This window comes from Sorex fumeus, unplaced genomic scaffold, assembly GCF_029834395.1.
Source record: "Sorex fumeus unplaced genomic scaffold, SorFum_2.1 ptg000047l, whole genome shotgun sequence".
NCBI classification, from domain to species: Eukaryota; Metazoa; Chordata; class Mammalia; order Eulipotyphla; family Soricidae; genus Sorex; species Sorex fumeus.
This window is the reverse complement of record NW_026606104.1, coordinates 54,804,603-54,875,644: the sequence shown is the minus strand read 5'-3', so window position 1 is coordinate 54,875,644 and position 71,042 is coordinate 54,804,603. Positions and strand designations below refer to the sequence as shown.

At 45.4% G+C, this 71,042-nt stretch overlaps 2 protein-coding genes across 5 annotated transcripts; one reads left to right on the top strand and one right to left on the bottom strand.

Annotated features, from left to right (window-relative positions):
• The first annotated feature begins 11,329 nt into the window (after nt 1-11,329).
• Nucleotides 11,330-31,741, top strand: PPT1 (palmitoyl-protein thioesterase 1). Its single transcript, XM_056122871.1, has 9 exons — nt 11,330-11,462; nt 16,152-16,261; nt 16,447-16,574; nt 17,335-17,405; nt 20,699-20,801; nt 25,525-25,615; nt 26,881-26,979; nt 27,492-27,563; nt 30,163-31,741. The coding sequence occupies exons 1-9, from the start codon at nt 11,345-11,347 to the stop codon at nt 30,283-30,285; spliced, it is 915 nt and encodes a 304-aa protein (XP_055978846.1). The 5' UTR covers nt 11,330-11,344; the 3' UTR covers nt 30,286-31,741.
• Nucleotides 31,742-32,095: 354 nt separating this feature from the next.
• CAP1 (cyclase associated actin cytoskeleton regulatory protein 1) lies at nt 32,096-61,710 on the bottom strand. 4 transcript variants are annotated; one of them, XM_056122867.1, is made up of 13 exons: nt 61,576-61,710; nt 45,986-46,107; nt 45,271-45,371; nt 42,937-43,014; nt 40,479-40,622; nt 40,301-40,386; nt 38,583-38,688; nt 36,848-37,025; nt 34,510-34,691; nt 34,163-34,286; nt 33,936-34,018; nt 33,463-33,606; nt 32,096-32,935 (listed from the first exon to the last, which is right to left on the bottom strand). In XM_056122867.1, exons 2-13 carry the CDS (start codon nt 46,095-46,097, stop codon nt 32,852-32,854), a joined length of 1,422 nt encoding a protein of 473 aa, XP_055978842.1. In that variant the 5' UTR covers nt 46,098-46,107; nt 61,576-61,710; the 3' UTR covers nt 32,096-32,851. The 4 variants fall into 4 exon arrangements, with proteins under 4 accessions (XP_055978842.1, XP_055978844.1, XP_055978841.1 ...); XM_056122869.1 differs by having other exon boundaries at nt 45,986-46,110; nt 61,576-61,707; XM_056122866.1 differs by having other exon boundaries at nt 61,556-61,693.
• Between the last annotated feature and the right edge of the window lie 9,332 nt (nt 61,711-71,042).

Here is a 71,042-nt window from a genome sequence, read left to right as displayed (position 1 = left end):
TACACTTGACCGTCTTTCAGCAACCTGCTTTTCTCCATCATTGTTATTGGATGCACAATTTCTTATCTCTTTGGGATAAGGTATAAGGGAGAGGGACACTGGAAAAACACACAATCTTATTCTCTTCATGAGGTTATGAGTGGGAAGGTTGGCATCCGAAGAATAAACAAATCCAGTAAGCAAGGAAGCAAACAAACAAAAAAAAAAACAGGTTCTTTATGAAGGTCAGAAACCTGTTATCATTAACAATGAATGTTTTCAAAGTTATGAAGGAGGAAATATTGTTATAGAGAAAAGAATAAAGAAACATATTAGACACTAAACAATGGCAGTAAAGTTAAATTTTATTCATTGCTATTACAATATGGGAGGTTGGATTTAGTAAGACAAAACTTCAAAAGCAGAAAATGCTGCTAGGAATTTATAGATAAAGAATAGGGTGGAGGAACCAGTGGATGAAAAATCAAGCGGAGATATCAAGAACAGAAGTCTTTCTTGATACACAGCCCAACAGAATTCTGGCTACGTTTTGGGTCAGGATTTTGACACCAAGGACAGCAAATGAGGAATAAGGAGGTTGATCAGCTATTGACGGTGATCAGATATCAGGAATAGAGGATTCTTGATGAACTGACTTATCATGATTCTTGCTGAAACTGGGCTGAACAGGCAGGAAACAGAGGCCAAAGATTAGAGAGAATCAAAAAGAGGACTTGAGGAGATAGATTGTCTAAACCTTAGTCAAGAAGAAAATCATGATTAGAATTCTATACCTAGCCAAATTGCACATTGAATGTAGGGACAAAATAATGAAAACGTCAGAATTCAAAATGTTTAACTTTACATATCCTATGTGAAAAGTTACTTATAAACATAAATTTACAAAATGAAATTTAACAAAGAGAATCAAATGATATTTATTAGAGGGATAGGATCGATGTGAGAAAAGCTTGGGAAAAACTAAAAGTAATCCATTGGATTCTGATACATAGAGGGCTACATTGTTTGGTTTGGTTCTTTCTATACCACTATTTTACTTATGAAAGAACTGTGAATTACAAAGTTATTATAGTTGTTTTTTGACATATAATGTTCTACCGGAGCCGAGATCTCCAAGCCTACTCGGATTTGGGCCGAGCATCCTCCACCCAGATCCTCCAAATTCCAGTAGGCAGGGGCCACACCCACCAACTGGCCCCCTGGCGCCGTGTAATCCCATCAACGGCCAAGACTCAGAGACTATAAAAACCAGCTCCTGGAACCGCGCGGCCGCGTGACACCTTATTATGACATCTTATTATCTCATTCCTACTTTGGACAAACTGGCAGGTTACCGAATGTAGCCTGCCCACAGGGCAGAGTCTGGCAAACTCCCCTTGGCGTACCCAATATGCCAAATACCAGTAACAATGATGGGTCTCATTCTGCTAAAGAGCCTTGAATATAATCTCAGGGCTAGGATGAAGGAGATGTTACTGGGGCCTGCTCGAGGCAATCGACGAATAACAGGATGATTTGTGTTGTTTGTGAATGTTCTATCACTGATCCTTCCACCAGTGTCAACCTCCCCCTACCAGTATTCCCAGGTTCCCTCTCTTACAGCCCACTCTAGACTCAGCCTGCTATCTTGAAAGGCATATTTTAAATTTGGTTACTAAAATTTGGGTCTCATGATTTCAGTGTTGTTGACTCTTGTTTGGGTATTTAGCTCTATCATTCCTTAACGCCACGCATGAACCTGACTCTCCTTGACCGCTGCTCTCATCGCTTCTCATCCATCTCTTCTCTCCTTCCCCATTCACTCTCTTTCCTTCTCCTCCCTATACTCTGGGGCCAAGGGTGATCTGGGCATCCACCTTTAAACTATTGCATTTCCTCATCCAATTGCTCTAAATACCACATGTAAGTGATACCATCCTGTGTGTGTCCTTCTGACTTACTTCATTTAACATGACATCTTCCAGTTCCGTCCACATTGCAACAAATTACATGATTTCATTATACCTTGAGTCTGGGTAGTATTTCATAGTGTATACATACCACATGCTTCACTGATCTGTTGTTGAACACCTAGTTTGATTCCAAATCTAAGGTTTTCTTTTGGTTCTTGTAACTGCTGTGTAGAAGTGTGAAGAACTAAACCCTGGACACATGCTTTATCCCTTGAGCATAACTCTGATCCTTGAGTTGCAAAGTTTTAATGACATAAGAACATATTTCCATAACTAATGGTCTTAGTAATACAGTTTTTGATCCACACATGGCAGTGCTCAGAGCTCGCTCCTGGCTCTGCCATCAGGAATCATTGCTGGCAGTGTTGGGGGACCAAATACAATGACGGGGATTAAGTAGGATTGGCCATGTGTGAGTTGGTCACATGCCTTATCCCCTGTGCTATCCCTCTGTCCTGAAAATAATTTAAATAGGAGCTGGGGCCCGATTTACTTGCTGTGCACCTCTGCTTCAGTTTCACTTTCTTCAAATCTGGGGTTGCTACTATTCCTTCAGTCATGCTCAGGGTGACCAAGGAGAACAAATGAGCTCATCTAGAAGAGATCAATGACAGGGAGAGTGTGCCCAGGCCCCAGGCATAGCTGTGTAACGATGCAGGAGTAGAAATGCCTGGAGTTCACATTCCTGCAGTTCCACCACCCTCCCTAGTAAGTCTCATTCAGAAGTCTGCAGTGGGGGCCAGAAAACCAGCAGAAATGACCCTGGTAGCCCTCAGCACTGAGGGGCATGAGCATCCCACTATCCAACTAGCACCATAGTTAGGCCAGATATCATCAGAAGTGGCACCACCCCCCTGAGCATTGCTTGGGAACATTGTCCCCAACCTCACAAAAAAACCCAGTAGGTAAAAAATAAAAGGAGGAATGACAATTGTTTTAAAAAACCCTCCAAAGAAGGTTAACAACAACAAAAAAATGGACTAAGTATGTGGATCACTGGTAAAGCTCTTATCTTGTTTCGTGAGACTTAATCCTATCTTTGGAGAAAAGAAAGAAAGAAAGAAAGAAAGAAAGAAAGAAAGAAAGAAAGAAAGAAAGGAAGGAAAGAAAGAAAGGAAAGGCGAGAGGGAGGGAGGGAGGGAGGGAGGGAGGGAGGAAGGAAGGAAGGAAGGAAGGAAGGAAGGAAGGAAGGAAGGAAGAAGAGAAGTAGGGAGAGAGGAATGGAGGAAGGGAAGAAGACCAGTAGGTATATAGAAATTTTGGTTAAAATACATTTTAATATTTGGCAACTTGACTTAAAATTTAATCTATAAAGTGTTTTCATTTCTTGTGTGCTGAAAGAAAACTGAAAACTCTGAGCATTGAGATAACTTCTCTATGATCCTATTGTTCATGGCCTATTCAGGGAATAGATACCTAGCTCATTAACTTTCAGTACTCTTTGAAGTTTGAAATTCAGGCATCGCAAGTTCTTACTTCTTATTATAGTATTAATAAGCTTCAGAGACTGCTTATTAAAATAAAAACCTGGAATTAACTTAAACTGAGAACTTCACTGATCTCTCACTAAATAATTCCTCTTAAAACCAAAGCCAGAGGAAGTAAGAACAGTGTTACTTCTCCATATGATTACTTTAAAAAATTGATTAATAAATGTTGGGGTGCTCTCTGAAGAGGTCTATGGAGAAAAGGGGCAGAGGTTGAGTTTTCTGAGATGGGCTGGATTTCCCTAGATAATAAAAAGAGGGTGAGTCTATTTAAGATGGTGAAAAAGATGTGACAAAAAGAACAGAAGAGGGATTTTCAGGGAACCTATGAAAGTTCTCTTGGGAGTTAGCATGGGAACAGAGGGAGATAAGACTTAGAAAGATAGTTTGTGTTTTTAGTTTTTAGTTACAAAGCTTCAAACATATTATTGAAGACTGGGGTGAACTTTTTTTTATTAGTGAAACACCATGAGGTACAGTTGTAGACTTACAAACTTTCATACTTGGGTTTCAGTTACACAATGATCGAGTACCCATCCCTCCACCAGTGCCCATTCTCCACCAGCAATGATCCTAGTAGCTCTCCCACCCCTACCCCACTCCCCACCTCTGTTGCAGGGCATTCCCTTTCGCTCACTATTTCCTTCAGGGTCTTGTAGTTTGCAATAGAGGTATTGAGTGGCCATCGTGTTCAGTCTATAGTCTACTTTCAGCACACATCTCGCATCCCGCCCGAGTACTCCAAACATCCTTTACTTGGTGTTCCCTTCTCTGTCTGAGCTGCCTTTTCCCCTAGCACGTGCTGCCAGCTTCCAAGCCCTGGAGCAGATTTACTGGTACTCATTTCAACTATTCTTGGGTATTCAACTCCCATTCTGTTACTTTATATTCCCCAGATGAGAGCAGTCTTTCTATGTCTGTCCCTCTCTTTCTGGCTCATTTCACTTAGCATGATACTTTCCGTGTAAAAATACTTGTATGTGAATTTCATGACTTCATCTTTTCTAATGGCTGCATAGTATTCCATTGTGTAGATATACCAAAGTTTCTTTAACCGGTCATCTGTTCTCGGGAACTCGGGTTCCCCCCCCCCCAAATTTTGGCTATTGTGAACAGTGCAGCAATGAATATAGAAGTGCAGATGTCATTTCGACTGTACTTTTTTGCCTCTCCGGGATATATTCCCAGGAGTGGTATTGCTGGGTCAAATGGGAGCTCAATTTCTACTTTTTTGAGAATCGTCCATACTGTTTTCCAAAAGGGTTGAACCAGCTGGCATTCCCAGCAGCAGTGAAGGAGGGTCCCTTTCTTGCCACATCTGCTCCAACACCGGTTGCTTTTGTTCTTTTGGATGTAGGCCAGTCTCTGTGGTGTGAGATGATATCTCATTGTTGTTTTGATCTGCATCTCCCTGATGATTAGTGATGTAGAGCATTTTCTCATATGCCTTTTTGCCATTAGGATTTCTTCTTCGAATTTCTGTTCATTTTGTTGCCCCATTTTTTGATGGGGTTGGATGTTTTCTTCTTGTGGAGTTCAACCAGTACTTTGTATATCTTAATATCAACCTGGGGTGAACTTTTTAAGGTTGGTGTTTGCTTGTTTTAAGAAGAATAAACATATTGCTCTGAGACCTGTAGCACTGTAGCACTGTCCTCCCATTGTTCATTGATTTGCTCGAGCGGGCACCAGTAAGATCTCCACTGTGAGACTTGTTACTGTTTTTGGCATATCGAAGATGCCATGGGGAGCTTAGACCTGTAATACATTTTTATTGTCAAAAATGTAAGCAGGCTTTCTCTTTCAAGTCCCTGCTCTCCCTTTATATCTTTTATATATCTTTCTGCTTCATTCCTTCTGGAAAAGCTGATGTTTCCTCTTGAATATCTCTTGCTTCACTGTCTTTCAAAGTAAGTTTTGTTGAATAAAAACTATCTTGCTTTACTATTTTGCCTCATCCTGAAATTCTTGTCTATGGACGGTGATAGACCCGTAATGCTTGTGCTGAGGTTAGGACTGATTTTCCTTTCTTGCAAAGGGCAATTTTTCACTCCAGCCTGAATCCATGACCCAAGATGAGTTGGGTGGCAGGAAGCATAATGCAGAACAAGTGTACTTAGGTGCAGCTTAATGGCTGTCTAGCGGAAATGGCATCCAACCTGTGTAGGTAGGTGCTCATAGCAGACTCTACCAGAGCTGACCCAGGCATTTCTCACGGTGGCTAAGATGGGTCATAAGGAGAGTTGGAAGTACTCTTCTCAAGGCTACTCCCTTTAGTTCCTCACTTTATGGGGAGCTATTCACGATCACGATCACGACCATCCTATTATTCGTCGATTGCCTCGAGCAGGCCCCAGTAACGTCTCCTTCGTCCTAGCCCTGAGATTTTTTAAAAGGTGCCATATTCAAGGTTCTTTCAGGGTTAGGAGAATGAGACCCATCATTGTTACTGGTATTTGGCATATTGGGTACGCCACGGGGAGTTTGCCAGACTCTGCCGTGTGGGCAGGTTACATTTGGTAGCCTGCCAGTTTATCCAAAGTAGGAATGAGATAATAAGATGTCATGATAAGATGTCGCATTTGCGGCCGCGCGGTTCCGGGAGCTGGGTTTTATAGTCTCTGAGTCTTGGCCGTTGATGGGATTACACAGCGCCAGGGGGTCAGTTGGTGGGTGTGACCCCGGCCTACTGGAATTTGGAGGATCTGGGTGGAGGATGTTCAGCCCCCAACCGAGCAGGCTTGGAGATCTCAGCCCCGGGACCCACATGCCTTTGTTCCTCTGCCAGTACCTTCATGCGTGTGGAGAGTGGTCTCAGCATGGTGGTGGCTGGTTCTGGAGGTCTTCGGTTGCCGGAGCCCTGGTCGGGATGGGTAGGGAAACTCAACCCGCTCCCCTCCAAGGGGCCCTGGCGAGGACAGCCAGGCGTGGGGGCAGGAGACTGCGCTGTTCTCTTCCAGGAGCTGGGTTTTATAGCCTCTGAGTCTTGGTCATTGATGGGATTACATGGTGCCAGGAGGTCAGTTGGTGGGTGTGACCCAGATCCTCCAAATTCCATGGGGAGCTATTATTTATCATATATGTATATATATCATTATTATATCTAGAATACCTTGTTAGATGTGATTTGATATAAAAACAAATGAATGTGACTAAATGCCAATACAATTGTATTTAAGGACAATGGGAAAAATGTATGCAGTTCCAGGAAAATAGATCAACCAGTAGAAGACATGCATAGTGTATACAAGGCCCTGATTTTGAATCCCTAGGTCCACATGAGCTCCTGAGCACCACTGAGCACCCCAACACAACTGGTCATGTCTCTATAAAAAAATCACTTTAAGAAGCAATTTACGTAAGTCAAAAAGACAAAAAGATGAAAGAAAACACAGTTCAAGAAGACAAAACATTTCTAGAATCCACTATCTAAATGATTTTTGGTTTCCATCATTCTAAGTATATTTCCATTGCTTTTATACAAATAGAATAATAGAAAAATAAGCATATAATCTACTTTTTAATTTTAGGGATAGCCAGAAATGCTCAGGGCTTACTCCTAGCTCTGAACACATGAATCATTCCTGGAGGGACTCAAGGGGTCACATGGGGTGCTGGAAGTCTGCCACAAGCAAAGCAAGTGCCCTACTAACTACACTATTTCTCCAGCTCTTGGATCTACTTTTTAAAAGCAAATAAAAAACCCCAAAACACATTGATTAAAAAAGATGTTTTAAAAGTATGAGATTAATACCCAAGAATAGCTGAGATCAGCACCAGGAGGATTACTCCATAGCTTAGAGGCCAGCCGAGCATTCTAGGGGAAAGGGCAGCTCAGATAGAGAAGGGAGCACCAAATAAAGGGTGTTTGGAGGATCCTCCCAGGAGGGGAGATGCGTGTTGAAAGTAGACTATGGACTGAACATGTTTGCCACTCAAAGCCTCTTTTGCAAACCACAGCACCCAAAAGGAGAGAGAGAACACAAGGGATTGCCCTGCCACAGAGGCAGGGGGGGATGGGGGGGGTGGGGGTGGGGGGGATATTATCCATGGTGGTGGAAAATGGGCACTGGTGGAGGGATGGGTATTTGATCATGGTATAATCTAAACCCAAGCACAAAAAATTGTAAATCTACAACTGTACCTCATGGTGTTTCACTAATAAAAAAAAAAGTAAAAAAAAAAAGATGCTTTATTCCCATGTTCATTGAAACATTACAGTGCCCAAGAACATAACCTAAGTGCCTAGCAACAGAAGAGCAGATAAAGAAATTGTGGTCTAGGAATAGGCTGGAGTGATAACACAGTGGTAGGGCGTTTGCCTTACAAGCAGCCAACATGGCCGACCTGAGTTCGATTCCTCCGCCCCTCTCGGAGAACCCGGGAAGCTACGAAGAGTATCTCGCCCACACGGCAGAGCCTGGCAAGTTCCCCGTGACGTACTCGATATGCCAAACACAGTAACAACAAGTCTCATGATGGAGACGTTAGTGGGCCCGCTCGAGCAAATCGATGAACAACGGGAGCACAGTGACAGTGACAGTGGTCTAGGAATACAATGAAATACTACTCAGCTATAAAGAAAGATGAACTTTTGGTCTGGGTTCACACCTAAAGGTTCTTAGGATTTACTTCTGGCTTTGCATTCAGGTATCACTCCTGGAAGAGATTGGGGGATTATGGAGATCAACCCCAGGACTTGTACAAGGCAAGTGCCCTACTTACTATCACTCCGGCCCAAAAGATGAAATCTTGTAATTTATTGCAGCTTGCATGAACTGAAGGGTACCATGCTGAGTCAAGTGAGTCAAATGGAGGACAAATAATAAATGATCACTTTTACACATGGATTATACAAAATATAGTAAGGAAACATGCAACAGCCAAGGGAATATTATTATTTATTTATTTATTTAATTTTTGCTTTTTGGGTCACATCCAGCAATGCACAGGGGTTACTCCTGGCTCTGCGCTCAGGAATTACCCCTGGCGGTGCTCAGGGGACCATATGGGATGCTGGGAATCGAACCTGGGTCAGCCGCGTGCAAGGCAAACGCCCTACCCACTGTGCTATCGCTCCAGCCCCCGCCGAGGGAATATTAAATTGAGTTCACTAAGAGAGAAAAAATACCGAGTTCCAACCTCCGTCGACGGTCAAGAATCAGGAATGCTCTCTCATTTGCCAAGGCATCGAAAATCAGATGGGCTGGACACGTAATGAGATTTGGAGATGACCACTGGACTGAAGCTGTTACCGACTGGATTCCACGGGACGTCAAAAGACCACGTGGCCGCCCACATATGAGATGGTCAGACTTCTTCGTCAAGACCCTGACAAATCGGTTTAAGGCTCTTCGTGTTCCTGGAATGAGCAGACACCATTGGGCTACACTAGCATGCAACAGGGATGAAAGGAGATGTCACTGGTACCCGCTCGAGCAAATCGATGAATAACGGGATGTCAAGTGATCAAGTGATCAAGTGATCACTAAGGGATGTGTGAAAGTGAATTTAGAGTCAGTGTTAGAGGAATGCTCATACTTTTGTGGAATAGCAACTTTGAATTCTTAAGATATTAATATTAACAGTATTATAAATGCAAGTGCCTAAATTTAAAAAAGATTTCAAAGAACATTTTGAATCAAATGACTTGACTAGTGAGCTACAGATTAATTCTTAACCTTATTTTGTTTAAAATTTTATTTTAGGCACCATGCTTTATAAAACCGTTATTGGTATGGATTCGTGCATAAAACATTCTAGCACCACACCAAAGTATCAGCTTCTCTCCATCAGTGCTCCAGTGTCCCAGCTCACCCCCTTCCTATAGTATCTTACTGAAGACCAGTTCTCAGTCTCTGTTGCCTTTGTCCATTTGTTATTCCCCCTACTATGTTTCTTTATATACAGCATATGAAGAGAACATTTTTGTGTCTGTCTTCTCTCCATAAAGATATACAGATGATTTTTCAAGACTAGATGCTAAATTCATTCCAAGAAACATTCCCAGTCAGAAGTCACATAATCAGAAAAAAGCCTGTGACTACTTTAAAGGATTGGTGAAGAAATCTACAATTAGGTCTTCATTTAAAAGAAAATACAGGGGCTGGAGAGATAGCACAGCGGGTAGGGCGTTTGCCTTGCACGCGGCCGACCCGGGTTCGATTCCCAGCATCCCAGATGGTCCCCTGAGCACCGCCAGGAGTAACTCCTGAGTGCAGAGCCAGGAGTAACCCCTGTGCACCGCCAGGTGTGACCCAAAAAGCAAAAAAAGAAAAAGAAAGAAAATACAAAAATTGCACAATACATGTGTTTTTCTTAAAACTGTATATGTATAGTGCTTTATGATTCTGTGATTCTACATTTTTCACTTTCTCAGTTAATGAATAACTATCATTCCCAAGAGCACCATATCTAGATGTCTCAAGGGCCACTCCCTACAATAAGGCGCTGACCATGCACTGTGTTAGATGGAGTTCAAAGAATGCTGAAGATGTGACTCAGGGATTCTTCACAAGCTAATTATGCAGTCTACCCCTTGAATTATCTCCTCCATTCCAACATCATATAAAAGGGCTTCTGGTGAGTGGGAGACAGCTTCAACATACACTGAGGACACTTTTTACATCATTATGTACCTTATCCTGCCTCATTATATTGCATCATATAAGTGGATATACCCAGTTTATGTGACAAATTCTCTACTAAAAAGCTGATGGTTTTTATTTCTGGGGTGAGGTGGGGAATTGAGTGGGAAACTAAGACAGTGCAAGTCGATTGAGTTATGAATCTGGTAAGGATATAAAATGGAATTAAGGGAGGGTGGGAAAAGAGCAAATAGTGGATGAGAGGCTCCTACAATTATCCTGCTAGATTCACTGTATCACTGTCATCCGTTGTTCATTGATTTGCTCGAGCGGGCACCAGTAACGTCTCCCTTCGTCCTAACCCTGAGATTTTAGCAGCCTCTCTTTTCTCGTCCTTCCCAACGGTTCCACACTGGAGGCTCTTTCAGGGTCAGGGGAAATGAGACCCATTATTGCTACTGTTTTTGGCATATCTAATACACCACAGGGAGCTTGCCAGGCTCTGCTGTATCCTGCTAGATTAGATCAGGAAATACAAGTTGCTTTTCTCATCTCTTCCACATTCCAAGATGCTCCTGTCAGCCTGGAAACCTTGACATTTCTAAAAAAACACTGTGTCTTTCCTCCCCTCTGTCTCAATTAATTCCAATCTTCTCCCTCATTTTATCTTGCCCATGGAAAGTCTAACTTTCTTTCAAGGTCTAGAACAAACACTATACCCTGCCCTAATTAGCCCTAGCTGGGAATCATCCCTCCCCGACTTCCCTTTCTAATAGCGATGAGTCATTCCTTCCTTTATTCCTTCCTCAAATTGCTTTTCACCAGAAAAAGCGAGTATAGAACCAGAGAGATATAGAACACGGGGATTAAAGCACTGACCTTGCAGGCGGATGACCCAGTTCAAATGGTCCCCCAGCACCACCCAAGGTGTTACCTACTCCCATCCCACTCAAGAGTAGGTACAGCGCAGTGATTCAGAGGACCCAGTGTGCACCCAACAATATTGCTATCTCTGTGTGCTTGGCACCGTATCCGAGTTCTCAGCGCTAGAAATGCAGTCTGAGCCCTAAAACCGGGGGTGTGTCTACATCGTTGTGGAGAATTACATCAGTTTAAGGGTTGTAAAGCACTTAGAATTGTGTTCGATGTGCAATAAGCGCTGGGCAAATGTTGGCTTTCAGTCTGAGTAGCTCGGCCAGAGATCTCCTCGGGCCACAAGCCTGTCAACGCCCACTCCCGCCCGCAGCGGCACCCCGAGGACCGCCCGCCCCACCCGCGCCAGGCCAGACCGGGGAGCGCGTCACGTGACCGGGCCAAGATGGCGTCGCCCAGGGCCGTGCGGCTGCTGGCGCTGCTTCTCCTGTCCTGGTCCTGTGCGGCCGCGCGGCGCCGCGAATCGCCGGCGCCTCTCCCGCTGGTGATCTGGCATGGGATGGGTGAGTGGGTGAGAGAGAAGAGGGTCAGGATGGTCCGGCGACGCTGTCCCTCTCCCCCTGCCCGGGTTCGCGCCTGCAGAGTGCAGGTGTGAAGGGGAAAAAAGACCATGGCCACACGCCACCAGGCTGGCCCTTCTTTAGGATTTGGAAGGGCCGCTGGGTATCGGAAAGGGAGAAGGGGGGAAAAAGTTCTCGGCGGGGTGAGCTCTCACGGGATCCTACGTGCTGTCTTTGTTTCCGTCCTCAGAGCGGGGGCGTCGATGTGCAGCATCGGGGTCTTCACGGGGGGCGCTGAATTGTGTGTGGCTTCGTCACCAAGTCACCCATCCTTTCATTCATTCTTACAGCAACAGGGATTTTGAAGTGTATTTTATCTGGGTTTTGGGGCCACACCCAGCACTGCTCGGGACTTGATTCTGCCTCTGCGCTCGGGGATCACTGCTGGCGGGATCAGACAAGTGTCAGGCAAACACCCGACCCTCTCTGCGGTCGCCCAGGCCCCAATAATAGAGCGTTTTGGACACCTGTAATTCCTGCCTGCTTTTAACACCTATCGATGCAGAGGATGCAGTAATGAATGAAATAGACCAAATTCTTTCTCTTGTAGAACAATTTTCATAGGGAGAGTAGAACTGTTAAGAAAGAAGTGGCGGGGCTAGGAGCGATAGCACAGCTGGTCGGGTGTTTGCCTTGCTTGCACGCGGCAATCCCATATGGTCCCCTGAGCACCGCCAGGAGTAATTCCTGAATGCAGAGCCAGGAGTAAGCCCTGTGCATCGCAGCGTGTGACCCCCTCTAACCCCCCCCCCCAAAAAAAAAAGGAAAAAGAAAGAATGAAAGAAATGGGGCCAGAGAGATAGCACAGGGTGTACATCGCTTGCCTTGCACATGGTAAACCCAGATTTCATACCTGTATGGCTTACAGTTCACCAGCACTCCCAGGAAACCCTGAGTCCTGCCAGCTGTGCCCAAAAACAAACAAAAATTTAAAGACTTTGGGGAGGTGGGGGCTTGCAACTTTACAGAGTAAGGTCAGGACAAGATGAGCAGAGAGTTACCTGAGGGAACACCTGAAATGGAGAAGGAAGATGCCATTTGTATGGTAGAAGGAACAGTAAAGGCAAAGATGGTGGGGTAGAATCATGAACTGTTTTGTTTAAGAAGCAGCATTCAGGTCATTGTGGTTGGAACAGACAGAGCCAGAAACAAAGAAAGGAGTTTTGAGACTGAGTCAGGCAGGTGCTGTTAGGCCTCTTAAACTAGGGAGCAGAGATTTTGAGCAAGTCTGATTTACATAATAAGATCTGATTTACATCTTAAAAGGAATACTCTAGTTGCCATATTGAAAGTAGATGGGGGGGGGGGGGTCAAGGACATTTGCAGGGAGGCGGCTGAAATAATTTAAATAAGTGAATGGTAACTTGAAATAGTATACCACTGAGGGAGATGTTGAGAAGGGTCAGAGTTTTGAAGATCTCAAAGATAGAAACAACAGGATTTGCTAACAGATTAGATATAGGGTGAGAGGGAAAGCTGTCAAGGATAACCCTAGGGGTTTTGTGTGGACATTCAGATGGATGAAGTTGTTATTCTACTAAAATGAAGACACTCTTAAGGCTAGCACGTTTGGGAGGAGAGAAAGTCGAGTGTTTGCTTCTGGGTTTACTAATATTGGGTGGTCATTGGACATCCAGGAGATTTCAATGCACTTGGAGTACAGTTCAGATCCTCCAAATTCCAGTAGGTGGGGGTCACACCCACCAACTGGCCCTCTGGCGCCGTGTAATCCCATCAGCAGCCAAGACTCAGAGACTATAAAAACCAGCTCCTGGAACCGCGCGGCCACGAATGACATCTTATTATGACATCTTATTATCTCATTCCTACTTTGGACAAACTGGCAGGCTACCGAATGTAGCCTGCCCACACGGCAGAGTCTGGCAAACTCCCTGTGGCGTACCCAATATGCCAAATACCAGTAACAATGATGGGTCTCATTCTCCTAAAGAGCCTTGAATATAATCTCAGGGCTAGGATGAAGGAGACGTTATTGGGGCCTGCTCGAGGCAATCGACGAATAACAGGATGATTTGTGATTTGTGGAGTACAGTGTGTTGGACAAAGATAAAGGCTGGAGGTTTAGGTTGGGAGTCTCAATTTAATTAATAGCTTGACTGGTATTCAAAGTCATGCGATTGTGCAAGACTGCTTAGGGAATTAGCATATCCAAAGGAAGAAAATTTTTAGGTCTGAGGCCCTCCACTGTTTTAAGGTTGTGGAGACAAGAAGGACCTTATGAAGGAAAGAGCAATGAAACAGGGAGGTAGAGATTGTAGTATCCTGGAGGACAGGTGCAAATGCTTGAAGAGGCGGGTGTAATGAACTGTATGGAATGTTGTTGACGGGTGAAGTAAAATAAGGGCCTTGAGTTGGCTGGTGAATTTAGCAATAGGAACTCCACTATGGGGTCATCGTGGGAGTGAGCGCCTTTTGGAATGGGTTAAAGAGAAGTGTTCAGAAAGGAATTCAGCAATCTAGATAGTTCTTTCAGAGTTCTGTGTCACGCCTCGAAGATACAGTGCAGATGAAAGAAAAATGAATACCCAGTGCTCTACCAAACAATCTGTCCATATGTCAGTGTAGTAAATAAGATTATGAGAGAAGGAGAAGAAATTTGGGGCCTTGGACTTTTGTTCCTTAAGAGCTGATTCTTGGGACTGGAGAGATCAGAAGGCAGATAAGGTGCTTGCCTTGCATGCAGCTGACCAAAATTCAATCCCTGGCACCACTTCCAGTCACCTGAGCTCTACCAGGAGTGATCTCTGAGCACAAGCCACGAGTAGTTCCTGAGAAGACCTGGGTATTCATTCCCCTTTACCACCACATTCCCCTCACCCCCGCCCCCACATGCACACAAAAATTCTAATTCGTAAGTTTCCTCCCAGGTTGAAAATGGGATCTTGAATTTCAAATAGAACATGATCTCAGCCCACTTCTACTTGGTGGTCAGACACTCTGCTTCCCACTCTTGGTTTTGGTTCCTTGAAACAGAAAGAAACAGGGCAGAGCACCCACCCTCACCCCACCCCTGGGTTTTTCAAGTTCAGGGTCGGCACATGCAATATGAGAGCAAATAGACCTCCAATGTGGTATTCCCGGCACTCACTCATTTCCCCCAGGTCCTGACCTTGAAGGGAAACCAGATTCCGCAGCAATTGTGGGTCTCTTAACCTTAGATGTTCCGAGTGAGAAGGGAGGGAATGTGTACCCCCTTGCTTCTCCCTCTCCCCCAATTTGTTTATTTGGTGTACCAGTTATAACCAATAGGCTTTTTTTTTTTTTTTTTTGCTTTTTGGGTCACACCCGGTGATGCTCAGGGGTTACTTCTGGCTTTGCACTCAGGAATCACTCCTGGCGGTTCTCGGGGGACCATCTGGGATGCTGGGATTCGAACCCGGGTCGTCTGCGTGCAAGGCAAATGCCCTACCCGCTGTGCCATTGCTCCAGCCCCCCAATAGGCTTTTAAAGCCAGAAGTTTTATGAAAATTATTTTCCTCTTTCTCTTTTTTTCTTATTGAAGTGAAGTCCCTGTAACATATAGTTAACCATTTAAAATCAAGCCTATAATTTATGGTTACTTTTATGTTCCCACAGTGTTATGCAGCTACCAAGTCTCTCTGTCTTCATCACTCCAGCAAACCTGTGTATCCACTGTCTGATCACATCTCATCCTTGTTTATCTTGATTGTGGTGGGTTTGCATCCTGTTCCCAGGTCAGAAACATCGAGAACTTGAGTTCCTTAGTTTTCTGACGCACAGTCACCAGATATGCAGAGAGAGACAGTCTCAGGAAGTTTTGATTGGTGTTTCTCCAGAGATCAGTAAAGTTGAAAGTCCTTATTCTTTTTTTTTTTTTTTTTTTTGTGGGGTGGGCTCACATTCAACTGTACTCAAGACTGACTCTTGGCTCTTTGCTCAGGGGACCATATGCTATACCCTCGATCAAACCTGGCTTGGCCACGTGCAGGCTTGTGCCTTCCTTACCCAGGGTGCTGGCTTTCTGGCATCAGAGTTGAACATCTTTTCTGTGTGCAGGTTGCCCTTTTGTATATCTTCTCTGGGGTCTGTTCAGATCCTTTTCCAACTTTTTAATGAGGTTAATTTTTTTTGGGGGGGTTTTGGGTCATATCCAGTGATGCTCAGGATTGTGTCCCAGGACTCCTGGCAGTACTTAGGGGACCAATCATGCGATGCCAGGGATTGAATCTGGGTCGCCCATGTATAAGGCAAGAGCCCTACCCGCTGTACTAGCTCTCCAGTCCCACAGTCTTTAAGTTAAGATGAGAACCTGGGTAATTCCTGAGTGCGGAACTAGAAGTGACCCTTGAACATCACCAGGTGTGGCCTATTCTCCCCTCCCACCCCAAAAAAGAATTATTCATGTATTCTGGGCATTAAAATTGTATCTGCGTTTTGAAAACGCTTCCTCCCATTCTGCGTTTTGTCTTTTCATATTCTTTCCTTGTCCTTCTCCTACCCCTTTGGTGCTGAGGATTGAGCCCAGGACCTTCTGCATGCCAGTCTACACTGTACCACTGGTCTACATCCCAACCCATCTTATACTTGAAGCTTAAAAAATAATTTTTAATAAGTAATGCTTTAATTCTTATGATTCTGTTTGTCGTCTAGGGGATAGCTGCTGCAATCCACTAAGCATGGGTGCTATTAAAAAAATGGTGGAAGAGAAAATACCAGGAATCTACGTCTTATCATTAAAGATCGGGAAGACAGTGATGGAGGTGAGCGCCCCCAGCTCTCTTTTCCATCGGAGGCTGGCTGACTAGAATGTGCTACTCAAATCCGACCTCAGCCCTGGGTAGCTTTTGTCAGAGGATGCCAAGCTCGACAGGCAGGTCGGCCTCTCTGAGCAGATGCCGGGGTTGACGCGAGCCCCACCCGCTCACTGCTCTGACTTCTCTTTCAGGACATGGAGAACAGCTTCTTCATGAATGTCAACTCTCAAGTCTCCACAGTGTGTCAGGCTCTTGCTAAGGACCCCAAATTACAGCAAGGCTACAACGCCATGGGATTCTCCCAGGGAGGCCAGTTCCTGTAAGTTCCTTTCCACTGTACTCCTTACATGGACTCTTGTTATTACTTTCTTTTATACAGATAGATCCAGTTCTTTATACTTGGTAAGTTTCACTTATTTTACAAGGGAAATTATCCTAAACTCTCCCCAAATGAGAAATGTTATAGTTCCTGACTAATTTTTTTTTTTTTTGTCATACCCAATAATGCTTGGGGCTTACTTCTGGCTCTGCACTCAGGGATCACTCCTGACTGACTGGGGGCACCATATGTGATGTGGGGTATCGAACCTATGTCGGCTTCATGGAAAGCAAGCACCCTATCAGGTTTCCTCCTCCCCCCTTTTTTTTAATGAAAAAATAAAGACTTGTGAGACTGGATGGTTTAGAAATTAATGCTCATGTATTGCCTGTGTCTGAGTTTTTATTCCCCAGAACTCTCGGGTCCCCTGAGCTGACCGTGGCCCTGAAGGCCCCCAAACTCTCCAGCACGGCAGCTTGGATAATCCCCAGCACTCTGGAGCCTGAGCAGCACCACATCCTCAGACCAAGCTTCGAACCCAGGGCCAGATTTGCTCAGCCAGGAGGGGAGGCCCCTGCAGTTCCTTAATAGCCCCCTCGCCCCCCAAAAAAGAATTAAGATGTGTATTTGTCCATATCAGAAGAAAATTCTGAAGCTTGGTGTATTTGGGGACTCATAGAGGACTAAATAGTTGAATCTGGATACATTGAGGACGCATTTCCATCCACAGTCAGAGCTGACGGATCTTTTTCTTCCCCAGGAGGGCGGTCGCGCAGAGATGCCCCTCCCCGCCCATGATCAACCTCATCTCAGTGGGGGGACAACATCAAGGTAACTTTGACCTCTTAGCCTCCTTTTCCCTCTCTGTTTCAATCCATGTGGCTGCCACTTGTGAAACATTCAAGCAGTCAGTTTTACAGGAAAATCTTTTGTTTTCGCTTGATAACAAAGCTGGCCAGCACCTGATGAGGAAGTAGGGAGAGACTACGGGTTCCAGCAGCCTGCAGCGAAGGTGAATCATTGGTTTGTCATTCATTGCTCTCCAGTCTAATGGGCATAATTTCCTGGAAGTAGCAGTTGTGAAGGGAGGAAAAAACTCATAGCCTTTTCTGATTTTTTAAGTGGTACTGTCCTGTTGAGTCAGGCAAAGTAGAGTTGTTTGTTTGTTTGTTTTTATTTTTGGGGCCACACCTAGCAGTGTTTAGGGCTTATTTCTGACTCCCTGCAGAGAACCAGGTGGGCTCAGAGAACCATTTGGGATGCTGGGGATCGAACCCAGGTCAGCTGTGTGCAAGACAAGCACCCTGCCTGTCCCCAAGTAGAGCTTTATTGTCTGTAAAATTAGCAGCAGACTCCTTTAGAAAAAGCAGTGTTTTCCCTTTAGACAGAACTGCTTGTTTTGGGGAAAGGATTTGTCTTTGGGATATGTCTGTCCATCTGTTTTGAGGCACAGAGCTATTAGCTGTCAGAGTGTAGAGGCAGAAACCTGATAACCAGGAAACTGGGTTCACCTGATTAACTGTTACTGATGATCAAGTTATTTGGTATCTTGGATCCCTTTCACAAAAGAGAGACACTAAGATAGGCCCTGCCAATCTTGTGTGAAGTTTTCAGGACTGAAGTGAAATAATAGGTCAGAGTATACTTTTTAGCTGTTGTCCTTTGGCCTGGCTCTGAGTGTATGTCCTCTTCACCTCTGGGAACATCTCGGTAGTGGTATCTTTGTCATCAGGGTCATCTTCTTGCCTTTCTGGGACCCTGGTGATTTTTTTTTTTTTATTTTGGGCAACAGTTAAGTGCTCAGGCCAGACAGTGTTATTCTACTCAGGCCCAGTGGGGCTGGGGGCCTTCTGAGCTGTGCCCAGCCGTGTCTGGGAAATCATACCATCTGGGCCTACCATGTATCTAGCCATTTGACCTAACCCTCAATCCCTTATGTTTTTTCATGTACGATTACCTTTATTTGGTTATTGTTTATCTACTATTTTTTGTGTGTTTGTTTTCGGGTCACATCCAGTGATGCTCAGGGGCTACTCTTGGTTTTGCACTCAGGAATTACCCCTGGCAACGCTCGGGAAACCATATGGGATGCCGGGGCTCGAACCTAGGTCAGCAGCATGCCAGGGAAATGCTCTGCCCGCTGTAATATCACTCTGGCCCTGACCCCAATGATTCTTATGTTACTCATCTTGAATTCATCACACAGTTTTCTTGTCAGCTGCTCTTTTATTTTGAGGGTATTTTTTCCCTTCTGTTGTTGTCTGGAGTTTTCTGCACCTTATCTTGTCACTCACCAATTTTTTTTTTCTTTTCTTTTTTTTTTTTATTTATTTATTGAATCACTGTGGGAAAGGTTACAAAGCTTTCAGGTTTATGTCTCAGTCATGCAAATATCAAACACATTTCCCTTTACCAATACTTATTTTTTACCATGAAGAACCCCAATAAAACCCCACCCCCCACCCCTCCCCGTCCCTGTGAGGCAGATGAATTCTAGTTAACACTCTATCTGCTTTGATTAGATTCATTGTTTCAATAAAAGATTCACCACTATTATTTAGAGTTTACCCCCCCCCCCCCCCCCCAAATCAGACATGTTGAAAAAGCATTGTGAAGTGATTTGCTTTCTACGGCTGGGTTCAAGAATTAAATGTTGGTTTTGGATTTCTGCTCTTTTACCTATTGATCCTGGAAGTATTTCTACTGAAAGTCAGATAGTTAAGAAATTGGTTTCTGTGTTCTGGAGTCCTGGCCGTGTCACTCACCAATTTTGTCTCCAGCAGCAATTACGCTGCTGCTGAGGCCTTCCAGTGCGTTTTTAATTTCATCTACCAAGTTTTTCAGTCCTGTCATTACTGTTTGTAGTTTCCTCATTTCTGCTCTCATATCCTGTGGGTTTTTTTTTTATGATTCAACACTTTTTATTAGACTTACTTTTATCTACCTTAATGCGTGACACAAGAAGAATAATGAAATTAAATGATCATATAATGCTCACAGTACATGTTTTCTAATCTAGAAAATACAATAATATAAAAAAGTGTTTACCAAATTTGGAAGCATCAAAGGGATCTAAAACCAGTGAAGTAATTTTTGTTTGAGATGTTGAGTTTGCCCAAATCTCTCCTGGCTCTGCACTCAGGAATTACTCCTGGCAGTACTCAGGGAACCATATGGGATGCTGGGAATCGAACCCAGGTCGGGCAGGTGCAAGGCAAATGCCCTACCCGCTGTGCTATCACTGCAGCCCCCCTTGAATAAAAATTTTTAATGGCGATCAGACTCATGGACCAGAATTGGTTTTGTATTGATTACAGGGCTGACTCTGGGTGCTGCCTGGAGGGGTCCTGGCTCTCATCTGGCTTTCATTTTGAAACCTTCTCTGTGTGCTGGGGAGGCTGACCTGAGCGTTAATAATTCTTGTCAGTACATGCTTAGAACTCCGCCTGGAATCCCCCAGAATGTTCTTGATGTGACTGATGCAGACATTTTTTCCTCTAGGACTGAGGAAAGGCAAGGCTGAGCAGGTTAGGGGTTAGGAGAGTGGGTTAGGAGAGAGTAGGTTAGCGGTTAGCAGGTACTCCCTCTCTCACTGAGACCTGAGACCAGCGAGGGAGGCCTCCAGAGAAGTGGGGGAAGCCCACGGGGTGGGGGCAGCAGGTGCTTGGCCTTGGCAGAAAAGAACAGTGGACCTGGGGCTAGAGAGGTAGGTTAGCAGGGAGGCCCTTGTTCCATCCCCAGCACCCTTCCTTACACTCCTCTGAGCACAGAGCCAAGAGTAAGCCACCCAAACAATGAAAGAGAGAGAGAGAGAGAGAGAGAGAGAGAGAGAGATGGAGAGAGAGAGGGAAAGAGAGAGAGAGGGAAAGAGAGAGAGGGAAAGAGAGAGAGAAGGAGAGAGAGAGAGAAGGGGAGAGAGAGAGAGAGAGAGAGAGAGAGAGAGAGAGAGAGAGATCCTGTTACTGTATTTCATTTTCAATACTCCATTTTCCTGAGGAATAAATGAATGCTATCAGGGCTTGGCTCTGGTTCTTTTCTGTTTTGATTCTCACAGTGCCTTGCTCGTGGTAAGCCGTCAGTTCTCAGTTATTGAAGGTGTGGCTGTTTGTCTTCCTCTCCTCTAGGTGTTTTTGGACTCCCTCGGTGCCCCGGAGAGAGCTCCCACATCTGTGACTTGATCAGAAAAACCCTAAATGCTGGGGCTTATTCTAAAGCCGTCCAGGAACGGTATGTATAGTGGGCGGGAAGAGAGACGGGACTCTCTGGCATGAACATAGCACGCAGGTTTGCTCTTCAGGCTAACATGTTCACTTGAACACCTATCTTGTCTGTCTTTATGTTTCTTTGCTTGCTTTTTTCACTTTGAAGAAATCCATGTTCTCTCTCTTTTTTTTTTTTTTTTTTATAATTTATTTATTTATTGAATCACTGTGGGAAAAGTTACAGAGCTTTCGGGTTTAGGTCTCAGTCATGTAGATACCAAACACATTTCCCTTTACCAATACTCATTTTTAACCCCGAACCCCAATAGACCCCCACCCCTCCCAATTCTTGTGAGGCAGATGAGTTCTAGTTAATACTCTATCTACTTTGACTAGATAGATTATTTCGATAGAAGATGCACAATTATTGTTTAGAGTTTACGACCCACCCCCCACAATCAGACATGCTGAAACAGCGTTGTGAAATGATTTGCTTTCTACAACTTGGTTTAAGAATAAAATGATGTTTTGAATTTCTGCTATTTTACTTATTGACCCTGGAAGAATTTCTATTAAAAGTTAGCTAGTTAAGAGATTGGTTTCTGTGCTCTGGAGTCGTGGCCGTGCCGGAGAGCCGCTCGTGGGGGGCAGCTGGCGACCTCAGTGGGGCGTGGGGGACGGCCCACAAAGCCCCCCTTCCCATGAGGTCCCTGCCGCTCCCGCCAGCCCCGGCTCAAACCTGCTTTCCACAAGGCTCCCGTGCGGCCGCCATCTTTCTTTCCCCATGTTCTCTCTTAAACACATATTTTTCCCCTTTTTCTTCTCTGACATCTTTTTTTTCTGTTTTGTTTTGTTTTGGGACCATACCCAGCAATGCTTAGGGCTTACTCCTAGCTCTGCGCTCAGGAATTACTCCTGGTGGTGCGTTGAGGACCACATGTGATGCCAGGGATCAACCCCGGGCCAGCCGCATGCAAGGCAAACACACCACCCGCTGTGCTATCCCTCTGGCCCCTCCTCTCACATGTATCTAGGCAAGTTTTATTCAATAAAAACTATCTCGCTTTGCTGGAAAAAAAGGAAGGAAGGAAGAAAGGAAAAAGGAAAAAAGTAGCACATAGGACAGAAAGATGGCTCAGAGAGCTGAGTGCAGACAGGGCACGCATGAGGCCCCCCGAGTTCTATCCTGGCACCATCAGTCTGATTCCAGGGACTGGGGAGATAGGACAGTGGGTAGAGCATTGGCGTTGTATGCGGCCAACCTTGGTTCAATCCCCAGCGTCCCATATGGTCCCCCAAGCACCGCCAAGAGTAATTCCTGAGTGCAGAGCCAGGAGTCAACTCCTGAGCATTGCCGGGTGTGGTCCAAAAACAAACAAAAAGAAATTCTGATTGCATGGGTCTGGAAGATACTAGCATGGTTATGGTATTAATCCTCTGGGTTTCCTAAGTTTGACATTGTTGAAGCACGTGTCCCTGAAGCCATTTCACAAGCACAGCCCTGTAATGACCTGCGTGGCCTGCAGCCAGCAGCCTGCGCTTCCTTTCCTGCCCGTTGGCTGAGTGGAGCCACAAAGCTGTCTCTTGGCAACAGTGCCACCTGGTGGTCAGCATAGGAGAAGAACATACCTTTTTTTTTTTTTTTTTTTAACTTTAAAGTTGTTCATATGCAGCTGTTCCAGACATTCAGTGTTCCAACACCAATCCCACCATCAGTGTGACCTTCCCTCCACCATTTTACCAAGTTTCCCACCTATCCCCAAGCCTGCACCCTAGGCAGGCACAAGATTGTTTAGTTTTTATTGGAGAAGCACATAGTTTAGATTACCACATTTCCCCTGCAGCCAACTCTAAAGGCTGCTAAGTCTTTCTCTCCCAATGATTATTAATTTACTTATGTATTGGCTTTTTGAGTCACACCTGATGATGCTCAGGAATTACTCCTGCCAGTCCTTGGGGGACCATATGGGATGCCGGGATCGAACCCGATTGGCTACAAGCAAGGCAAATACTCTACCCGCTGTACTGTCTCTTGGCCCCTTCGATGATTATTAGTCCCTGCTTTCTAAAGGACATCATACCACCAAGGTGATTATTCTAGTCTTTCCTCACTGACAGAGTTTTGTAGTTACTGTATTTTCCAGGCTTTTTTTATCTGTTTTGTTTTGGGATTACCCTCAGCACCAGTTCCTTATTTGGGGGTACACCGCCCCCCCCCCCAGTTACCTGAGGGATTATGCCTTGTGCTATCTCTCTGCCTGCTTCCTCCGTCACTCCCACCCCTACCCTCCAGATTCTCAGCAGCCCCACAATTATTCCAATTTTGGAAACAAGGAGACTGGAATGCGGGGGAGTTACAGTGAAAGGAAGTGTGGCCTCCGGGATCTGCCTGCCTCCAGGATTCAAGTTATGTTCATTGTCGCACGTTTTCTCCCGGTTCTAAAGCCCTTCAAGTGTTTTCTCCAACCTGAATACCTTTTGGTATTCCTGAATTTATGCCACGTGTGCATGGATTAGCTTCTCATTCTAATCCGTGTGTCTTTGATTATTGGTCAGGTTGAGCATTCGTTCATATTTCTGGACCACCCTTTCTGTGAATTGTGACTTGTAGCCTTTGCCATTTTTTTCTATTTGGTGCTTTGTCTGTCTTATAAGTATTATAGGCACACATATCACATATGTATTTTAAATATCAAGCATTTCTATTTTAGCTATATTACATTGCTAGTCTGTGGCTTACTTTTACATTTTATGTATGTTTTTTTTTTTTTTTGTACAGCCACATGCAAGGCATGCACCCACTATGCTGGGGGTATATTTAAGAATTGGCTCGTGGCTTACTCCTGGCTCTTGTGCTTCGGAATCGCTCCTGGCGGCGCTTAGGATTAAACTGGGGTCAGTTGCATGCAAGGCAAACACCTGACCCGCTGCACTATCTTTCTGGCTCTCTAATCCCAATTTTTGTACAGATTGCACATGTTCCTTGAGCAGGTTTTGGGGGTGGGGTAAAGGCTTGAACTTCAGGGCAAGTGTACTGCCTGGTGAGTGAACTTCATAGAAATTGTGGAAATCCTCCAGATTTAGGCTCTTGACTTTTCCACAACTAAGTGGGTGGGTTTGAGAGTCGCTTAACTCCCCGAAAGTGATTCTCCAGCAGAAACAAGGACAAGCGTTTCTACTCCGCTTCCCTAAGCCCCTCCACCCCCCCCAACCCCTTCCCTGGGCTTTCAGATTCTGTGACCCCCCTCAGCCACTTCCCTGTAGGGCCTGTGTGTACCCTGCTTCCCACAAAACACAGCTTCTTTTCTGCCTGTTGTCCCTTCAAACCCCAGCTTCCGTTTCACACTAAAAGGTGATTCCCACCAAATAGAAAAACTAGCAGAGGCTACAAATCACAATTCACCGAAAGGGTGGTCCAGAAATATGAAGAGGCAGCACAAAGTTTGAGGCTGTGTCTTGCATGTGGCCCACCCCAGTCTGATCCTTGACCCTGCCCGGTCCCAGGAACAAATCCTGAGCAGAGAGCTAGATATGGCACAACCCTTCCCCCCAAAAGGAAGGTGACTCTCTGCCTGGTATCTTCCCTGGTTCTCTCATCCTGTCTGCCAGCTCGCTCTCTCTCTCTCTCTCTCTCTCTCTCTCTCTCTCTCTCTGGGGTGACAGTGAGGTGCTCTGTGCACATGTGTCGGGCCCCTGAAGCCCTCATTTCCTGTCCTCTTCCAGCTCTATCCCACTTAAGCAGAACGACAAGGTCAGTGCTCACGGCCGGCTTTGTGTGTTTAATGTTCATTGTGTATTGCAAAACCAGCGAAAGTAAACACTGACCTGCAGAAGTGTGTGAGTGTGCGTGTAAAACTGGATTTCGAGTGTTGCTCGACTCCCCTCGGCTCTGTGCTCGCTGCAGCCCAGTTCCCGGGGCACCGTCTGCTCTGCTGAGTGCAGCCTCCTGACTGCGGCACCAGGGAAGCTCTTCCACCTTGGCTGGGGGGCTCTTGTGGTAGAGAAAGGTTTTTCCTTCCTCCTGCCTCACCCCCATCCCTAGGATGGAGAGTCCCTCCCTATTCTGGGTGCTCCCTTTCCTAGCGGACATCTCCTGTTAGGTCCCTGCTTGCCTGGTTTGGACCACCCCTTGGCCATGAGGTGTCCCAGGGCCCTGGAGAGCTGCAATCAAGAGGTCTGTTTGGGCAGGGGGCAGGACTAGGAAGCAGGAGAGATGAGGGAATGGAGGAAATGTGGAAGCAGATGTTGTAAATGGTGATATAGAACCACCAAGTACCTGTCCTCTGTCCATCATTGTTGTCTGGTCAGCCAGGATCCTGAAAGCAAGTGTCATCACCCTAGGGATCAGCACTTTGTCCTGCGAAGGCATTGTCCTCACCTTCTAAGGGCGACGGGCACATGGATAGAGGTGGCCGAACGGAAGGCAGAGGCTGTGCTCGACTGAGTCATGAAGGATGAGTAGGAAGCAAAGAAGGGGATTGGGGGGGGGGTAGGGAGCACAACCTGTTTCCTGAGCTGCAGCCATGGGAAGTGGGGTGCAGCTCGGCCCCGGGAGCCCCAGACTGGATCTCAAGGACCTGCTGTGCTCACCAGCACTCCTGCCTCTGGGTCTTGGTGCTGAATTGTCTTGTAGATGGACAAAAGCTCGTGTGCTCTGCTTCTCTCCCTTTGAAATCTCTCAGTGGCTTCTGTCCCCAGTGTCCTGGCTGACATGCAGCTTGTTCATGTTTACTGTTTCCTTCCTGCAGCCTGGTGCAAGCAGAATACTGGCACGACCCCATCAAGGAGGATGTGTACCGCAATAACAGCATCTTCTTGGCAGATATTAACCAGGAGAGAGTAAGCAGCAACCTCCCTGCCCCATCTCCACCCCCGCCCCCACTCCTGCCCCCATTTCTGAAGAGCCACACGCTCCTGTTGGACTCTGTGGTCACCCAGCAGTGACTATTGACTGAGAGATCTTGGGCAGAAACCAGGAACCAGAAACTCTGCTTGGGGTGTGTGTGTGGGGGGGGGGGGGGGGGAGGTGGGGGTAGGGTGGGAATGGCCATACTTAGGAGATGTGGTTCCTTCGAGGGAGCTTCAGTTCACAGGCCTCCCCCCTTCCCCTGCCCCTTAGTTAAGTGGGACCAGCTTGGTAGGTCACTGCCTGACATAAGGGGAACTTCGCAGCTGCTGTCCACTTTGGGGTGAGATTTTTTCTAAAGAGAGGCTGCAGAGAAACTATTCCCAGCATAAGCAGGGTTGGAGAGATCCTGCTGATGTGGATGTCTGTATTTACACTGGGTTTATCTGGAGGGTTTTTTTTATGGCTTGAGGCAGGCTTCATTGGCAGGAAGTGCCTTTTTGGAAGACGAAGAACTCATGTCCTCTTATCTGCATGGTCAGAAGCAGCTTTTACAGGGGAAAAAGTGGGGTGCTGCAGAATTGGGTACCAGAACAAAGAGTGAATTCTTCGTGGGCTGGTCGAGGCAGTCCTCACCTCTGCAAGCCCAAACACAGCAAGGACTAAAGGAGGAACTGGTCCTATTCTTTAGGCTGGGCAGAGGGGAGAGGAGGACGGGACAAGAGTCTCGGTCTGGGAGTTTGCGCTTCTAATTTCTTGGGTGTGGGGGTTTTGGTTGTGTTTGAAAATTCGAAGGGGAAAGAAGAAAATATAGGAGAACCCCTCAAAATGCACACTTTATTTTGCCTTGGACTTAATTTCCCCCTACCCTTCCCCTCTGTGGCGGTTGGTGGGCTGCTCACACCCGTGGTTGGAGTGTAGCAGAGATCGCACATTTATGGTGGCACCTGGGGTGCCCATGGCATGACTGCCGCCTGCAGGGTGGTACCTGGGATCGAACCCATGACTTCACCCTTGCAAGCCCGGCTCTCTACTCTTCTGCTTTCCTGGGCCCCTGCTTCAGCATCTTCCTTTAGCAGCCTTCAAGCTACTTGACAATGCATTTGCAGGCCACTGGCAGATTCCTGGTGGCCAGTGTGTGCCCTGGCTGGTGGGGGCGTGTCAGTCAGAGAGGATGAGGAGAAAGGGATGTACAAGCACATCCCAGACCGAGAGCAGCCCCAGGGGGCACCCTGATACACCATGGCTTTTCCCCCAGGAAGTCAACGAGTCCTACCGGAAAAACCTGATGGCCCTGAAGAAATTTGTGTTGGTGAAATTCCTCAATGACTCTGTGGTGGACCCTGTGGATTCTGAGGTGAGAGACAGCCAGTGTATATGCCAAGTTTAGAGCCTGCTGGTAGGGAACCCCCAGTCCCCACCATCCAGCTGGGAGAGAGAGAAAGATCAGAACCGTCACCCCAAAGCCTGCATATCCCAATGGTTGGCATTCAAGGTCTCTCCCTTCACTACCACCACCAGCCTGCAGTTATTGAAAGGCTGAGAGCCAGTGGCCTGCTGCCCTGACACAGACGAGTGTCGGTCCGCAGACGGACCAGTTGAAGCGCACTGGTCTAGACTTCGGCACAGGGACTTCCATGGGGTTAAGTGCTCAGTACTGGAAGAGAGGCAGAAGTTCTGGGGGAATTGGAAAGCTCTTTCGGAAGAGGTTTGAAGTTCATCCCTAAAAAGAGAAAACTCTAGACACTCTTTTTCCGCCTTGCTGCGGCTTCAGGATGTCTCATTTGTGGTCTTCGTGCCAGCCAGTGTGGGTGTGGTGGCATGTGCCTTGGGACCCAGCTGACCATCTCTCTTCCTCCTCTCCTGCAGTGGTTCGGCTTCTACAAAAGTGGACAAGCCAAGGAGACGATCCACTTACAGGAGACCGCTCTATACAAACAGGTAACTGGAGCAGGGTAGCTGCCCTGCACAGCTCTTGGCTCCTGAAGCTGCTGAAGCCCTTTTGGGGGTGTGGCGTGTCCTATGCACCCCAGAGCAGTTTGCACTCACAATACCTCTGACTTGTGTTGTATGGGTCTTTTAGGCTCCTGGTTGTCGCACTAACCTCTCAGGCACCTGTTCACAGAAGTCGGCATCTCTCACTGCTTTCCTCCTGACACAGAGACTTAGAAATGGCATCTTCTGCTGAATGTACCCTTCTACAAATCCAAGCGGCCCCATGCAAAATGAAAACCTGGGAGGGAAAGCTGTTCCCTCAGACTTTACTTGATATGTAACTGGGTTCCGGTTAGGTGCCGACAGCGGGAAGTTCTGTTTCTCAAGGAGAGGTTGCATCACTTCCCCACCCCCAGTTCTGGGGGAGGATTCAGACTCTCCCAGTTGTGCACAGATGCTCCATTGTAAGCCACTGGCTTGTTTTGACTTTGGGGCTACACTCTGTGGTGGTCAGGGCTTACTCATTGCTCTGTGCTCAGAGATCACTCCTGGTGGGCCTGGGGGACCATGTTGGATGCCAGAGTTTGAACTTGGGTCACCTGCTCGTGAAGCAACTGCCTTACCTGCTGTACTATATCTTCAACCTCCGAGCCCTGGTTCTTGACTAGAATTTCTCCAAGTAATTCCCAGAGGCTCCTCTGGGCTTCTCTCCTGCATTGGGTGTCCTAGCTTGGGGCAGGATGAAAGAAAGGGAACGGTGGCTAGGGAGATGATACAGGTTAAGGCACTTGCCCTGGATGCGGCCAACCTAATTTGATCCCCAGCACTGTGTAAAGTTCTTAAACACTGCTAGGTGTGATCCCTGAGCACCTCTGGGTGTGAGCCCCCCAGAACAAACCATCACCACCCCCCAAAAAGGAGTCCTTCCTGGTTGCTTTGTCTTAGGCTCAGTCTCACGGAACCAACCATTGTCCTTGTCTGGGGCTTGTTCCTCCTCCCCTCCCACAATAAGGTCCTCCAAAGGCCCCGGAGGTTTTTTTTTAATGTAAATTTTAAAAATTTTATAAAGTAGTTTACAATATTTCATTACATTTAATATTCAAACACCAGTTCCACCACCATTACACCTTCCCACAACCAGATTTTGGGTGTTTCCATCCCGAACCCCAATCCCTGCACCAAAGCAGAACCAAAATAACATATTTTGTATTGTTATGAAAAACCACTGAAAATGCTACCAAAAAATACCCTTAAAGAGTGTGGAGATTGTTGTATTTCACCCAGGGGCCATTAAGCCCTTCTATGAGACCACTTACATGTTGTTAACGGTTGAGCCTTCTGTGCTTTTTATATATCTGTAAAAAGAAAATGTATTTTCCCTCTAAGATTGGTTACCTCCTACTTTGAAACATATCAAACGTGGTGTATGGGTAGGGTGTGTGGTTTGAAGTATCATGTGGCCACATTTGCAGCTGCGAGATCCAGGAATAGATTCACTCATAGGTGATGCTCTGCCCGAGCGTGTGGAGAGCAGCCGAGAGCATGGTGGTGGCTGGGTTCTGGAGATTTCCCGCTGCTGGGGCTGGGTCCCTTGGGGCAGGGAGGGATCTCACCCACTCCCTTCAGGGTGCCCCAAGTGAAACAGCCTGGCATGGGGCCTGGTGGCATGATTATAGTGAGTGTCGTGTTATGCTCCCTTCCAGAGAGAAGGAAGAGATTATCTGTCGCCAGCCAGAGGTGGATTATGGGCGTGACTGCTGAGTCACCAGAGACAGGGGGTATGGGCGAAGGATCTCCATTCCCTGTCCTGTTGAACTCAGAGTTCTTAGTCACAAAGTCCCACATACCTGGGTTTTTCCAGAGATTCGCTCATGGATGAGGCTTGTCCCGAGCATGTGGAGTGTGGCCATGAGCAAGGTGGTGGCTGGGTTCTGGAAGTTTTCAGCTGCTGGGGCTGGGTCCCTTGGGGAAGGCTCTGGAATTTTTAAAAAGAATTGTGTGTGTGGGAGGGGGGGGATTCAGGGAGGGTTTTTTTGTTGTTTTTGGAGGGACCTTCCCAGCAGTGCTCAGGAGCTTGGGGAACAGGGAGTACTCACAGTGATAACAGGCCTGGCAGTGGGGTCCTAACAATTGGTACTGGTGCCATCAGGCCACCCTGTGGTGCTTGGACGGTGGGAAGATGGAAAGTGTCAGAATCAAACTTGGAGCCTCCATACACAGCGTGTGCTCTAGCCCTGAGTCACCTCAGCCCTATAAAATGTCTTTAATGCTAAGGAAGAGGACTGGGCAGGGATTATCATTTTTTGGTGTTTTTGACAACACACCTAGATTTTCATACTGATTGCATTTCTAGAATGCATGTTAAACGTCTACTTCTTTACTGTTTTACTCTCAAACTTTTGGGAAGTGGCCACACCCAGTGGTGCTCAGGGTTTACTCCTGGCTGTGCACACAGGAATTATTCCTGGTGGGCACCAGTATGAGATGCCAGGGAACAAACCCTTGCATGGCATGCAAGGCAAATGCCCTGTGCGTTGTACTATCCCTCTGGCCCTAATATAAAACTTTTCAGATAGTCTCTTGATTATGGCCTTTCTCTCTTCAGGACCGCCTGGGGCTAAAGAAAATGGAGCAAGCAGGACAGCTCGTGTTTCTGGCTGTGGAAGGGGATCATCTACAACTGCCTAAAGACTGGTTTTATCAACACATTATACCTTTCCTTGAGTGATACCCTGGTGCTTGGCTCCAGAGCTCAGGGAGCCCCAAGCGCATCCAAACCAGTGAGACAGTTCCCTTCATACCTCAGCTCCGATCCAGTTTGCAATTAATTTTCTCTGGAGTCATCCACTAACCTGCCCTGCTTGGAAAGATCTGAGATACTTATCTTATCCTTTACCTCATCCTATCAGCAGATGGTGTTGAATTCAAGTTTAATGAGTTGAAACCTATGGAGATTATCTTACAGCCCTTGGATGTAGTGAAGTTGTCTAGGAAATAGTCTGCTCCAAGTCAGTGTCAGAACTATGCCCGGGCTCAGAAGTCTGAACAAAACTCAAGTAATGAGAGGCTCAGTGCAAATACAACCACGCTTCAAACCAAGGGAAAGCGCACACAGGCCTGAGTTATGTACATTGATGGGCTTTTGCTGGGTGAGATTTCCAGTGCTTGGATATTTTTGCAGTTTCTGGAGGCTGCCCTCCTGAATTTACTGCTTTCTGGAGTCTTGCTTGCCTTGGTAGTACTTAGTCTCTTCACAGAGCACTGAATTAGTTGTTCACCAAGGAGGAAGTAGCACCTAGTTGGATTGCTTAATGAAGGGGAAGTAGATGCTTGCTTAACTAGGGGTGAAGAATCATGCACAAGTAGAAATGAAAAGGTCATTGTTTCTTTTCCTTCCATCCTTGATTAATCCAGCTTATCTTACTATGACTAATGGATTAGATCAGAGGTTCCCAAACTTATCAGAAAACTGCTCAGTGCTCCCCTGGAAATCTGCCTTTTCAATGGAACAAACAGAAAGTGCCCCCAGGTTGCATTCAAAGCTACTAATGCCTCTGTCAGTTGTTCCAGTGGCCCCTGGGGAGGCATTGTCACCCACTTTGGGGAAAAACTAATCTAGATTCCTGAGTGTCTATTGTTGATGAGAGAAGAAACTGAGGGGGGATGTGAAGATATCTGATTTTCTAATTCTCATCCCCTCAAATCATATTTTCTGGTGTAAGGCAAATTTTGATATGTTCTGTGAGAGGAAAAAATGCTTATTTAAAAAACCTGGGAGATGTCTGCAAGTCATCTTCTCCCTTTGACAATCCCCCATGTTGTAACCCCCAAGGTCAGAGGACTGAGTTTCTGTCACAGTAGATAAAACCCAACTGAACATTTCCTACACTATCTGCACGTGCATATCACACTCCCACACCATGCAAGCATTTCTGTCAACACTAATGGGAGGCTGTTCTGCACAATGCCAGTCTGGGACAATGATTAGCTCTGCTTTGCTGTGTTTTCCCTTCATTTTTCTTTCACCCCTCTCAAGTCATATTTCCAACTAAAAGATTATGGACAAAAAGTAAGAGGAAGTCAAAATGAGGTCTACAATAAAGTATAGTTTCGTACCACTGTTTTCTTCCCCCACCTCCATGTTTTTACATCTTTGTATAGCAAATAAAGGTAAATACAAAGCATGTTTGGTATTAATTTTATTCTATTTTCTGTATAATTTTAAGTACATAAAGGTTTATTTCCACAGGCCTCAGTAAATGGGTAGAAGTCACAGGACAATCTCTCTTCCCACCAAAAGATGTTGCATATTTGGTTAAGTTATGTGTCCTAGAGGGAGAAACTGAAATTTACATTAGCAGTGCTGTGCAAGATTCTTACATAGGGGCTAAAACCAGCCCGTGGTGGGGGTTTTAGTTCTCTCTTCAAATGCCCAGACTGAAGCCAAAAGCTGTTGAACATGACAGGGCAAAGGAGGTGTGAAGAAGGTCGACCTAGCCATGGAGAAGTGCTAGACTGCTTGAAATGGTGCTTTATTCCCTTTAAAAAATGTTTTGTGGTTTTCGTCCCTCACTCCCCTCAGGTCACCTCTGTAGGAAGGTGCTAGGCAGAGAGGCCGAGAGAGAAAGTGTCTAAGGTTCTTAACTGGCCTGGGTACAGGGCACTGCCCCAGTAGCTGGTACAGGAGAATCTATATCTCAGGTTCAGGCGGATCCGGGATGGAATGCAGAATAAAGGAATGCTTCTAGGAAATCGTTTTGCTTGGAATGATAGATGGCCAAGCTTCAGCCTTTGGTCCAGTGCAACCTTTGCCTCAACTATCGACAATAGAAAATTAGTTTGGTTAAAAGAACTAGAATCGCCAGCCAGAATCACACCAGCCTCTGTTACCTTTATGCTCACTGTTAGGAAAAGATTAACTTGGGTGAACAGTCTGCTCTGTTAACTCCTGGGGGGACTCCTTCATTCTTCCCAAAGGACTGGTGCTTGAATAACACCCCAAAGGCTGAATGCTGAAACGCACCGGTCCTGGTCTGCAGTTCCTTAAGAATGGACTGGAGGTGTGGTTGAGCGGATATGGAAAAGCTGCCCTTCCTGCAGAAGATAAACTGCCTGCTATCCCAGCCCAAATCTCAGCCCGAGGTATATTTCAGTGAAGGCAGGTAGCTGTGCTTCTCCGAGCAGAGAAGCAGCTTAAGAGCAGAAAGGTAGAGGAAATCTAGAAAAGAACCGTCATGATACATATTTATCCCATGGTGTGGAGGGAGAGGGCAGAGAACCCCATGGCACTTCGCTTATCCAGCAATTTCTGTCACTGTGGTGACCAACTTCTGCCCGTTCCACAGGGTTTTGAACTGCTCAGGGACTGGGAACTCATTCTGCAAAGACAAAAACAGAAGGTTTCGATCTGAACTAACAGATAGGCTGGAGCGAAATCTTCCCACTTTTCCTCCAATGCTTGCTTCCACTAACAGAGCAGAAAGGATGGCTGACGAGAACTATGCTGAGCTAGCCTGGCTACAGAAAGGGCAAGACCGTCTCTTACACCACCACAGACATCGTGAAGGACTCATGCAGTGGAGAGCGGGAGCACAGGCTCCAAAGCACACAGAAATCTGTCTGCTGTCATTTGTTAGTTAGTGATGCTTCTCTGACTATGGGTTCAGTGACACCTGCCTGACAATACACTGCAACATTCCCGTTCGTCTGTACTACCCTGACCCTCCTCTTCAACCTGAGAAAGGCAGAAACAACCCCTTGGGGTTCCGTTTTGAGGGACTACCTCCTGCTCTTGTGTGTTTGGGGAGTGCGACCGCCGGGTCTGACCCACTCAGTCCAGACTGTTTGTCAACTGGCTGTCCCCTCCGTTCTGAGATCACACCACTAAATGGCACAAGATACTTACAAAGTCGCCGCCTTCTGTGGGAATGAGAACATTCATCTCAGAAGATTTGGCACTGACTATTTCACAGTCCAGGGAATTCTTGCTCAGGTAAACATGGCAGCCATCTGTTTTGTTGATAGAAATGGTTGGCACTTTACCCATTACCTGCGGGAAAAAACCAACGACACTGAAAAGAGCAAGAGCTCCCAGCAGCTGGGGAGAAGAACATTAAGTTGCGGGAAGAGCTCTCGTTGCTTCCTGTGATTCACTAACTACTTGAAAAGCTCACAGGTGCACAGCAAGACACTGGATCCGAGGAGCGGGCTGGGATGGGTGCTGGCGAGAGCTCCTTCGAGAAGCCAGTTCCTCGCCTGCCACATCTAATGCAGCTCCGCTTACGGAATCAGATTCCCACCACGGCAACATCTGTGAGTCGGCTGTGTCTCAGTTAGTTCCTCGGGGACCCAAAAGCGGCAGCCAAGAGCTCAAGTTACCTGAACTTTGACATCCCGACTATTGATTATCTCCACAATGCCCACCACGTCATCAAATACCAGACCAAGTTTCTTACAGTTATCTGGAAGAGAAGAGAAAGGGAGCAGGTCAACGGGGGAACTTCAAAGGGAAGCAACAGATTCCAGCCGGTGGGGAGAGGGCGAGGGGGCGAGTCACAGCCCTCCGGGCTCCGGAACAGATGTCTGCAATTGCAACAAGAACTCACCCACTGTAATGGAGTTAATTTTGCCCTTGATTTGCAATGTGGAGTTGACACACTTGTAGATGTATGACACCTGCTTCAGCTCTGTGTCTTCAATCACCAGGTTGGAAACATTTTCCTGATTTTCCTATTAAAGAGAGGTCTTTTCAGAAATCTCATGACTAAGCAACTATCCCCCACCCCAAAACAAAAATTAACGAACCCCCCCCACCCCAAAAGAGGCTATCGCCTCTTAAATTCATGTGATCCCTGTAATCTATGCCTGAACCTTGCACTCCTTTGGCAGTGCTCTGGTCAAGCCTTCTAGTCCTTCCTCCCCTTCTTCCTCCAGCCATGGCGTTTTAACTCACCACTCTCCACTTCTTGCCCTCCAGTTCCAGTAGAGGGGGTTCCTTTGTGGCTGGTTTGGGGGACGAGCTGACTCCTGGTTTAGGTGCAGAGAACGGTTTGGGGCCACTTCGCACTGGGCCACTCTGAGCCTTTAGAGCCGGGTTCTTGTGAGTCTTCATGTCATCAGATACGTGTTTCAGGGCTGTAAGAGTAACAGCTACCTAGTTCCTGTCCTTCCCAGAAGGACTTTTCGAAGGGGCAACAACCAACTTACAGTCAGAACTTAAAGTGACCCTTAACAAAATGAAGTCCAAAGTCAGACAGAAACGTTCTCTCACAAGCAGTTTTGAAGAAGTACTCGATGATTTTCTTTCTCCGGGAAAGTTAAATTATATGGTTCAAGTAAAAAACAAAACAAAACAAAACAACTTGCAATATAGTGGGGTAGGAGTGGGCGGGAGAGGAAGAGCAGGTATGCGGATGAGTAGAAAAATATCCTAAAATAACATATACCAAATATGTATCTTCAAAAATAGGAATTTTTTGGTTTTGGGGCAACACCTGGCCGTAGTTAGGGGCTATTCCTGGCTGTGTGCAAGAGTAGCCCCTGTTGGTGCACTTTTTTAAAGCAAAAAAAAAGAAGAAAAAGAATGTGGTAGTAAAGAAATCGGATAAAGAAAAATACCTCATTCATAGCTAATCTACCACACTCATTCAGTAACATTCATTCATTCACACTCATTCTGGAAGTCTCCTGTTTTTTCTATCAGTACTTTTTGGGGTCTTTTTTTTGTTTGTTTGTTTGTTTTGTCACATTTCACACCCAGCAATTCCTAAGGGTTACTTTCTGGCCCTGCACTTAGGGATTACTGATGTTGCTCAATAGGCCATATGGGATGCTGAGGATCGAACCCGGGTCAGCCAAGGCAAATGCCCTATCCACTGTACTATCACTCCGGACCCTATCCATCGTTTTTTATTTAGTCATAACCATGTACACTGTGAGCAATTTTTTTTGGTTTTGTTTTTGGGCCACATCTGGGGATGCTCAGGGTAACTCCTGGCTCTGCACTCAGGACTCACTCCTGGTGGTATTCAGGAGGCCATATGGGATGCCAGGGATCAAACCTGGGTCAGCTGTGTGCAGGGCAGGCACCCTACTCGCTGTACCTCCAGGCCCTGTGAACAAATTTTAACAAAATATTTTTTATGTTAACACACTTCCAAAAATGTATGTTTTTGTTGTTGTTAGGAAAAAGATTTCCTGTCTCCCTCAGCAGCCGCTCCTGAACATAGACCAATCTAGAGAGCGAAAAATTAGTGCCCTCCTTAAATACAAGGCTTTTTCCTTAAATAATACGTGGTTCAAATGAGAGGAAAAAAATCTAATGGCCGCACAATATGCCATTAAGAGGGCTTGTCCTTGAAGCCTGTGTCCCCCCTGAAACATGTATCTCACTTGCTTATCTAGATGTTTCTTTGCTTGCCTATTTCTACTCGGGAGAAGCCTGTGTTCTCTCCAGCTCACACTTCTCCTTCTCTCACATCTCTCTAAATAAGTCACAATAAAAAAAGGAGGGGGAGGGAGTTGTTAGCTGGAGAACTAGTACAGAGGGCAGGGTGTTGGCCTTGCATGCAGCCAACCCAGGTTCAGTCCCCAGCACCCTATGTGGTCTGAGCCCTGAGCACCACTGAATGTGGCCTAAACACGGACAGGAAGTGGGGAAGGGGGGGGGATGCGGCGATTTCCATCAAGAGAATATGCCATAGTTAATTTTAATTATCATCTCTTCTACTGCTGGATATTTAGGCTGTCATACCTTTTTAATTACTATTAAAAAAAAACACCGCAAAATGTTTCCTTTATTTTAAATATTTTTATAGACTTCTAGGAGAAAGCCTAACAATGTAAACTTCTATTTGTATATTAGGGTATCTACTTTCTCTAATAAAATGACTTTCCTACCACGAAATTTCACTTAACGAATACACTCCCTTTGAAGCAGTTAACCCCCAACGTGATTACTTCCCAAAGAGACCAGGTGCTAACACAAGAAAAGCTCTTGGTAAAAGTACCAGCCCCATGTCTCTCACAGCAAGATACCCTGCGCCCTCTTCTAGGTGCCCCAACTGTAATCACCCATTTTCAGTTCCAATTAAGCTAGCTCTGCCATTCCTCTGGGCATGGCAAGGGATATGATGCCTCCAACTGAAATGCCTCATATATATATATATATATATATATATATATATATATATATATGAGCATCTGGTTTACAAACTGTTGGGTCTCTAGTTGGAACGATCTGACCCAAAAAGCTTATTGTTCCGACCCTTCCTGCCCAAGTATTCACTTACCATGTGTGATGCTCTCCCCCTGGTTAATCTGCGCAAACAGTGCTGAGCGGGAGGCAGAATCATCTGAGCCTGAACTGGTGGGGGCTGGAGGAGGAGGTGGGCCTGGTGGAGGGGGAGGAGGCCCTGAGCCAGCAGAGGGTCCCGATGGCAAGCCACTCAGTTCTTTTGCGACAGGCCCCTGCAATAATAAATGCAGGTAACAGAGTCATCAGCAGTCACCCTCTTGTCCCCTCTGTGCCGTTCACATGAGGACCCCATGTATTCAGGGGACACACTGCCCCACCTGGCAATGATAGATGCTCCCTTCCCACACCCAAGCTGGCTTAATTCTTCCGTAATTCTTTTCTCAAGGAGTCAACTAAGCTTATTTTTCACCCGTCACATTTTTCCTTTGGTCTAATTCCAGCTCTAAAGAAAAACATCCTAAAAATTTACACAGTTTGTCAAAAGTACCTCAGACTCAAGAGGCCCAAGGCTGATTTCATCATTTGCTTATTTTCCCCTTGGTAGTCATCCCCTCACCCCTACTTCAGTGAAATACCTTACCACTGAAGCTTGACACGGTAATCTCCGTTCAATCTCGTTAAACCTATTATCTTGGTTTTTTTCCCCCACAAATTCTTTCCTATGCAGACATGAACACTTCCATAATCTCTGTCTAAGCACTAACCTATGAACTGAATCTCTTCTAAGGATTAATCTGATCATTATCACCGTCCCACTCAAATACCTAGAATAGTTTCTTAATACCTATTATGAAGTCTAAAAGTATCAGCCTACCTTCCTTTCCAGACTTTCTCCTAAAAATCTATCACTCCTTACTGAAGTTATCTCTAGTTGACACTATGTTTGCTAGTATCCGCATTTGTCCAATGTCCTATACCTGCAGAAGTCTGAGGTCAGAATTGTCCTCTTCAAGTATAATCTCATCCGGTATGAATCACTCTTCCTTATACTGCACAGTCTACGGTGATGATGTCTGTGTGTGTGTCTCGGACAAAGCGGCATGTGCTACATCCCTGGTGTAGTATGTATCTTAGCAATTACCTTGGTGCTTTTTCTGTTTTTGTTTTGGGGCTGGGGGGGGGGGGGGTACATCACCTGGCAACACTGAGGGCTTACTCCTAGCTCTAAGCTTAGGGATCACTTCTGGTGGGGCTCAGGGGACCATATGTGGTTCTGGGGATTAAACCCTGGTCCACTGTGTGCAAGGCAAGTGCCTCCCCCGCCCCGAACTATCTCTCTGCCCTCCCCTACTTTGTGGTTTTTACTGGGATTTTATATCTATATTTTCAGGCTTCTTTAGGGCTGGGATAATGCTAACTCATTCATCTCTTGCCTTTTGAATACTAGTCATTGTCCCCTGTCCACATTTGCTGTAACTGAACACTGCTTCTTTTTTTACTTGATTTTTTTTTGGGGGGGGGGGCGGGAGGAGGGGGAGAAGGTGGGGAGACAACCTTTGAAGCAGTGCTCAAAGGAGGTCTGGGGGCTACTGCTGACATTACTCTGCCAACCCGGCAGACAGTTCAGTACCAGGGCCTGGTGTGGTAGCGCTGTTCTGGCCCAGCGGAGCTTGCGGACCTCAGGGCTGTACCTGGCAGCACTTGTGAAACCTTCTTTTAATACTTGTCTTTTCCTACCTTACATGGGGAGAAATAAACTAGCACTGTTCTTAGAGTTTGGTAGTGCCAAAATCCATGAAAGCAGATGCAAAGTGGGAGGACTTACTAACCGTTTTGCTCCAGACCAGTCCGGTGGTGTGGAACTCCTTAATGTAAGCCTGCAGCTCTGTCCATATACTCAAGTAAGCTTTGACCCACTCCACATGCTTCTTATCCCTACGAGAATGAAAGAAGACCTCAACACCGGCACAGAACACATCAGATAACAGTAACCCAGAGCTCACCTTCTGGTGAGTCAAGCCTGGGGCATTTCCTCAGCTTTACTCTCTGGTGGCTTTTCTTCTTTTTTCAAAACCTATTCTATTACCTTGATTAGACCAAAGTGCTTTAGGATAAGGACTCCAGATTACCTGTCTATCTCAGATTAAGTGACAAAACCATTGGTGGTGGGGGCAGAGCAGAGGCTGGGTAGGCGCATCAGGCTGGGTAAGCGCATCACACCCAGAGGTGCTCAGGACTTACTCCTGGCTCTGTGTTAGGGATCTTGGAGCGTTCAGGGCACCGTATGGGATGCCGGGGATTGAACCCAGGTCGGCTACGTGCCAGACAAGTACCTTATCCACTGTACTCTCACTTCAGCCCCCACAAAACCATTTGTTCCAAGCAGACCTTTAACAGAACCGAATATACAAAACTGATGAAGGCAAACATTCTGTACCCGAAGGCCTGCGAAGGAGAACTCTACAGCTTCGCCACGACACTCGAGGAGCCTGTGCCCTGTTCTTCAGCCTGTGGTCCTGGTAGTCTGCCAAAAATTCCCTTCCACTCATGCAGCAGATGTTGCATTAGCTAAAAACTTTCATTTTATAATACTGGATTTAATAAAATGTTATCTACACTGAGTTTTGTTTCTGTCTTGGCTGTCAACCAGTCTGCCAAATATTTCTCCTATTTTCCCTGATCCGCAGGACCAAACACACTGAAGAGGACTGTGCTCGGGCTCCACAAAACTCAAATGCCTTCCAGTACAGAGCCTTATGCCACCAAGAAACAATACAAATTAAAATACAATCATCATTAAAGGAATTAGCATTATGCTTCAGGTCTCCTCTCTTCTAATTAGCCAGAATACTCAGTGATTATTTAACATGAGACCCAATTTCCTCAACTATAGATGGTAGAGTATAATGAAAACATGCTTAGTATATAATTATACATTAAAGCAACATGTTATATACAATTATAACATTAATTCCAGGCTGCTGCAAGGATTAAGGAAGTGTCTGTGCTCTGGGACATAGCTGACACATACAACGGCATGTTGCCTTCACCAAGTTGTAACTCAACAGATGTTGCTGAATGATGATTCATGGAGCAATGGGAGGGTCTGGGGTGCTAAGCAGACCCCCAACAGAGAAGTTGGACTGGTGGGAATATATGATTGGACATACAATGATCCTCCTTGATTTAACACCGGCACCGGTTGGTCAACCTTCCTCTCACTTTCCCTGACTACAGGATTAAGGGTAAAAACGGGAAATCAAACCATTTCACCTCCAACAAAACCTCCTATACATGGAAGGGTAAGCACCAGAAGATTAATATTCGCCTTCTATAAACTCTTGAGTAAAAAAGCAGAAGTGGAAGCAGAAATACTTCCCGTTTGTATATGCAGCATCTATGTGTCAATATCTACTGAATTTCCCAGAAAGCAGCTCTCAGAGAGATTGGAGAACTAAGGAAGAAGCCACAAGCAGCCTAATGCCAAAATGCTACTTTAGCAAGTAACCGGCTAAGTTTGTCCTTAACCTCTTGAAACGGGACTTACACATCTTTGTACTCCTTGAGGACTCGGTTCGTGTAGAACATGGCCGCGTCATTCATTTCCTTCACGTAGGGACCAGGCTTGGGAGCCTACAGAAAGAGCAGTCAGTGACTCAGAGCACTTGGTTCTATCTCCTTACTTCCTGCCATCCCTTCCCCCCTCGGGAAGCTGTGCTGCTCACCATAGCCACCCAACCCAAGGCCTGGATACTTTCGCTGACAGCTGACAGGTGGTTGAACAACTTGCTGCCTCGGTTCTTCTCCCGGAAGGTTAACACTTCTTGGATCTGCTCTGAGATGGGTGCCAACAAATCAGAAAACTTATTCTACAAGAAGACACAGGGCAAAGAATCAGGTTAGAATCTTTCTAAAAAAGTTTGACACGTAGGTCGACTCTGATCCTGAAGGTCACAGTTCTTATGAATGACAGTGAGCCCCCAAACAAACCATGCAGTTAATCCTGCACACATTCATATCATTGAAACACAGCTCGCTATCCTCATAGAGTTTCAACATCCCAGGCTGGATTTGTGATTCTTCATGATCAGGATTCCTTTCTCTCTCTACCTCATAAAATTCCACCATTTCAGTCACTGTCATAAAATCAGAGAACTACTTTACTTCTAGGCCTTTGTTCTAATGGTCTCTCCTTCCCCCCCGCTATTCAAATACTCCTTATGCTGTGTGAGAAACAGCCCTCCACTGGCCGCCTACAACATTTACTGTGAGTATGACCAATTTAGGAATTCTATCACACACCAGAACAGACTATCAGCGAATCCATATTGAGTATGTTTTCTTTCTCATTAACTCCTCAAAGCCAAGGCCTTTGTCCTAGACCTCTTTCATAATCCTTTAGCACCCAACACATTGTTAGTCCCCGAGCAGCTGCTTAGAAAAATGGGTCAAATCAAATGCAATTAGGAGACTTGGTATTTGAGCAGGCAGCTCAACAAAACGGATGAATCTAGTTTCAATGCTTTTATTCTTGCCTCAAAGCTCAGTTTCCTGAATATCTCAATCCTCAGATCTTAGCATAAAATATTCTAAAGTAGTAGTCAGCAAATCTTTATAGGGCCAGACAGTAAATACTTCAGGTTTTGCAGGCCACATGGTCTCTGTTGCAATTTCTCATCTCTCCTTTTAGGGTAGAGTAACAATACCTAGAAGAGTAAGAATGACTGTTTCCCCCCATCCCACCCCTATTTCATTTACAATACAGATGGCGGGCTAGATTTGGTCTACAGGTCATTAATCTATCAACATGTGGTCTATAACAAGGAAAATATAATGGTGTTTCAGCTGTCTGACTTGTTGGGAAAGCACGAGTCTGGAAAATGGTTCATACAAAATTATTTCACCATTCCAAACAAACTTATAAGTATACTAATGTATCTGATATCATGTTATACTATTTTTACATTATTTAAACATGTCACAGTTGTCTAATTGTTTTCATACAGCACTGAGAACTTGTTTCGCATCCCTTTGTCTAAGAAAATCAAATGCAAATAGAAGATATGAGGCTGAAATTTTTGGTTCTGAGAAGAAGCCAAAGAACAAGTTCATTTCATTAATATAACGTATTAGGCAGGAGTTATGTTAAAGATTCTTACCCAGACCAGTGCAGGATGAGAGTAAAAGCAATCCTTCAGTTCTAGGATTCTCACAGCAGCATTATGAAACCCACTGACAATGATACAAAGGAACCACTATCTATGACCAAACGGACTTTAGGGGAAATATGATAAGCTTGGGCTTGGCAAGATGCTTAAAAAATAAATAAACAAAGTGGGTCAGAGAATAGTTCAGAGGGTTAAGGCACCTGCCGTGCATGGAGCCAACCCTAGTTCAAACCCAACAGCCCCTGAATACTGCTAGAGTATGGGTTCCATCCCCTCCCCGCAAAAAATGTCTATATGTCTATGGAGAGAAATAGCAAAGTTCCTGACATAATAATAATTGGTAATTCTTTAAAAATGACAGCTGGGCGATAATACAGTGGGTAGGTGCTAGCCTTGCATGCAGCCTACACACTCAATCCCCAGCATCCCATATGGTCCCCTGAGCCTGGTAGGAGTGATGCCTGAGTGTAGAGCCAGGAATAAGCCCTGCACCTTTGGTTATGGCAGCAAAAAGGCTAGCAGAGAGGGCTGGGGAGACAGCTCAAAGCAATAGAGCACAGGTCTTATAAGTGTATGTAAGCCCCAAGTTAAACTGCCAGCACCACATGATCCCTTGAGTACTTCTGGGTATATCCCTGGATATACCCTAGCACTGTGAGGCCTGAGCAGCACTGAACGGCTGGGTCTAACCACTGAACCATCAGGCCCACGGCAACATCTCAGAGAATGACTGCCAGGCACCTGAGCACTGTGGGGGAGACACCCAGCTCCCCACACCAAAAAGAAAAAAAAAGCCAGCAGAACCTAAGATATATATAATATATATGTATTTTTTTATTATTTTTTTCCCCACATTACCACGGTGACACTTTGAGTTTGACCCCACTTTTGTGACTTGGGTGTGTCTGGGTCTGAGCCCAGTGGGTCTATTTAAGCTGTAACAGCTGAGCATAGATCCTCAATTTGTCCTGAATACCAAACCAAAACTAAATCAAGTAATAGCGAGGGAACTTACACCTGCTGGCTTCTGGCACTGAGAGGCTGTAACCAAGAGAGCGCGCTCCAACTTCAGACCCGTGTGGACCATCTCCGCCTACGGGAAGGAAGAATCTGCTATCAGTGACATATTACAAGGGGAGAGATCCTGATAAGAAGAACCTGAACCCCCTACTCGCATGTACACTGGGAACAACCCCAGGCACTTCATATATTGTTTTCCCCAAGGATCCTAGATCGAAGGGACTGATAACAAGGTCACAAATACCACTGCTCCAGTTGGAACTGAAATCAAGGATTGCTATCCAGAAACAGAAACAATGAAAATCAGGGCTAGTTTGAGACAAGTCAACTTAGCACTTACCCATGCACTGTGACCTGAACTTCACTGGAAAATCCCTCCTATCATTACTGGGGGTAGAAAGGTGGGGTGGGGGTGGGTGGGTGTGTTAACAAATCATTTCTCAAAAACTAGAGGTAGGAATAAAAGTAAAGGCCTAATTTGGTCTAGCGCTTTCAAGATATTAAATTCTTTTGGTTATAGCTTTTTCTCAAATGTTAGATCACAATCCATCCACAGACAAATCGATTTAGTGAGATATAACTTCATTAAGTGAAATAAAATAGAAAAAAAAATAAGCTAGGATGTAGCTTGGTGGTCAAGGGTATACTTGCATATGTGAGCCCTGAGTTCGATCACTGGAACATAAGCACACACACACACACACACACACACACATTCTCACATAGAATAAGAGTACAAGAGTTGAACAATCAGTGGTTAGGCCCTTGCCAGTGGCTCACCCTGGTTCAAAACTCAGGCACCACATACAGAACGCATGAGCACTGCCAGGAGCAATCCCTGAGCACAGACCAGGAGTAAGCCCTGAGCACTGCCAGGTGTGGTCCAAAAACCCTTCTCTGGATGGACACACACACACACACACACACACACACACACACACACACACACATAAATTAAAAAAAAAAACTGATTTATTTCCTGGGGTCTTTGTTTTTGTTTTGGGGTCATAGCCAGCAGTGCTCAGGGGACCATACACAGTGTCAGGGATGGAACTAGGGACTCCATAAAAGCATGAGCTCCACCCATTCAACTATCCATCTCTCCGGCAATATATTTTAAAACAAAAGAATGGTTCAAGTTTTAGAATCTTCAAAAGTTACAGGCTATTGGACAAGAGATATAGTACAAAATTAAAGGACCTTGTCTTGCATGTGGCCAACCACCGTTTGATTCCCAGCACCTCCAAGAATAATCCCCGAGCAGTGTCAGGCATGCTTCAACAAAAAAAAAGCTATATAAAGTGAATGTGCAAATCCCCACACCCTTAGCCAAGTCCCAGTGCCACTCTACCGCTAATATCATGACCAAGAGATGGTACATAACACCAGGGGTAATCCCTAACTGCAAAGCTAGGAGTAACCCCAGAGCACTGCTGGTGTGCCCCGCCCCCCCACCTCAAACCCCCTCCCCCTAAAAAAGAAAGAGATGGTATACATAAGAGGCTCAAAATAGATCTCCCAAAGTCCAAGCAACCAGTCTTGCTGAAGGATCAAGATGATTCTACACAAGCTTTCTGCTGACAATGACCAGTCAATTGACTACAAGGAAGACTGCGTCCTAAAGAGAGACCAAATATGTATAGACGGTGCTGCTGACAATGGAGGTGGCAGCACATAAAGGGACGTGGGTGAAGAGGCATCTGTCAGTACCTACTTCATATTCCTGTGAGCTAAGTGAGAAAATAGCCCATATTAGCATAAGTAATAACTATCGAGCGAGCCTAGTTTCATAAATGCTAAGTCATGATAATGAGTCCTTTGAAAAGCCACTCTTCGCTTGGTTATATAACACGCTGGGATCAGTCTAGCAGAATGCTCTAACTACAGAAATCAACTCGGCCAAACTAAGAGAAACCCATGGAGAATGCGGTAAAAGGGGGGGCGGGGAGGTGGGGGGGAAAGTCTGTGTCTGAAAAATCTACGAACAATTCCAGTGTCTGGTCTACACTCCAGTGAAAGTTGAAGAGGAAAAACCCAAAGTCTCTCCGGAGATCAAATCTCAGGTTTAATCTCAAAACCTCTCAAGGGATCCTAAAACCAAGAATTAAGAATCAGGATTTCAAGAAAGCCACCAGTCCTGAGAAGACAGCTAAAAACGGCCAAGTGGGGGCTGGAGAGCTTGCACAGTCAACCCAGGTTCAACCCCTGAAGCTGCATAAGGTCCTCTGAGTCCCACCAGGAGTGATTCTTCAGCACAGAGCCAGGAATCAGGCCCGGGCACTGCTGGGTATGGTTCCCCTCCCTCTAAAAAAGGGAAAGACATTCTTACATGTTTCTGTACATCTCCCCCAATTTCTTTACTGATCTTCAGGTATTCTGCCACGGGACCAGCAAGCAGTGAGTCAAAGGCCTGTACAAATGGAGCTGCCCCTGGGAAGATAAATATACCACAAAGAATTGGTCATGCATCAGAAAAACATTTCTTTCAAATACACTTCTGTCTGAATGCGGAGAGGCAAGCTAAATCAGTAACCAGAATACTGAAAAATGAGCAGGAAACCTGTGTTCTAGCCCCCAAACGACCACCAGCCACTACCTACCAACAAGAGTCCCCTTTCTTCTCTGAGGCTGGTTTTCTGTTTTTGACTTATTAAATGAAAATAAACAAGATGAGTCCCCCAAAGTTTCTTTTCGCTCTACCCGTCTATGATTTAATTGACACATGTGCAAAAATTTGCCAATCATTTGGTGAGGGGAAATTTAAATAGCGCTTGTCATTTGGCTCACACTGGAGACATTCTGCTAAAGAAAGAACAGGAAATATCACACAAACAGGAAGTTCTTGTGTTAAAATAACTTAACCACAGGCCTCTCTGCACAAGTCACTTCCCCCCCCACTCTTCTGCTCAGGCAGTGTAACAGGAGATAAACTTTCTAAATGAAGCATTTGGCTGTTAGCTCCAAAGGGAGAGACTACCCTGGGACAGAAAAACTTCAGGCCACGACACTGTGACTTCACTCAAAGTGTCCTGCATATCGCTTACCTTTTGAAGGACTGTCTCCGTGTCCACAGTGCACATCAGAAGCATGGGATACTGCCTCCAGACGGCCCACCACCTTCTCCAACCTTTCCACTAGATTTTGCATGTCAGCCATATTGCATTCACTGCTGAAACAAATCAAATATGTCATTTGCTTTTTGTTTTTTTTTTAACTACATGTCATTTGTTTTTTACTATTTGTTGTACTACATAGCACCTAATGAGGAAAGAGTATTCCTGAGAGTAAAGAAGATACAATTTCACTGCTCAGGAACAGAACCATTTAATAATAAAAATCACTTGATCACTTGACTTCCCGTTAATCATCGATTTGCTAGAGCGGGCGCCAGTAACGTCTCCATTTGTCCCGGTCACATGCTTGTAGCAATAATCAATAATAAAAATAAATAAATAATAAACAAGATAGTAAATAATAAAAATAAGATCGGAAATAGTCTAAGTGTGTTCACAAAATCCCCAGGACCTCAAAAGAACTTCACAGGAAATTATACTGAAAGTAAACGCTTAAATATTCAAATAAATGCTGAATATTTATTATTGTACCTGCAGTATACTTGTCACAATACTCTACCAAATATTTGCATAAGAACTTAGAATTTACAAATCAAAGCAGCCTAAAACAACTTTTCAGGAAAGGCTACTACACTCCTAAAAGGCAGGAAGCAATTTCAGTAAAGTTAAATTATTTGCCTGTAGTCAGTTTGTTAAAAGGGAAGCCAGTCATCAAATTCAAATCTTCTGACTTTAAAGATTCAGCGTTTGTTCCTGTAGCATCCTGCCTGCTGCCTCCATGAAGAAAATCCAAAACTAATATGAAAAGGGTACTTATCCTGCCTTCAATAATTCTGAGTTTAGTAATAAACAAAGGGTACTTCATACTTGCACTAACAACTACAACACAAAATAGATAAAAAAAAAAAAATTAAGGTGACAGCAGAAAGTTGGAGACAAAATAATCAAGTTTCAGAGAGTGACAGAACCTCTCCTCTGGAAGGGCTAGGTAATGGTGAAGCGGAGAAGGGGGGGACCTGGATATGGAGCAGCAAAGCGCAGACACACCCAGAAGGTCTGTCGGAGATCTTTCAACAAGTGCCGACCTACTTGGACTAGCCTCGGTCAATCTCTAAAAGCAAGCAAGCAAGCTCTGGGAGGAAGGCCCTTCTCTGGCTTGTTTCCGCATCGAGACCACAATCTCGAAGACGGAACGTGTCCAATAAATATTTATGAAATTAATAAAATGTAATTACAGAACGTCCAAACTCTAGGGGAAACAGGGTCTGAAAACTGTTCGTTTTACTCACATAAAATACACGCCGTATATTATTTTTTGTTGTGTTTTAGGGCTCGGGCAGGCCCAGTAACGTCTCCATTGGAGACTTTGTTGTTACTGTGTCTGGCATATCGAATACTCTCGGTAGCTTGCCGGGCTCTCCGAGAGGGGCGGAGGAATCGAACTCGGGTCGGCCATGTTGGCTGCGTGCAAGGCAGACGCCCTACCGCTGTGCTATCGCTCCAGCCACACCAGCGCTTATGCTCAGGGCTTACGTCTGACTGTGCTTAAGAAAGAGATCACTCCTGGCAGGCTCAGGAGACCATATGGGGTGCTGAGGATGGAATCCAGATCAGCTGTGTGCAAGGCAAGTGCCTTACCAGCCACACTCTCTCTCCTGTCCCACATGTCGCGTGTTAATACAAACATTAAATGCTTGAAATCACAAGCGATTTCAAACTCAGTGAAATTTCAAAATCTTGACTTGGAGAGATTCCATCGAGTCTCCACTATATGCGTCTCATATAATTCCTGTTCCATTTGGGGTACTGGAGGGACAGACTCATATAATGGAATCGAGTCTCACCTCCCATGACAATGCCTAAAATGACTGTTGCGATTATAATTCCTCCAAAGAGGGAAACATGCCAGAATATCTCAACTTTATACACCATCGTCTCTGGAGAAGTGATAAGCAGCTCACTGGCAAGAGCAAGACAACACAATCCCTGACCAGTCTTTGTTGTGTACAGGCTTTGATCTCTCTGGCCTGTGACTTGCCAAAGAATGTTATTTAAAAAAGAATCAAAGTGGGCCTGGAGCGATAACAGTGGACAGGGCACTGGGTTTGCATAGAGCCAACCAAGATTTGGTCCCCAGTAACCCATGTGGTTCCCAGAGCCCAGCCAGGAGAGATCCCTGAGCACTGCCCGGTCTGGCCCAAAAATAAGAGGAGGGAAGGAAGAAAGGAAGAGAAGGATGGAAGGAGTAAGAGAGGGAAGGAGGAAGAATGGGAACCAAAAAAACCTTTCCATTCCCTTGCCTTAAGTAACAGAAGCCCCAAATCTCTGCCCTACTAAAAGTGGAGCGGACTAGAAGCAGCCAACATAGCAGCCCTTCTGTTACGCCACCATTATCACAGTGCCCAAGTCGCTTTCCTGTTCCATTTCAGGTACTGTCCAGGGATAGACTCATATAATCCACAACACTCTGTTTAAGTGTCAAGAGAAAAGCAGCAAAGGCAGTACATTCCTAAGCTATCTTCTATTAATAGATATCACCTATTCTGCTGGGAGACATATTCCTTTATATACAACTGATGCTACAGGTAGAAGCCAGTGTTCACATGGAAACCGCACACAAGCACCTCAGAGGACTACCATGGTTGCTAACTTACAAAGTGAATAACACAACTTCATGGAATTTGGGTGCTTATTTTTCCATTTTTAACTTCTAAATTTTCGTTTCAAATAAGCTATAGCATTGCTTGATAAACAAAATGAAAAGGAAAAATATAATTACCAGCTAAAGCCAATCTCACAAATTCTAACAATACAGAAGAACATTATCTAGGGTGGGGTGAAAGCTGAGACGCTGTAAGGAGAATATCTTGAGTTGAAGAGCTCAAAAGACACACCTTGTTTTCAGTCTGTCCTCATACAAACTCACGCTTTAGGTGGTCATGTCTGCACTAAAGCCTGCATCCACCAATATCAAAGTACCAATGAGCCCAAACCATTCTGTGATTCAGATTTTTTTTTTTTTTAACTTTTGTGGCTTTGGTTTTTGGGCGACACCTGACAGTGTTCAAGCTTACTCCTGGCTCTGTGCTCAGGGATCATTCCTGGAGGGCTCAGTGGTCCAGAGGGGGTACCAGGGATCAAACCTGGGTGTGCTGCATGCAAAGTAAGCACCTTATCCTCTCTACTATTTCTCCAGACTTTTTTTTTTTAAACTTGTATCCATTTGGTCTGGGGTCACTCCTGGCAGTGTTTAGGAGTCTCTGTGGAACCAGGAATTGAACCTGGGGCTCCTGCATGCAAAACATGTGCTCTAATCCTTCAAGCTGTCTTCCTGGCCCAATTCAGAATATTAGACTCAGCTTCCATCCGGGCAGCTCTGCCACAATGTCCCAAAGGCATCTCGCACTGAAAGAGCCCATGTAGAACTCATCATCTTTTGCCCCAGACCCTACCTTCACAGTCTCTGTAACCCAGCACTATAAGCAATTACCTGATTGACCATGTTAATAAACTGGAAACTGTGAGGCAAAAAGCACAGTGGTTAAGAGAGAGATCATCAGGGGCCAGTGATGCAGTTCAGTGGCAGACAGCACACTTCCCTCGATGGGGCCCCAGGTTCAAGCCCCAGAGAGAGGTCTTGAGGAAGTCACATAAACGGGAGGTTTCAATAACTACTCACCAGCTGTGTCTGTAAGTTTAACTGAACTTTCTGAACCACAGCTTCCTTATCTACACAATGAGAATACAACAGTACAAAACCCAAAGGGCTACAGAGAGACTAAATGAGGAAATACAGGTTGAAGTACTTGACTCAGTCCTGAAAAAGATTAAGAGTCCCATTAACTTAACTATTTTCTCCACTACTCCTCCAAGTCTACTCGGGCATCAAAATCTACAGGTTCATAGCTCAGGAAAGAAGCCACTTGCCTGCATTCTGATGGATAGAAATAAGGTATTTATAACTCTGCAGAGATTACTTCAATCATCTCCTAATTATACCAATCCATGCACCAAATTGCCGGTGATCCTTCTCAAATTCAATTTAATAAGTCATTTATTTAATACTAGCCCACACTCACAGTGTATTCAGAGTAAAGTCCAAACCATGAACCATGAATCATTATCTGATCTTGCTTTATCTCCTACCACTCCTCCAATTCTATCTCTTGCCACACCTTTCCTCAACCAGAAGACTTGTGCTTAAACACACACACACACACACACACACACACACACACACACACACTCACACTCACTCTAGGTTTTCTCTTCTGTGCTTTCATAATGCTCCCTGTTCCACAGTCGTTTTCCCTTCGCAATCTGTTTCCTGTCGCATAATTCCTACCTCCTGTCTCATAATTCCTGCCACCTGTCAAGATCACTTAACGCTACTGCTAGCTGTGGCCCTGGTACCCGCAACCCACCCCTGCATCTCTAGGCCCAAACACTTTAGGCCTGCATAACTGGGTCATGGCCCTCAGTCCCCTCAGTACTGATTGTGAGTCTCCACTCCCAGCAGCAACCCCCTCAAAAGAAATCAGCAACGGTAGCACTTTCTTTAAGAAGCTTTTCCAGTTTGGTATGATTTTTCCCTTCTCGATCTGTCCCCTTTCCAGAACTCCAACTGCTCATTCAGTCTCAGCTACGATGGTATCCAACAAAGCAATGCCAGTATGTGCTCCCACAATACTGTATACTATTCTCTACCAAACATTTAATGCATTTAAACTGGTTTAAAAAGAAAACTGATTAAAACTGTTCTAGGGACTGGAGAGACAATACAGGGTTAAGGCGCTCACCATGCTTGCAGCCAGCCCTCGTCCTATTCCTGGCACAGCATATGGTCCCCCACGCCTGCTGAGGAGTGAGTCCTCTGTGGAACCAGGAGTATGCCCTAAGCACCACCTGGGTGCAGCCCACCCTTCTTCCGCTTCTCCACCCCCAGTCCAAACACCGACTCACACTGGTTTTAAATCACTTATACCTATGCAATGTTACTTCGATTAAAAGATGTTTTAGGGTGGAGTGAAAGTTCAACTGAGCACATCCAAAGCATGTTTTGCTTGGGGTAGGCCCGGGTTCAATCACTGGCACCATATGGTCCTCCAGACATTGCCAGGAACCACTCAGCACAGAGACAGAACTAGCTGCCCCACCCAACCCCTTGGATGTGGCCCAAAAACAAACAAATAAAAGTTTTAAATCATTACTTAATAATCTACAGGCAATTGGCCTCCCATAGCAGGGACTTTGTAATTCCAGTACTATAAATGTAATAAGGACTATAAACACAGTAATTTAATAAAGGTCTCTGAAATAAACAACAGTTTTCTACCCTCTTGCTCCTAAACAGAAATCGGATCCACTTTTCCCTAGGTCAAAGAGTAAGGGCAGAGATATTTTGGCTTTTTCCATTTAAAACTTGTTGTCCCTCTGTAGGTTCTTACAAATACTCCCATCTTTAAAATAAATAGTTTTCTTGGGCACAGTCACACTGGTATACGGATCTTCAAACCAAATGCTATGAGCAAAATAACCTTGTTTATTTTTCTGTTTTAGTTTTCTGGGTCACTCGCAGTGCTGCTCAGAGTTGGGGGACCATGTGATGCCGGGAAGCAACCCCACGGCCACCTACAAAGCATGCACTCCACCCCCTGAACTACCTCACCAACCCCTCAAATAACCTTGCTTATAAGAATATAAAAGTGATTAACAGTCACCCTCTTTTAAAGTCTATATCATTCATCTGTTGGTTCTTTTGAGATTTAAAACAATTCTATAAGGTATACTGACATAAGTTATCATAGGTATCAATCCTGTAAAGTATATAGAAGATACTGATCCCTCATCTTTAGAATGAAGAAAATGACAGAAACTGAAGTTGACCGGATAGCAAATAATCAGTGGATAGAAAACCTAGGCCTTCAGCAGGAATTCACTCGAATTCCAGTCTGCAATTCTTCCCACCGCCCTATACGCAACTAAGCAATTAAGTGACATGTAGGCCATCACAGCATCTAGCATTGTTTGCTCACTGTGGGTTCAAGACCTTCTTCCAGGGCGAGAGCAATAAGTATAGGGGTAAGGTACTTGCCTTGCACATGGCCGACCTGGTTTCAACCACTGGCATCCCATATGGTCCCCTGAGCACCGACAAGAGTGATTCCTGAGTGCAGAGCCAGGAGTAACCACTGAGCATCGCCAGGTGTGAACCCAAAAAACAAAACAAAACAAACAAACAAAGACCTCTCTCCAGTGTCTCTATTTCTTATTAACAGCTCTCCATTTTTCTACTTTCAGTTTTTTCCACGGAAGCCAACATTTTTCAGTTACATTCAGGATGATTATGCCTGACAGGGCTGGGGATGGGGGCTATTCTCGGATCAGTGTTCAGGAATCTAGCTGGTGTCAGCTATAAGCAAGGTAAACACCTTAGCCCCTGTACTTTCTCTCTAGTCTAATGACATGTATTTGAAAGCAAATATTTTAAATAAGGCTTTTCCAAAAGAGTAACAAAACGTCGGCAGAAAAATTATAGCTCTGCTGAATCATGTTCTTACCATTCCTGACTGGCAAGAGCCAGAACTACTTGCTTTCTTCACAAAAGCTTCAAAAGGAGAAGCAGTACTAATTATATAAGTCTAAATAAAACCCATGATTCGAGAGCCCAATGCTTGAGTCTCATCTGTGCCACGTATTAACTGTGTAACTTTAAGGCGGTCACTGAATGGATTTACCTAACACACAAATAGACTTCATAGATGGAATCTTTCTGTAATCTGGAAATTCAGTTCAAAGGCCTGGATAGATAGTACAGGCAGGGCACTTGCCTTTCATGTGGCTGACTCAGGTTCTAATCCTGGGGCTACATATGGTCCCCTGTGCATCTCCCAGAGTGACCCCGAGCACAGAACAAACTGTCGTCCCCCCCAACCCCGCACAAAAGAAAAAAATGCAGCTCAAAAGTAAAATACCACTGCATACTGTGTGCTAAACAATGAAGCACAAAAGCAAAAATCTGTTCCTTTCTTTCCACTTTGACCCACCACAAGCATCTGCGTGCCCCACCACCTACTTGCAGCACCTAGAATCTGGCACAGGGAAGTTGTTTATAACTTAACAGTTACGGGAAACTAAAGTAACGGCCTCCACGTTGAAGTTTTTTCTTGAGAATGTTCTGACTCTGAATTGCATGTTCAGAAGAAATTAAGGACTGGGGGTAATCTACTCTCAGGAGGGACGTGAGTAAGAGAAAAAAGTGAAGGCACTTCAGAGCATCGAAAGCAAAGAGCAGGGCGAGAGAGAAAATACAAAGGTTAGAGGTGCCGCCTCGCATGTGGCTGTGACACGGGTTCCCATCCTGACACCGCTAGACCTGACTACTAGGCAGCACTTGAGTGTGGCACAAATACCAAAATAAAAAAAAAAAATAAGCAAAAGAAGAGACCAAGGAGGTCATGTACAAAATGTCTGAGTAAGTTCGTGTGCATCATGGAATGCAGCATTATGGGAAGCAGGGTTAGCTAAGCAAACAGAGCGAGCTTATGAAGAGAATTCGAAATTGAAAGTCGGGCAGCATCTGCTGTTAAATAGGAACCCATTCGAGGGTTTTGAGAACAGGAGTAATAAGAAGAAAGCCAATCATGTTTCCTTTGGCTTTTGAGCCACATATGACTGAGCTCAGGATTTATTCCTGGTTCCATGCTCAAGGAATCGTATGTAGTGCGAGGGATGGAACCAGGGTTGGCTGCATGCAAAGTAAGTGCCTTAATGCCTGCACTATCACTCTGTCCCGGAATGCAGAATTTTTCACAGTACTGCCTGTAAACAGAATGGAGTTTATAGAAAAAGAAGCAATAGCTTGCTCTTCAAGCCCATGTTTTCCCTAGGACATGTATCCTGCTTGCTGTCTCTATGTTTCTTATTTCCATTCAGGAGAAGCCTGTGTCCTCCTCAAACAGGTACTCTCTCTTTCTCTACCCGCACATCTTTCTAAATTAAGCTTTAATACAACTATCCTACTTCATAAAAAAAAAAAAAGGAAAAAAAGAAGAGAAAGAAACAGCAGCTAGTAAGTCCAAGCCAGGTGAAGAGCTGGTATTCAACTATCTGCAAAAATTAAGGTTACTACCAAAATGATTTTTGTTATTTCAAAGGGGGGGGGGATCACTTAGTGTTTAACCAAATATAGAAACAAAATGAAAATAGTCAAAGATCTGGAGACAGTACATGGATTAAGATGCTTTCCTTGCACACAGCTGATGTTGGTTCGATTCTGGCACCACACAAAGTCCCATGAGTCCCCCAATGCCAAGAGTGATTCCCGAGTACTGCAGGAATGGTCCATGCCCCCCCTCAAAAAAAATGATCAAGTAACTGATAAGTAATTAGTTATAGAAATTGTGTGACCGGCACCTGAATTAAGAGCCATGGAGAATATTAAAGAACAGTAAAACCATTTTTCTGTCCTACATCTGATAGGAGGGAAGCTACCTTCTATCGATTCACTGGCTCTCGGGCTTGGAAGGGCATTTGGAAATCACCTTACATAAACATCAACTGATACCAGAACAGTCTTTTCATATTCTCAGAAATTTACCAGGTAGCCCCTGCTCAAATAACTTCAATGTGGAGAACCCTAACTTCTGAAGTCAGCCCATTTCATTCAGACAAAGCAAATATTTAAAAAGGTTCTTCCTTATTTGGAAGCAAAATTGGCCTCCTGGTAACTTCCACCCACAGAGCTTAGTTCCGCCCCTGGAGGTCACACAGAACAAGTGTGCATCAAACACAGAACAAGTACTAACTATGTGGCACTGACTGACAAGTACAAACAGTATTCAGAACAGAGTTCAAGATGACTCCAGAGTTGCTAATCCAGGAGGCTAAGAGCATGATGACATTCGAGGGAGAAACAAGTTTCTGGCATTTTCTAGTTAGAGTGAAAGATGAGGTCAGTTTTGGACATCGTGTTTCAAGAGACGAAGGTTGTACGTGGAAATGTCTGGTAAGTAGTTGGAAATAAAGCTCAGGGGACAGGTCAAGGGTGCAACTGCAAGTCATCTACAAAGAAATATCATAAAGTCACAAAAGGAAGAGGCATGGGGGAAAGTGAAAAGGAACGATAAGCTTAATTCTCCAGCTAGTTCCTTGGTAGTCTGAAATCCCATCCTCACTCCCCCAAAAATTAGACCCAGCTAGTGAGCCCAGTCAAAGCTGCTTCACACTCTTCTTCTATGAACTCAGTCCAGTTTCCTTTGCTCCTCAAGGAAGTTGTTCAGGAGTAAATGGAACCAGGTTAACTCACGTCTTACCTCATCATGCAATTAAGTTATTTTTCTACTTGAGTAGGAAGCTGGTCGGCTTAAAATATTTTCTATTTTAGGTGGCCGGGGAGATAGTACAGCAGATAAGGAGTTTGCCTCGCATGCACCCAATCTGGGTTTGATCCTCAGCACTACCCCAAGTTCTGAAGGAGTGATCCCGGAATGCAATGCCAACGGTAAGCCCCAAGTACCGCCAGGAGATCCGGTTTGATCGCCAGTGCCACAGTTCCTTAAGCACTGCAACGCATGGCCCAAAGACAACCAAAAAATATTTTCTACTTTGTCTAGTTCCTCCTACTCAGAATTTCTCAACATTTTTTAGGGGCTGGCTCCCTTTAGACCTTGTTTCCTTCCTGTGCCCCCCTCCTGCTAGCTGTTAGCCCCTTGTCTCATGCCATATGCACATTTACTTGATTTTCAACTATGGCTCCTTGGAATATCCTGGTATTAACAAATCCATATCCATAGTAGGCCACATGGCCAAGAAACACTGTTTCTTAAGTAAAGCAAGTATAAAACTCACCCTATATACTAAGATATACTGAAAGGTCTGCTTCTCAAAAAAAAGGTGCTTCTTGGAAATAAATATATACCTCATAGAGGGCGCGGGGGGAGGGGGGGATAATTCTTTCGACCATGATTCTGTTCCTGAGAGGTTCTCCGAAGAAACTAATCCTAATGCGAGAAAAATGATAGGCATGAAGATGCTTATTTCAATGTTAGCTTAGACTACGAGATTTCTAATTATAGGAGAATAGCTACATGCACTGTGGAATGGATGAAGACAGCACGAAATGTACGGTATTTGTCATGTCAGAGTGACATAGTTGGGGACAATTCCCCTTTTTTTCAAATTAACACAGTTACGTAATTTCTTTATAATGTCAAACAAAAACTAGTTCCACTTAATAACTCTTTCTCCTAAGACACCACTAAGCTCCAAGATATTGATTAGTTCTACTAACAGTACAGAAAGTTCATCACTCGGCTCTCCTCGGGCACAAGGCTGAACTTAGACTCGCTGATAAAAGAAATTTACAAGTCGGCTGGTCTAACCCAGAAACCAAAGAACAGACACCGCTCTGCCCCAGTAAAGATGCCACCTAAATCTAACCCAAATCAGGAGCTACTGTTCTTCCCCGAGCATTTGGTTTCAATGATGAAACCAGTGACATTCGGTGCCCGAGTCACTGCCACCTGAGGCTTAGATTAAAAGAGAAAGAAAGGCCTATCTTCTAGGAAGGGCAAGAATCCAACCCAGTATCAGTACTTGTCTCCTGCTGTTGCCTTAAGCTCAGTTCTCTATCTGAAACTCCAGGAGTAAGTCAAGCTAGAAACAGCAGAGAAACTGAAATCAGACTTGGAAACTAGCTGTTTCACTGGCCTGGGATAAAAAGATAATTGTCTGAGGTCACGGGTCCCTCTCTTCCTTATGCTCAAAGAATAATATGAAGACTTGCTGCAGAAATAATAAGAAAACCAAGCAGCATTTTTACATTGTATAAAGAAACACTTCATTAGCTCATCTCAGCTGGGTAGTTGCTTTGAACAGAAATGTATTTCTCATTTTCATGCGGACTCAAAGATGCCATGATTCAGCTACCACTAGAAATATGAAAAGATCTGTGACTGTAGTCTATAATTAACTATAAGAACTTTAGTGACCGCTGGATGAAGAAAAAAAAAAAAGAGCAAGCTCACTCTTTCCATTAAACATTTCAACTATTTTCCAGTCAAATGGAAAAGTCTGACATGACAGGCTTGGTAATACAAAGTAAACAAAGCTGCTTTGAAACAGAAAAAATATTTTTAGAATTTTGATTTTTTATATTAGGTTAGCATGATGGCAGATAAAAGAAGAAATTGTTTTATTCCCCCTTCTCTTTATTGAGATGTAACTGACATATAACACTGTAAATTTAAGAGGATGGGACAGGAATGGAGCTCTGTGATAGACTACTTGTCTTGCATATATGTGTGAGGCCCTGAGTTAGATCCCAACACCACCCTGAACACTGCCAGAGCAAGTCCTGAGCACTGTGTCAAGAGTATCCTCAAGCACGAAGTGTGCATCTCCCCCAATAAAAAAACCCAAAGGCAAAAAAAAAGGTGGACACCTTTTGATTTGTTATAGTTATATACTGCAAAATTATTACTACTATAGCACTGCTTGGGAGGCCCAAAAATAAATCATTAAAAAACAAATCTGGTTGTGATAGAGAATCTGAAGAATAAGTAGAAAGTTCAGGTTAGCAAAAAGTAACTAATGATCAAAATTCAAAATTACCACTAGAATCAGGATTGAGTTGATGGGCGAGGGAGACAGGTCAGAGGGCTGACAGTCATGCTCTACACGCAAGAGGCTAGGTTCAATCCTAGGGATATGAGGACCTCTGGGAGTAACTGCCCCGATACTGCTAGGTGTAGTCCCCAAAACCTGCCCCCTCTCAAACAATAAAAATAACATTAATGTCCTGAGGAGCTCAGCTTTCATATCTCAAATTTCAAACCCAAGGATTTACCTTGTCATGATAATCTTTGCTTACCTTAAATGAATCACAGTGCTTCACAGAAAACTCAAAGGAGGAAGTCAACTTTTTATAGGCTTAGACACTGATTAATTAACTGCAACTAAATAAATGACTGTATATCCAAGAACAGGGTTAACAAAAGAGATCACACCTAGAGTGGAAACGTGACATTTTACAAATACAACCTCCTCAAAACTAAACTACACTGTCTGATTCTTAGGAATATCACCACTTTCTGTTTACGTAACAGGCTGTGTACATCACAAAGTACTTCCACTGCAGTACTCAGGGCTTACTCCTGGCTTTGTGCTCAAGAATAGTTTCTTGTGATCAGAGGACCACATGTAGTGCAGGGGCTCGATCGGGGTCAGTTGCATGCAAGGTACACGCCTTAACCCTCCTGACCCCCTGTGCCATTCCTATAGCCCCACTAACCATTTTTGTGGAGGTCTATGGGGCCACGCACACACGGCAGGGCTAAGCGCCACTCTGTTACTAGGGATCAACCTAGATTTCTCACATACTCTCCAGCACTTTGAGTCATCTCTACCAGCCCCTCACTGCTACCATCTTATTTAAACTCTGAAACATAAATTATGTTTATTTGCTTGATGAAGGTATTTCTGGGGAGGAAAAGGGTGCAAAAAAATTTTTTTTTTTTGCTTTTTGGGTCACACCTGGCGATACACAGGGGTTACTCCTGGCTCTGCGCTCAGGAATTACTCCTGGCGGTGCTCAGGGGACCATATGGGATGCTGGGAATCGAACCAGGGTCGGCCGCGTGCAAGGCAAACGCCCTACCCGCTGTGCTACCTCTCCAGCCCCAGGGTGCAAAATTCTTATATGAATTTCTTTATACTAGACCACAGCAACTGAAATAATGAGCAAACTGGCAGCCAAAGAATAGCTTTCAAGCAAGATATTAAAGGTCCATTACAATTTAGCAGACAGAGCTACCTTTTTGTATGGTCTTTTCTTTTGCCACAAACTCTAGGTGCCTGCCCTGCAGCAAACAACATAAGGCCTCTTCTGAAGCCTCCATATCTTTGCTCTTGTTCTGTCCTCTAGCTGGGAAAGTTTATCTAGATGTACCACAAAAACGCATCATGTCCAAAATTCACTTTCTTTCTACATCAACCTGCTAACTCACCCTCCACAGCCTCCCTTAGTGAATGGTACCAGCCAGTTACCTAAACTAGAAACCAGGAAGTTATCCTAAACTACAACTATTTCTTTATTCTGATAAAAAGCTTCCAATTCTAAAGAATTTTTTTGAGGGGGGGAAATGGGGGCGGCAAACCTGGTATTCCAGGTTTAGCATTTGTGGATGACTCCCAGGGGTGTTGAAGGGCCCATGCAAGGCCACCGATCAAACCCGGAGTTCAGCGTGCAAAGGAGGTGCTCCAGTCATCTGAGCTATCTCCGGGCTAGATTCTACTTTTTAAATAGGAGCACTCCTTGCACTTCTGATAAGTCAGTGCTCTGGTCTGCCTGGAGATACCTGGAAGGCTACCAGGGTTACACACTCAGGTGTGCTGGGTAGAGTTAGAGGGCATGTAGTGCCGAGACTGAACTCGGGGCCTCACACAATGTCAGGTACATACTCTACCACTTGAGTGGTCTCCCAGCCCCGATTCAATATTTCCAATACTGCTCAAATTTGTTTTGGAGGCTGGAGCGATAGCACAGCGGTAGGGCGTTCGCCTTACAAGCGGCCAACATGGCCGACCCGAGTTCGATTCCTCCACCCCTCTCAGAGAGCCCGGCAAGCTACCGAGAGTATTCGATATGCCAGACACAGTAACAACAAAGTCTCCAATGGAGACGTTACTGGGCCCGCTCGAGCAAATCGACGATCAACGGGAGGGCCTTTACCTTTACTGCTCAAATTTGGTTTCTCCTCTCCTTCTCATGTCTATTGTGACAGCTTCCAAATAGTGGACTACGTCTCCATTATTCCTTTCCCACGTGAAAGACTCAACCATCTAACACATAAATCTGATCACGCGGTTTTCCTACGTAAAACCCTTCAAAGCCTCCCCACAGTTTTCAGAGTAATTGTGACCCAAATGACTTCATAGGTTTCCACAAGACCCATCTCCTATTTGGTCTCACTGCTTCCTATGTCTTCCATTTTCCCCTCATTACTGGAATCCAAGCCACACTAAATAAACTATGTTCTATCACGGAACTAGAGCTCCCATCTTTGCACCTACTCTCTGCCTGGCAATCCCTTTCCCAGATTCTCCAACCTGCAAAAGAAATCCACAAGACTTAGCCTCCCATTTCTTCCCCAAATGGAAATGTGGCTCGGGTATTTCCCTATTCTGGCCTGTACTCGCTTTACAAGTGTGCGTGATTTCTGATTTTCCTGTCTTCCCTTCCTCACACCAGAACAACTGTGTCCTTGGACAACAGTGCCAAGTGCCTCGCTAAGTACCTAACACAAGGGCTGGTTTAAAACCAAAGGCCTGTGCTGTCCCCTCCGTCCCAATTAAATACAGATTCCCCCTCTCCCCACAAAGAGCTTCAAATGACACTAACCACTAGCATGTCCTTGGCCCCTTTTCATTGGGCTTTTCCCTACTCGTTTTCAACTTAGCTTCTGCAGAAACGATTTACCTAATTCCTCCCTCCCCACCCTCACCATCCATCTACTCAACACACACTTCCGCAGCAGCACCCTCTTCTTTTCCAACACTCAGCACCTTCAACATAAATTCTAAGTCTCTGCAAACACAATCTGCTTCATGAGGGCAGGACTTCGCTTGGTTACTGTTGTCCGCCCCCCCCCCCCCCCCACCCTCCAGAACTGCATTCCCTGATAAAGCAGAAGAAATACTTGAGGCCAAATAAGCACGATTCGTTACACTCCACTTAATCCTGGGAGGCGAGGCGCAATCTCCACTTAAGAGAAAAATGAGGCTCAACAAGTTCACGACAGCAGCTGGGGCTACACATACTTCTCCGTCTTGATCCCGATCAAGCCAGGGAGCATCTGATTTCAAGCCCCCCAAACCTTCGAACACCGTCAATAAACTTAGCTTCGCGGAGAAAGCAGAAATAGCTGGAGGGAGTGGCTACGTCAAACCCAATACCAGGCCTGGCCCTGCTCTCTGACTAAAATTCCCCGGCACGCCCCGCCAGGCAGCAATTCGAAATCGAGTTCCTGCAGCGGGGCTGTAACTGACAGTTGCGGCGGAAGCCCACCGCCACGCAGGGGTCCCGGGGCAGGGCGTGGGTGGGCAGCAGGACCCCGTAGGAGGTCCGGACTTCCCAGCTCCCATCCCTCGCGGGATCTTTCTCACCTCCAGCTCACCAAGGATCACTTTCCAGACCCGTGCGACGGGGGCGAGAGGAGGGGAGCCAGGAGACTCCAAGGTCTCGGCCGCGCCGGCCGGTCCCGCACCCCGGCACACAGGCCTTTGCCGAGGCCGAGGGGCCGGACTGCGAAATCTAGCGGGCGGCTCTCGTCGCGAAGGCCAGGCTCTGTTGGTCACCCCGGCCCCACCTTAAGCGGCCGCGCCCAGGATCCCAGGTCGGCCCGAGCACCTTCGCCCCGGCCCCCTCCGGCAAAGCTCACCGCCAGCGCACAGGCCACCGGGGGCCACTAAACGACGCCAAGGGCCGGGGGGCTGCCGAGGGCGGGGCCCCCCATCCCTGACCCGACCACGCAGCCTCACCTCCGAGTTTCCTGCCTCACCTCCGGACTGCGCTCAGCCGCTCTCCACTTCCGGCAAGAACAGCCCAGCAATCTCCGCGCGACCCACTTCCGGGCCCTCTCTAGGCGCGGCACCCCCACCGGAAACGCACCGCCGGCAGCCGAGCCGGGCGAGAGGGACTCGGGAAAGCGGTGCACCGAGGACAGGGCCCCGCCCCGCGAGCGAGAGGGGGCGTGCTCGGCGGTAGGCCACGCCCCTCCGCCAACCGCCGCGCCGCTGGGATTCTCCCTAGCCAATGAGGAGCGGAGAATACTAGTGAAGCGCCGCCCCCGGAGAAAGGAGCCAAAGGAGTGGCTGATTCTCCTGTCCGTTTGCTCGCGAGCCTTAGCTCTCTGGAAGGGGGTCTCGTGAGGGACTCCGGGGCCCGGAGCCTCTGGGGGCGGGAGCGTGGGGCGGCTCTCTCGCTTTTCTCTTGGGGTGGGGGGAGCTGGTGGCTAAGCTCCGCCCCTTTCTGGGCGTGTTAAGTCAGTTTCTCTTTTTGTGACGTGGAAGAGCAATGGGTATTCTGAGAGGGGGCCGCGCGTGAGGAGGGGGCGTCGGGAAGGAGACGTGGAGTCCTGCCTGCGCTTCGGGGCGGGTCGGCCGCCCAGCGCCGGGGGTGGGAAGGTGGCAGTCACCCCGCTTCCTGTTTGTTGGGTGCGCGCCGTGACCATAGATGGTGAGGTCTGGGGCTGCGCCGGAGCCTCCGCCCCGCTCTCTCGGGAGTCCCTCCCTGCCTTCGGGGTGTGGTCCCCGAGAAGAAGAAGAAGAAGAAGAGCGGAATTAGGGGCGCTCCCGCTCCACCCCGCTAAAACCCGGCTGCTAGTTGGCGTTTGTTAGGGGCTTTTAGGGGGCGATGAGGGGTGGCTGTGCTAGAAATGGAACCCTGTACCCCGTGCAAGACCTGCTGTACCGCTGAGTCCCATCCCCCACCTAAAACCCGGCTTCTTGGCCCCAGGCTGTACATGCCCAGTGGCTGCCACATGGTGGGGTGGGGGGTGGGGGGGTTCAGAGGGGTCTGCACCGTGGCTGTGTGTCCCCACCACCACCACCACCACACCCGGGGAATGAGGCTCTCAGAGCTTTGTTCCCTCAAGGCTCCCAATTTCCAACCGGTGATTATCCTCCCACAAAGATTTATTTCCAGAAAAAAAAAATTGGCGAGTGCATCAGTTCGCACCCGTCAGCTGAATGATGGTGACGACTCCAAGCTCCAGGCCGAGAGCAGGCGTTATAAACGTCTGAGTCACTCAAATGCAGTTTTGGAAATCACAGGACGTGGGCTGCCTGTGCCCCGGGCTGCACGCGCCGTCGGTCCCAGTTCTTAATAGGAGCTCTCCCGTGGTACCCGGCATTGTGGCCTCCTGTTTTCAAAGGAGAAGCTGAGCAACTTGCCAAAGTAGTAAAGTAAATGCAGGATTTTTTTTTTCGGAGTGGGTGGGTGGGTGGGGGGAGAGGTGGGGGACGCACACCCAGCAGTTCGCAGAAGAGACTCTTGAGTTCTGTGCTGGGGTCGCTCCTAGTGGAGCTCAGGGGAGACGATAGGGCACCAAACCTGAGCCTCAACCTGTCAGTCTGTATTGGAATTTTATTTTGGGTAGGGGGGTCACACCTGGTGATACACAGGGGTTACTCATGGCTCTGCACTCAGGAGTTACTCCTGGCGGTGCTCAGGGGACCATATGGGATGCTGGGAATCGAACCTGGTTGGCCTTTAAAAGGCAACCATCTCTCTGACTCAAATCCCTTAAGTACCTTCATGATAGAATATGTTGGAATCATTTGTTCCATTTGTGAGGCAGCGGAAGCTCTGGAGGGAAGCAGCCTGGGTTCCAGTCCCAACTTAGGCTCTTCCACTAGTAACACTTTGGTCAAACTTACTTGACTTTTCTGAATCTGGGTCTTTTCCCTAATTGTTTGACTTAGAACAGCTAAAAGGAACAATGGCCGTCTAAAATAGTTTTTCAAATGAATGTTTGTTTTTTTTAATGTAGGAGTACTGATATTTATTCAGCCACTGGTTAGCTGATTGAATTGTGAAAATGAATGTTTTAAATATTTACATTTAACCAAAAAGTGACAGTCACACTTTAATTTATTCAAACATAACAGCAAAATTTTATAATTGAAGGGCCAGAGAAATAGTGGAGTGGGCAGGACACTTGCTTTGCAAGCAGCCAACCCAGGATTTTATCCCTGGAAGCCCATATGGTCCTTCAAGCACTGCCAGGAGTCATCCCTGAGCACTGCTGGATTCCCAAGCCCCCCACCTATTTTTTTAAAATTTCGGAGCTTCATGTTTGTGAGGCCCCTGATTTATAGCCTCACTGGCCCTCATAATCAACTATACTTAGCCCATCTAAATCCTTTTCTGGACTACAGTCGAAATACGCAGGCCATACACACATCCTAGGGGAAAGGAAGAAAGGGAGGAGGAAACAGGTAGAAGGAGGAAGGAGGAAAGTTTCCCTAAAATAAGATACTAAAATAGAGATACTAATTCAAGGGTTATCATGAGAAATGACAGCACTGGGTGAAACCACCTGACCAAGTGACACTGTAGTGTTCAGATTATAAGTGAAGTACAACCTCTTCCCAGAAGGAACTCAGACCATGGAAAGAGCCTATGGCCTTTCGACTTCAGAGGGAGGCAACTTAAGAGCACTGTTGTCACTTTCATTTATTTGTTCATATATTTATCCAATGAAAAACAATGGAGCTCTTACTCTGTGCCAGGCATGTCCAGGAGTACAGCAGTGGCCGTCAAACCCTGTCACCATCCTCACAAAGCTTTTAGTCTCTGGGAGAAGCAAAAATTGCCCTCTGGGAAGTCCTCAAAGATGTTCTGATTTTCAGCTTTTCCTGCCTCACAGATCGTGTGTGTGTGCCCCACCCGGAAGCCAGGGACTCCTCTCTGGTGGCATCTCCAGCACATTCTGAGTGAGCACCTGAGTTCAAGAGTCATTTCCTGGGCTGAGATGGCTGGAGAGAACATTGCAGAGCAAACATGAGTAAACAGTAATAGAGCTGAGAGTCTGAGGTGAGAGATGCCTGTGGGAGAGGAATAGGCAATAGGTTTGAAAAGAAAAAAGAGACAGACCAAACAACCTCTAACTCACAAGACAGGTAACCTTGGTGCACTTGTAAGGAGGAGCTGGTCAGAGTGCTTTTTAGAAATACAACTCTAGCTGTGAGGTAGGAGCTGTGATTTTCAACATTTTTATGCCCGTGAACTGAAGGTAGTTTGAACTGGCAGTTGAGAACTACTGGTGTAGAGCATGATCTTGAGTGAGAAGAAAAACGGTGGGTGCATGTGACTCAGAGGTAGAGCATTTGCCTTTCATAGGTTCGATTCCTCGAACTGCATGGTTGGCCAAGAATCTACCTGGAGAGACCCTGAGCGCCGAGCCAGAAATAGTTTCCAAGTGCCTTCAGGATGTGACCCAAAACAAACAAAAAATGTGGGGAGACTTATCAGAAGATCAGTATAAAGGCTTTGTCCAAGTAGCAGGACTTGTCTAGGGATACAGCCTGAGCGACAATACAGTAAACATGGTGCTTATTAAGGATAATAAGATGACTCATAGGAAGACAAATGAAAAGGAGATCATTTGAATATGAACCTTCAGATTAGACCTAGATCCAGAGAGATAGTACAGTGGTAAGGTGCTTGACTTGCACACAGCCACCCGAGGATTTCATCCTTGGCACCAGTGGTTCCCCAGGCACGGCCAGGAGAGATCCCTGAGTACAGACCCAGGAGTAAGCCCTGAGCCCTACTGAGTGTGGACCCGAACCAAAAACCAAACAAGAGATTAGATCTAGTTCCCCACTGATACACTCCCTGTGAATATTACTTTTCTCTCCTGGCAGGTATCACAATCCTAATTAATTGACTCTTTGGCAGTGATCTCTTAATGTCTTCCTCCTCTGTGAGTTCTTCAAGGTTACAGCTACTTACTGGAAATCTGGGTTTGCAAAGCTTTGCACTCCAGACTTCCATATCCAGCCGAGGAAGACAAGAGAGGAAGGAGTACCATTTGTTACAAGCAAGAACTCCCAGCAGAGAGTTGATGATCCTTACATATATCCCTTCTTTGTGTATTTTGCCCTTTGCTTATTTTGCCTGAGTTTAAGCACATTCTAGCCCTGCAATCGCTTTGTCTCTGCGTGTATCACCCAGATTTCTTCCTCATCTCTCAGAGTTTCAGACACAGGAGTCTGGCAGTTCATCTGGAACTTTTCCCTGCCTGTCTCAGAGGATTGCCTGCATCTGTGCAGCCTGGCTCAGAGCCTGTCTGCAGAGCCTGGGCAGATCCTGTATCCCCCTGCCAGAAGGGGGCTGGCAACAGACAACAACCTATGTAAGCCTGTCCTTCTAGGGTATGGCCCCAGGCTCCAGCCTGAGTGAAGATTTTGGCTCCAAAAATTACAAGTTGGCCCTCAAAATAGTGTCAAGACTGGTGGTCGTGATCACCACCAGCCAGATCTAGTGTTACTCTGACTTAACCTGCCTCTCAACTCTGCTGTTAATAAGTGCAATCAAATAAGTTAACCTCAGAACAGGCTATTAATATCCCTTCTGATCAACTGAAAGGATGATTAAGAGAGGAAATTTACAAATCATTGGCTTGTAAGTAACAATTATGAGTCAATAAAGTCTATTGTCTGTGTCCCTGGTAAAAGACACCCAGGAAGTAAAATAAGGCCAGAGCTATCAGTGCCTGGGAGGGTGTCCCTAGAGCCATTGCCACTCCTGCTAGCCTGCCAGAAAGGGGACAGAAAGGCCCTGTTCTGTGTCTATGTTTTTATGCAGTTATCTGTTAATCTGAAGTCCAGGCCTTTGCAAGTAAGACTGAGTGAATCAGGAGTATAAATTGCTCTTCACTTTAGAGAATAGAAAGCTTGACTATGATAGCATTGAAAAAAAAAAGGTATATTTTTCAGGGCTGGAGAGATAGTACAGTGGGTAGGGTGTTTGCCTTGCATGTGGCTGACCAGGTTCAATCCCTGAGCCCACCAGGAGTGATCCCTGAGCACAGAACCAGGAGAAAGCCCTGAGCACTCTGGGTATGGACCAAAAACAATAAAGTGAATTTTTCTCAGAAGAAAGGCAGTGTTGGATTTTCACTAGCCCAGTAATATTAGAGTTATTATCTGTGATTCACTTCAATTTATCCTTAGAGCTGACAATTAAAACCAAATCCCTAATCCATCACATTATGTTTAAGGAAAAGGGGGAAAGTGCCATGTCTGAAATTGGAATGTTAAAATTCCTTAAGGAACTTCACAAAGCATATCTTGCTTTTTCTGTCTCATGGCAGAACCAACAGTCGGCAGTTATCCCCACTTCCTTGTTTCTTAAAGGGACACTTCCACAGAGTATGTTTTTGAGATCTTCTGACAGTAGCCAGATGAACCAAGCGCCAGCTTCCCACAGTAGTAACACATGCTTAAAGAACTCATCATAGGCTTTTTTCTTCCTCCAACTCACTTGTCTCAAGACACCCAAATTAAAGAGTATGGGATTGACTGGGTCAACTACATGAGGAAAGTGACAGTGAACATTATCTGCTTTGTGGTGGTTGTGTTTTGGAGGCTTCAGGAGCAACTCCAGTGCATCTCTGGGAGATGCTCAAGACCATGCAGTGCCAGGGATTGGGCCAAGGGCTCTCACATACAAGGCATTGTGCACTAGGCCTTTGAACTATCTCCCTGGCCCAGCATCATTTTTATGTGGGATATTTCCCACACATATGAAGGAAATGCAGATATGAGAGTCCAGTAACAATGACAAATGTCCAATATGATAAACCCCTGAAACTACCTAGTATCAATATATCCTTCCTTCCTTATTTACACTGGAAACAAAACAAAATTCTGAACTAAAACAGTCCTATCTTTCAGAACTTCTCATGGAGTTACAGTGATAGGAATAGAAAGAGACCAAGAAGATGCTGTACCATTTTCTCAAAGGTCCTGGTCAGAACTGGCAAATATCACTACCTTCTTCTATTGCGTAATGACAGTTCTCATTCACCTTGATAACATTCATTCACCCGAATCATAACTGCTAATCAAAGCCATCCACTCTAATCCACCATAATCAGAGATATGCAGGTAAAGTTCACAATAGTTCTCCAGGAGTACAAGTTCTGATTTGTAGCGTTTGTCAGTTTCTTTAATGTTAATAATCTTTCCAAAGCCAATTTGGTTTTTGTTTGTTTGTTTGGTTTGGATGCTACGCTTGGTGGTACTTAGAGGTTTTTATTCCTAGATCTTCATTCAGTAATTATTTCTGAGTGGCTGGGAGGACCATATAAGATGCTGGGGATTAAAGCCAGGTTGGCTGCGTGCAAGGCAAATGCCCTACCTGCTGGACCTACCCAGCCCCTCCGTGTCCAATTTGAAGCTATTGGATATAACAGAAAAATGCACTGTGGTATGTGGAACAATAGTTCTCTACAGATGTTCATATCCTTCTCTGGAACCTGTGATTAGGTTTCCTTAAATAGCAAAAGGGAATTTGCAGATTTGATTAAATGAAGGGTTTTAGAAATAGGGGAGATTAACCATGTGAGCCCAATATAATAATATGGATCCATCTAGGGGAAACAGAAAAGCATCACTCAGAAAAAAGGATGTGAAAAGAAAGCAGAAGTCTTAGTGATGCTATGAAGGAATGTGGGCAGCTTCTAGAAGCTGCAAAAAGCAAGAACATTTTCCCTCAACAGTCTATATGAACACAGTCATGCTGACACCTTGACTTTAACCCAATAAAACCCATTTCTGTTTCTGAGCTCCAGAAATGCAAGACAATAAATGTATATTGTTTTGAGCCACTAAATTTATAGTAATTGATTATAGCAGCAATAGAAAAACTAATATGCACTTAGCCAACTCCACCATGCCTTTTTTAAGCTGGTCACAGCACACTATTGAATTACCGAATCAGCATTTTCCCCCTTGATTTATTCACGTTCTGGCATGACAAGTTCAAATAGTTCAGTGGCAGCCTTAGAATCCAACCCAGGGCCATAGAAATAGTTTAACAGTTAGGGCATATGCCTTGCATGTGGCCATCCCAGGTTTGATTCCCAGCATCCCATATGGTCCACCAAGCACCGCCAGGAATAATTCCTGAGTGCAGAGACAGAGTAACTCCTGGGCACCACCAGATATGACCCAAAAACAAATGAAATAAAGAATCTAATCCAGTGAGACCATTTTCATGTCTTCTGACAGAAGCATTTTTCATTCGGGTATTAAAACTTGTAAGATATTCAGAATTATAGGAACATGAAGATAAATATATAGATATGTGTATATATATTCAATTATGTGTAACTGGATTGACTACTCTGTTATCTTCTGGGTTTGGCAAGGAGTGAAACATATCAACATATTGCTTATTTTTGTGCTCATGTGACCACTTTTTTTGCATCAGCCATTGTTATGGCTATAGGGTGCACGTGAAAACTGACAGAATAAAGTTTCAATAATTTCCTCCAAGTATGTCTTCCTTTCTGCCTCAGAGCTTTCCTCATGGAATTCACCTCCGGGAAGCCTGTCCCTCTTGGCACAGTCATTTTATCTGGTGTATCAGTCTAAAAGTGGCAATTTTGGTGTCTGTTTTGGGACACACATGGAAGTTGGTGCACGGGGGCTAGTCTGTGCTCTACTTCTCACAGTGCTCATGGAACTTTGTGGTGCTGGGGATTAACAAGCATGCACTAAACCCATTGTACCATTTTTCTCCAGTCTAAAAGCATCAACGTTGAGAGTGCACAAGAATTAACCATCAATGGGAAAACCTCCAACAGGAGATGGTGAACGAATACCCTCTTCCTTCCCTTGATTGAACAATTAAGAGGCACCTTCTACACTGCCTCTGAGTATCTCCAGGAGAATCAAGTCACACATTCCCAATTTAGTGACCCTCTGGGGCACTCACCCTGGGATTGGCTTTCTTACTTTACCTTTTTCACTCTTCCTAGACGATCTCCTGTTTCTTGAGACCACTTCTGAAAATAACTGACATGTTTGCAAGGCTCTACTTTGGGGAAAAATAAAAACTAAAGGATTTGATAGCAGAAGCACTCCAAGAAAACAACAGACACATGGGAAAGATAGCTCAGTGGGCTTCAGTGCAGGCATTGGTTCCATCCCAACACTGCATGGTGCCTACAGCACTGCCAGGAGTGACCCCTGAGCATCGAGCTGGGAATATCCCCTGAGCACTGCTGGTTGTGGCTCTAAAACTCTAAGAATAAAAAGAAAACCACAGAGTTCAAAATGGCATTCTGGAATTAGATCAGCACAAAGGACATCACTCCTGAGGGTAAGTGGAGCAGAAATAACTCTCCATATGCAGTATGGATATTTGTCATTACTAAAATTCTTACCAACGGCATATTGTGAAGCAGTTTATAAGGAAGCAAAGGCCTTGTCGTAAGAGCAATGATGGCATTGGAATGGCCTGGAGCAATGGTATTATTAGAAGTATAGTTTTAGCTGGACTTCATTAGTGTCTTGAAAAATAAGGATTAGGGCTAGAGGGATAGTAGGGTGGATAGGCTACTTTTTTGGAGGGACAACCCAAGTTTGATCCCCTGCACCACAAATGATCCCCTAAGCTTACCAGGAGTGATCCCTGAGCTCAGATCCAGGAATAATCACTGGGCATCACTGGTATGGCCCCAAAACAAAAACAAAACCCCAAAATATAAAAATGCTAAATATGGGATAAAGGTAGCTATGAAAACAAACATCAACCATGAATTGTGATACACTGAACATTTTTAATGAGAATTTTTCAATTTTTATATTATTTTTATAGCTTAACATGTTGATAGTATCAACATTTACAATCATGATGTGAATAATCGCCACACATCACTTTATTAGCCCAAGACCATCTACCAATGACAGTATCATTTCTAACCCACCTTTCATTCCCCTGCACACTAAAATTTTCTTCCTTCTTTTCCCTGCCTTCTGTGCAGAAAATGTGGTTCTTTCTGGATGTTTAGTCTCAAACTTTCTTTATTCCTTGCTCTTTCCAGTAGTGACTCCTCTGTATCATGTCTTTAGTTATTGTTTTATAATCATTCCAATCTTTCTAATATATCTATCATCCTTTTATGTTGTTTGAGGTTCTCGAATATGCTTTAGATATGCAGCACAATGAAGAGTAAGTCAGTAACATGCCACAAGATGGCAGTCTTGCTAATTTTGGGTGTACTGAATTCAATGACTCACCCCTTAAAATTGGAGGGGTAGGAATGTCTTCTAGTAAGAGATTAAACTTCTTTAACCTGAATGTTGAGAACCAATTGACTATATCTTTTAATATATTTAGTATTATGATTTTTAAAATATTTTCAAACATCGTGTAAATTTACAGTGAGACACTGAGGTTGAAAATTGTTGGTTGGGGGCTAGAGTGATAGCACAGTGGGTAGGGCAT

What these genes read in the sequence shown, in the direction of transcription:
- PPT1 (XM_056122871.1), top strand. Translation starts at nt 11,345, where the DNA reads ATGGCGTCGCCCAGGGCCGTGCGGCTGCTGGCGCTGCTTCTCCTGTCC. An exon ending in GGTGATCTGGCATGGGATGG is followed by an intron (nt 11,463 to 16,151) that starts GTGAGTGGGTGA and finishes TTTGTCGTCTAG; the next exon opens with GGGATAGCTGCTGCAATCCA. An exon ending in AGTGGGGGGACAACATCAAG is followed by an intron (nt 17,406 to 20,698) that starts GTAACTTTGACC and finishes CCTCTCCTCTAG; the next exon opens with GTGTTTTTGGACTCCCTCGG.
- CAP1 (XM_056122867.1), bottom strand. Translation starts at nt 46,097, where the DNA reads ATGGCTGACATGCAAAATCTAGTGGAAAGGTTGGAGAAGGTGGTGGGC. An exon ending in CTCAAGGAGTACAAAGATGT is followed by an intron (nt 38,689 to 40,300) that starts GTAAGTCCCGTT and finishes TCATTCTCGTAG; the next exon opens with GGATAAGAAGCATGTGGAGT. An exon ending in GGGGGAGAGCATCACACATG is followed by an intron (nt 34,692 to 36,847) that starts GTAAGTGAATAC and finishes TTACTCTTACAG; the next exon opens with CCCTGAAACACGTATCTGAT.